Source organism: Dipodomys merriami, unplaced genomic scaffold (assembly GCF_024711535.1).
Source record: "Dipodomys merriami isolate MVZ:Mamm:240054 unplaced genomic scaffold, mDipMer1.0.p SCAF_59, whole genome shotgun sequence".
NCBI classification, from domain to species: Eukaryota; Metazoa; Chordata; class Mammalia; order Rodentia; family Heteromyidae; genus Dipodomys; species Dipodomys merriami.
In genome coordinates, this window is record NW_027206168.1 from 1,497,131 (window position 1) to 1,568,923 (window position 71,793).

General features: G+C 46.5%; 1 protein-coding gene across 2 annotated transcripts; it reads right to left on the reverse strand.

Annotated features, from left to right (window-relative positions):
• Nucleotides 1-25,989: 25,989 nt before the first annotated feature.
• On the reverse strand, nucleotides 25,990-59,273 carry Pmp22 (peripheral myelin protein 22). Of its 2 annotated transcripts, none has more exons than XM_070001409.1 (5): nucleotides 59,104-59,273; nucleotides 53,968-54,082; nucleotides 52,003-52,102; nucleotides 33,821-33,961; nucleotides 25,990-27,354 (listed from the first exon to the last, which is right to left on the reverse strand). In XM_070001409.1, the coding sequence occupies exons 2-5, from the start codon at nucleotides 54,043-54,045 to the stop codon at nucleotides 27,191-27,193; spliced, it is 483 nt and encodes a 160-aa protein (XP_069857510.1). In that variant the 5' UTR covers nucleotides 54,046-54,082; nucleotides 59,104-59,273; the 3' UTR covers nucleotides 25,990-27,190. The 2 variants fall into 2 exon arrangements, with proteins under 2 accessions (XP_069857510.1, XP_069857509.1); XM_070001408.1 differs by lacking the exon at nucleotides 59,104-59,273 and adding an exon at nucleotides 55,786-55,958.
• Nucleotides 59,274-71,793: the final 12,520 nt, after the last annotated feature.

The following is a 71,793-nucleotide window of genomic DNA, read 5'->3' on the forward strand; positions in this document are numbered from 1 at the left end:
TGCCCTCACACACACATATACACACACACACACATACAAAATATATGTGTGTGAAAATAGAATATATGTAAACACATGTATATATATAATATCAATGATATTATTGATATTGCATGGTATATATTAATAATAGAATATTAAATATTAGACATTTTATAGAGAGATAAAATTAATTTTAAAATGAATTTTATTTAATCTTTGAAGGATTGAGTCCTGCCTTATTCCCCCGGGTCAAGCAAAGTACCAGGTGTGTGCTCACATGCTTGTCCACAGACAGGTCATTCCAACCTTGGCCCCCAGGAGATACTAGCCCCCATACCCAGCTTCCACTGTGGGCCAAGGACATCGCCCTTGATCCCAAGGAGACCATATCCCATTTTTTTTAATTCTCTGCTTCTTTGTTAAGCTCTATATAAGCCCACCCCAAAATCCAGTCCTTCCCACAACCTCCAAACCCATGGGAAGGTCTGGGCCCCTCGCTGTTACTCAAAAAACAGTCCTCACCTGTTGACTATTGAGTCAGACCTATTCCTTTTCTGTTCTCCTCCATTTTCCCAACAATCTGATATGTCTAAAATAACGTCAACATACAACACATAAATAGAAATTATCTAAATTAAATGTCAGTTAATTGAATGTCAATTGAATTATAACTTGATTATTATATATATAACTTAATTGAATTATAACTTAATTATAACTAAACTAAGCCACTCACAGGAGGCATTATTCTGTCCCACTCAGCTAGCGGCTACTGAGTGTTCACTCAAAAGTTCTTTGGTTATCTTCAGATGCTCCACCATCTGTATTTACACACACACACACACACACACACACACACACACACACAAAGGTCAACTAATTCCTTCAAGTGCACGTACCCCACCTACAACAGATGACCACAGTTTCCATATATAGAAGCAAAAAGGGAGGCAGCCATCTCTGTTCTCCTGTCCAGGTCTTAACACTTCATTTTTAGAAAGAGATTGCAAGTGGCATTTGGGGAACAGCTGGGTATATTCGACTGGGCCTCCTTCTCTGGGCTTCTCCTCCCTGCCCATTAGAAGTCACTCAAGTTCCAGGAGAAGTCATTTAGTTTTAGCATTTCGATTCTCTCAGCTCCATCTTCAGGGACTTCACAGCACTCCCTGCAATCCTACCTCTCATTCCAGTGGAGTTCCTGACCCCAGCACCTCCACCTCATTCTCTTACCAACTCTGCGTTTTTTTGTATTGTTGTTGTCTTTGGTTGTGGGGCTTGAATTCAGAACCTAGGTGATGTCCCTGATCTCTTTTGTTCAAGACTAGTGCTTTGAGCCATAGCTCCATTTCCAGCTCTTCTGATGGTTCATTGGAGATAAGAGTCTCCTAGCCTTTCCTTCGTGAGTTGGCTTCAAACCATGATCCTCAGATCTCAATCTCCTGAGTAGCTAGGATTATAGGTGTGAGCCACCAGTGCCTGGCTGACTCTACATTCTTCTAACCAGTGTGGATCTCTGAAAATGTCCTCCCACCCAAAGCTGAGAGAAAATAACAGAAGAGTTTGTGAGACAAAGAACGAGGCCCATGGAAACGAAATGTGTTTGTAAGCAATGAAGATTTCTTTTGTGGGGTAAAAAGTGAGAATGATATTTTTAAGAGAAATTCACTAACTAGAGACTCAGTTAATGTTTGATTTAGCCCAGAACCCAAGAATTTAAGTCTTTTCTTATTCAGAGTTGTGCTTATCTGTTTAGTTTGTATTCCATAGGTTGGTTACAAGGTTAATATTGTCATACACACATCTGGAGATCTTTTATCCTCACTTTTCCTTCTCCATTAAAAAAAAATTCTAATCCTTGCATTGGTGGCTCACACCTATAACCCTAGCTACTCAGGAGGCTCTTAATTTGAAGCCAGCCCAGGCAGGAAAGTCCATGAGACTATCATCTCCAGTTGATCACCAAAAAAGCCAAAAGTGGAACTGTGGCTCAAGTGGTAGAGTGCTAGTTTTGAGCTGGAAAGAAAAAAAAAAAGCTCAAAAACAGCACATCAAGGCCCTGAGTTCAAGCCCCAAGACCAGCACACAAAAATTTTTCTGGTGTTCCTCAAAGTGAATCAAAGAGCTGGACGCTCATGCCTGTAATCTTAGTGGATTATAGTTCTCTAATGCACTAGCAGAAAGGCAGAAGTAGAGCTGAGGCTCAAGTTGTAGAGTGCCAGCCCTGAACAAAAAGGCAAAGAGACTAAGGGACCACACCTAGGATCTGAGTTCAAACCCCATTACTGGCACAAAAAAAAATATATAAATCAAAGTAGATCAAAATTCATTGTTTGCTGCCTTGGTCATGGGGCCTGTCTTGGTGGGCTTGGATTTCTAAGGCATGTTCTTCTGTAACTGACATGAGAGCCCTTGCCTACGCTTTGTTACCATTTTCCCTCCATGCCTCTTCCCATTCCACCCCCTCAACGTTGGGAGATGGTTTCCCACTTCCCACTGACACTAGATGATACAGGACACAGCATGGAGAAGCCCATGGAGGAGGAAGACAACAATAATTGAAAGCTAAGATCCATGTTGCTTATCTAATTCAAGCACATTCCTGAACAACCAAACCCACTCCTTGCCTGCCTTAATGGAACCTAAGATTCTTTAGTTCTCACAGAACCCTAGAAATGCCTATCTTCTGAGCAACCTCTTCTTCCTTTAGAGTTGTCAATCTCACCCTTTCTACTGACTCAACTCTTTCCATTCAGATTCCTACCACAGGGGACTGGGGTGAGCAGAATGAGCATGCTGCTTCAGAAGAACTACTGGACGCAGGTGGCTCACGCCTGTAATCCTAGCTACTCAGGAGGCTGGAATCTGAGGGTCATGGTCAGATACCTCTGAGCTCTCAAGGCAATGCCAATGATGAACCTTCAAGGTGAGACAGGTGATGAAGTTTCCCTACCAGTGGTAATAGAATGATGAGCATTCTGCACTTGAATAGGAAGATGATATGGATGCAACCATGACCTTCCTGCTAACACATGAGTTGTTTCACAGTGCCATAAATCCCTGAATTATAATTATTTAGATGCATAGATCATATCCTATTTCCTGGCCAATTTAGTGGATCAGAAAAATCAACAAAATGTATCCAGAGGTTGGCACTGCATTGAGGGACAATAAGAGAAAACACAATTTTGGAAAGGAAATACTTAAACCCTGAGAACATCATTAAATAAGAATAGGCCACCGGGCACCTGTGTTTCATGCCTATAATTCTAGCTACTCAGGAGGCTGAGATCTGAGGAACTTGGTTCAAAGCCAGCCTTGGCAGGAAAGTCCATGGACTCTCATCCCCAATAAACCACTCAGAAAACCAGAAGTGATGCTGTGGCTCAAGTGGTAGAGCCCTAGCCTTGAGCTGAAGAGCTGAGGGACAGCACCCAAGCCCAGAGTTCAAGCCCCACAAATGATCCAAAAAGGACAGAATAGGCCTCCTTGCCAGCCAAGATATTCTGTTTATTTGATAGCAGCATTATGGTTGGAACTGAGAACCTCTCCACTTGCCAAGCTGGTGTTCTACCATGAGCCATGCCGCCAGCCTTGCTTTACGCTGGAGATTTTTGAGATAGAAGCTAGCAAACTTTTCTGCCTACCTGACCTCAAAAAAGAGATCCTCCAGGTAGATCTTAGCTTCCTGAGTAGCTAGGATTACAAGACAGCTACCCACACCTGGCTTTGCAGGTCATCTTGTGGCCCAAGACAGTCTGTGGGTACAATTGAAGCATTGCTGGTTCCCCTTAATTACACCAATTCACTCCAATGATTTATAGGTTATCTTCAACCACCTTATAAGCACCTTTAACGAGGAATTGTTAAATGAGTATATAAATTATCACTAACTTCCAATCTCTTGTGCTGTTGACTGCACTCAACCCTCAGCTGACTAGGTTGTCATGATAGTACATTGGACAACATGAATGATTTGTGAGCAAGTCATTTAATGCAGGGGGGGAGGGAAGGGCTGAGGTGAGTTAATATGATTTATATGCAGTATAATGCTTTTCTATTTATGTGATTGCATCTGCAGTTGTCATCAACCCACAAATGCAAGGCAGAGCCAGTAGAAACAAAGAAAAAGATTATGTCTTGAATGGAAGAGTTATTTAGTCCCCAACAACAAAGCAGAACGAGTGAAACACAGCAACACTGCTTCACCCAGATCAGGGACTGGCTCTCTGTAGCCATCATGTCATTTAACACTCATCTCTGGGATACTGATACTGGGATGATCCTGAACATGAAGCAGTTGCACCGTTCGTAAATGAGAGAGCTGTGATTTGAACCCCTGGCTCTCACCTCGACTTCACCTAGGGTAGCTGCCTGAGTCCATGCAGCTGTTTGTAGAAAGTTAGAACCATGTCAAAAATCAGCTAATTCAAGATTTTATTTTTTAAAAAGCCAAGTAGTCACTGTAGCTTGGACTGTGGAGACAGTAACAGGATTAAAGCTATGACCCCAAGCATGGCACTTTCCTACGATCCCAAGAACAGCTAAGAAGCTTGTTCACTTTCCTCCTTAGACAAGTCTCTGACTGCTGTTCTTCAAGGGGTGAGAGGTGACCTCCTGTTCCTCACTCCACCGAGAGAAAAGCTGTCTTTTCTGTCCAACTGTGCTGATTATGTGCTCCTGCTTTGGCCTGGTGGCTTGACTCTAATTAAGGAAAAGAGGAATTGCTTTGGGATAAGGAAGGATTTTTGAAATGTTAAGTTTTGCCTTAAACTGGTTTAGTTTTAAGATGGAATGAAGACAAGTCTCACACTGTTCAAGAAATAGCAGAGGGGGCAGGTATATTCTGAGATTACTTGTGTACTGTTAATCTTATTTCAAAGTTACCTTATGTAAATATGTTTTACCTATTCAAACCAGCCAATCATGAGCAGATTGTGAACCTGAGCTCAACCAACCTGAGCAAGTGGTGCCGAAACCCGGGACCCGCGTGAGAGGCCGAACCGGAGCCAGAACTCAACACGCGGAGAGGGGACGTCGGTAAATATCCCCCGGTATGCTGTTCACTGTAGATTTAGATATTTATTGGTTGCTTGCATTGCTTCTTCCTTTGTGGCTTGTCTTTTTGATGGTGCGCACTTGCCTCGAGGAGGGAGGGTTTGATTTAATCCAGGAAGGATGCAAAGTACTAACACGGCATCAGGATAGTCTATCAGAGTCAGCATCCAGTAATGGGGAAGAAAATAGGCCTAAAAGAAAAAGGGAAAAAGGACAAAAGGATCCTAAAGAATTAAAGCAGGAGGGATTGCAGCCCTCACAAAAGGAGGGGGTCTCAAGGAGACCCCCATGCCCTTCTTTAAAAGCAAACCGGTTCTCAGCCCTACATGTGGAAGGGCGGGACCAAGAATGCAGTGATCTTGTGAGTGACTCAGAGGAAGAAATGTTAGAGGAGGAGGGAGAGCAGCTCGATCCAGCTGATAGTGAAGACTTAGAAGAGGCTGCGGCTGAGTATGAGGCAGACAGATATGGGGGGGTGGCGCCCCCTAGGGGTAGGAGTACCGCAGCAGCCAGGAAGAGGAAACGGAGCTGGCCCTCACACGTCGGCCCCCTGGGCGTGCCCGCCGGCGGGGCGGAGTCACTTTATAAAAGGGAGCACCTGGTCACGATTAGCAGCCGCTTTCCCAGTCTTTGAGAATCCCATTACCAATGAGAGAATTCTTGAGCGGTTTCCTACTCCCAGTTAAAAGATTTAGTTGAGGCAGTCAGGACTTATGGGGTGACGGCCAATTATACCACTGCCTTGCTTCGAAGGCTAACTATTAATGCTATGATTCTGTGGGAGCAAAAACTGTTCAATATTTTCCTGAATTAGTGGCTAAACAGGCAATTTTGATCTGAAAAAAAAAAAGGCAATTTTGGGTATAAAGTATTGTTTAATGCACTTTGCAAAAATTCCAGATAAATTAATTATTCCATACACCCGTGAGCAAGTTGAAATTTTAGCAGCCACAGTGGATATGTGGGCAATTCTTGTTTGCTCATTTCCAAATGTAATTGATAACCATTATCCTAAGCATCCTCTGCTTGCCATAGTTAACAAAAATTTAGTGTATTTTCCTGTTGTCACTTCAAAGGAGCCCTTGGTTGATGCCCTGACCATCTTTACGGATGGATCAAAATCTGGACAAGGTGCCTTTTTTGTTCAAGGACACAAACAGCCGGTAGTCTTTAATTTTCGGCCGAATGCCCCACAGGCTGTTGAATGTTTAATTGTGCTTGAAGTTTTTAAAAGATTTGATCAACTTTTTAATTTATTTTCTAATTCATTATATGTTGTAAATGCCGTTGCTTCTCTTGAAGTTGCTGCTTCAATTAAGCAGGCCAGTACAATTTCTAATGTTTTGTTACAGATTCAATCCCTTATCTTAAACAGAAAACACTCTTTTTATATTGGACATATTCACGCCCACTCTATGTTGCTGGGCCCGATGGCAAAGTGTAATGCCCTGGCGGACCAGGCAGCTTGGGCTGTGGCCCTGGTTGCTGCTGATCCTGTAGAATTGGCAAAAGACTTTCATAAATTGTATCATGTACCCGCAAATACCCTTAGGAAAAGATATAATTTGCCCAGGCATGTGGCAAGAGATATTGTTAAAGCCTATAAATTTTGTGTTACCTTTCTTCATCCTCCCCATGTGGGGGTAAACCCCAGGGGGTTGAGACCAAATGCCCTATGGCAAATGGATGTTACTCATCTGACAGAATTTGGTAAGTTGAAATATTTACATGTGTCTATCGATACCTTTTCCGGTGTCATTCATGCCACACCTCTGGCAGGAGAAAATGTGTCTCATGTCAAAATACACTGCTTAGAAGCTTGGGCAGCTTGGGGAAAGCCCCTTAGACTCAAGACGGATAATGGCCCTGCTTATACTTCCCATGGTTTTCGCGCCTTTTGCGCACAAATGCAGGTTGCCCACACCACCGGACTGCCCTACAATCCTCAAGGACAAGGTATAGTGGAAAGAGCTAATAGAAGCATAAAAGAAATGCTTCAAAAACAAAAAGGGGGAATTGCTGAGTCAGCGTCCCCCAGGGAAAGACTTTCTCTTGCGCTCTTTACCCTTAATTTTTTAATTCTAAATGACAACGATCAGTCTGCCGCAGATCGGCATATGACAAGAGACCCCATGGATACTAAAGACATGGTTATGTGGAAGGATGTTATTAATAATAAATGGTATGGACCGGATCCGGTAATAACGAGATCCAGGGGAGCTGTTTGTGTTTTTCCACAGAGTCAAGAAGTACCTCACTGGGTGCCAACGAGACTGACCAGGCTGGTGGAGACTGCAGAAGAACCCCCTCTTGAAAAAGAAGACCCGCAAAATGAAGATGCCATCCACTCATCTCCTGATGCAGCTGATCTTCCTGCTGTTAGCAAAAGTGCTAATAGCAATCCCTGTGATAGCTAAACCAATGATGCTGTGGGCTGTTACAAGTTACTGACTGGGCCTCTGCGGTGTCCTTTTTCAAAGAGCGGGTGGGAGTCGGAATGTTTTTAGCCTGCTGCCTGGGAGGATGCGTGGTCTGCCTATGGTTGGTCTGTCGCCTTCGAGCCCAAACCAGAAGGGACAAGGTTGTTATCTCGCAAGCATTAGCCGCTTTGGAGAGTGGATCCTCACCCCAGATCTGGCTGTCGGCCCTGAGAGGCAATTAAGCCTTACCATCCTGCATAGCCTTAGCACCCCGAGGGATTAGGGGATCCCATTGCACCGGGACAGGTATGCAATTTGCAATTTGGGACAGGGTGCAAGGCAAATGCACTGCACTTGAGGAGAACCATCTCCTCAAGAAGAGCATGCTGGGTTGCAAGTGGGTTGATGCCCAAGATCCCACCTCTGCAAAAAAGGCATAGGACGGGCCTGGTCATCACTGGGGAAGGCGCGCCCCTCAGGCGAAGGCCAGTGCAAGGTCCTAATGTTTTAGACAGAGGCCCAACCTCTACTCTTACCTGTTGCCAAAAAACAAAAAAGGGGGAACTGTAGGGAGCCAGGGTAAACGCCATTACAAGATGGCGCCCACTCCCTTGCAGCTTTGAGGTAACCACTCCCTTTCAGGCGGTGCTTGGCGGGACGGTGGGTCCTGGGCTTTGTGCATGCACGAGCCACGTAGAGTCCCCAGCCAATCCCGTGGCACCTGGTGACAGTGAAAGGCAGACAACCAATGATAGAAAGACCCGTGTTCCTATTCCCTATATAAGTGGCCATGTTTTGGGTGCACGCTCTCTCGCACTCAAGCTCTCCTACAAGTAAAAGGCTCTCCAATAAAGCGTGATCTGAGAAGACTCCTGGTGTGGTGTTCGTTCTTCCAATATGGCCTACTGTGTTCGGAACAGATAAATAGGGGGGCTCCATGTGCCCGCTTGTCAGATGTCAGATTTTTCACTGCTGGCCCACCCTTCTGCAAAAATAAATTTTGTCTTGCTGAGGTGATTCTTTATTTTCATGTCTATCATTGTGACCTCGGAGAGCATATCTACAACACCACCCATCTGTGTCATCTTCTAAGGAGTCTGAAGATCAGGAAGGCTTTGGATGAAAGCAACACAAAGTTACACAGCAGATAAGCACTGGAAACTTGTCAGCCTGAAAAGAAACATGTCTCTGAACGGAAAGTACAATGCCCCAGCAACCCTCAGTGTAGAGAGAGGATTAATATGTGTTAAACACATTTTTCCATTCATTCATAGAGTAACAAATATTTATTAAATATCTACTATGTGCAAAGACATACTAAGCCATGTATTGATTGCTCATGCCTGTAATTCTAACTACACAGGAGGTTGAGAGCTGAAGATTGAAGTTAGAAGCTTGCCTGGGCAGAAAAGTCCATAAGGCTCCATCTCCAATTAACCATAAAAGCCTAGCAAATATAAGGCCCTGCATTCAAATCCCAGTACCACAAGGAAAAGGAGGAAGAGGAGGAGGAGACGGAGGAGGAGGAGGAGCAGCAGCAGCAGCAGCAGCAGCGGAGGAGGAGGAGGAAAAGGAAGAAGAGGGGGAAGAGGCGGAGGAAGAGGACAAGATGGTATGTTTGGGAGGCTGAGTCAGAAGGATTATTAGTGAGTTCAAGCCCAACTTGGACTTCAAGAAAGACCCTGTCTCAAAATAAAAACAAAATAAATAAATAAAGGTCAGTGCTTTATTTTAGTAGCTATGTAGCTACTCAAGAAACTGAAATCTTGAGAATCTTAGATCAAAGCTAGACTAGGCAGAAGAGGCCAAGAGGTTCCAGCTCCAACACTGCCAGAAAAATAATCAAGCTGGAGTCATTTTTCAAGTGGTAGAGCACCAGCCATGCTGGTGCCAGAAAACACTAAAGGGGAAAGAAGAAAGAGAGAAGGAAAGGAAGGAAGGAAGGAAGGAAGGAAGGAAGGAAGGAAGGAAGGAAGGAAGGAAGGAAGGAAGGAAGGAAAGAAGGAAGGAAGGAAGGAAGGAAGGAAGGGAGGAAGGGAGGGAGGGAGGGAGGAAGGAAGAGAGAGAGAAAATAAAGAAAAGTAAGATGATTCAAAGAAGGAAGGAAACAACAAAAAAGATATATAGTAAATTCCATAAGTAACATGGGAAAAAATAATTTTAGAAAGAACAAAAACAGCCACTTATGCAGGTTACTAAGTGACCAGGCTAAACACCAAAAGGTAATAGGTCATTTAGTATTTTAAGAAGAAAACTTGTGAGCCAAGTATTTTTTTAAATTTATCTTGCTACTTTAAATAGTTGTACAAAGGAGTTGCCATTTAACAAAGCAGTTTATGAATGCAATAGATCTTGATCAACGTCAATCCTTTCAACATTCTCACACATCCTTCCCATCCCAACCCTTCCCTCATGTTTCTTCTTGTTGTTGTTTTCTTTTTGGGTCCGGTCGTGGGGCCTGAACTCTGGGCCTGGGCGCTGTCCCTCAGCTCTTCAGCTCAAGGCTAGTGCTCTACCACTTGAGCCACAGCACTACTTCCGGCTTTTTTCTTTTTGCTTATGTGGTGCTGAGGAATCGAACCCAGGGCTTCAGGCATGCAAGACAAGCGCTCTACCACTGAGCCACCTTCCCGGCCCCGCCCCCATGTTTCTTAATTTGGTAGAATTTATATATTGAATTCTTATCTGCATTTTCTTCGTCTTCTCCTCTTTACTTGTCTACCACTCTTCCCTTAACCCCTTTCAAGGACCCATTTCCTGGTGCTTATTTTGTTGAACTTTGACTTAGCTTTTCTAAGAAACTACACTTTTTCTTCCATGAATCTATTCTTTTCAGTTAATACACTTTTGTCCACTTGCATATCACCCAATGTATTTATTTATATGTTTATAATTAATTCTAGCTTCCATATATGAGGGAAAATGTGGAACTTATTTTTTTGTCAGTCGTGGGGCTTGAACTCTGGGCCTGGGAGCTTTCCCTCAGCTCTTCAGCTCAAGGCTGGCGCTCTACCACTTGAGCCACAGCACAACTTCCGGTTTTCTGGTGGTTTATTGAAGATAAGAGTCTCACGGAGTTTCCTGCCCAGGCTGGCTTTGAACCGCGATCTTCAGATCTCAGCCTCTTGAGTAGCTAGGATTACAGGTGTGAGCCACCAGCACCTGGCTACTTAACATAATTTTTTTCTAGCTCCTTCCATTTCTTTGCAGATGATACAATGTCATTCTTTCTAAAGGATGAATGAAATTCCATTGTGTATATAAATCACATTTTCTTGATCCATTGGTCCATTGAGGGATATCTGGGCTAATTCTATACCTTGGCTATGGTTGGGCTAGTGGCTTTACTGTATCCTGATAATACCTGAAACCATGAAACTATTATATGAAGGAGGAGAAACATTAGGACTCCTTGGCACAGGTAAGAACTTTCTGAGCAAAAATCCAGAAGCACAGCAAGTCAGAGACAGACTTCATAAACAAATTGCATCAAATTTCAAAGTTTCTGCAAGGCAAAGGACATAACTAACACGCTAAAAAGACAATCTACAGAAAGGGAGAAGAATTTTGCTACTCTTCATCAGACAATGGCCTTATTTATATCCAAAATATACAGAGAGCTTAAAAACTAAACTCTCAAAGAAACAACACTCCAATTAATAAATGGGCTAAAGAGCTACAGAGGGACTTCTCAGAAGAAGAAATATAAATGGGCAATAGACACATGGAGAAATGCTCAACATCTCTGGCCATAAAGGAAATGTAAGTCAAAACAACACTGAGATTCCATCTCGCCCTAGTTCGTATGACCATTATCAATAACAGATACTACTGAGCACACAGACAAAAGGAACTTTAAAACAGTATTGGTGAAATGTAAACTTGTTCAGCCACTCTGAAAAGCTGTATGGAAGTTCCTCAAAAAAACTAAACATAGAACTACCCTATGATCTAACAATTCTACTCCTGGGCGTTTATCCAGAAAAGCCAACTATTTTTGATCCAACCAATTTGTATGTTAAAGTAACAGGCCTACATGAGTTGAGGGTGGTACTCAGTGGTAAAGTGGCTCTGGGTTCCGTTCCTAGCACTACCACCACCACCAAAAAACAAACAAACAACAACAGACTATATCTAAAAACTAGAATAGTGAAGAATAGTGATAGTAAAATATCAACTGTCACAGTTATTAAAGTATTTAAAAACCTATGAATATTCAAGCCTATCTCCAAAGTACATTGGGGGAGGAGGTACGGAACTGTTACCTCAAATGTGTTTCTAGGTATGCTATGTGTGATAGAGGATGTGAGAAGGTGTCTCTGGTCTGTCTTGAAGTCCCTCAAGTAATAGGCTTCCTGTCACAGGAAGATTGTTCCTCAGAGAAACCATGAAGATTTGACACAAACAGCTCTTGATGATGACCATTTATTACTCTCTTGCACCAAGGTGATTATCATTAAATCATACCTGCTTACTGCCAAATGACATTCCTACATATCTGTTCATCCCTGACTAGATCGAAGAATAAAAACACAGCTTTCCATGATTCTGTACGTCTCTATTTCTGGAGCCTCCATGAATTTGTCATATTTTTCATTTGTGAACTGAAGAGCAAACTAATGAAAATCAGTACTAATGAAGGAAGCAATTATCAGTCACCAAAGGACAAATCATTAAAAAAAAATAACAAAAATAAGCAATGTATGCATGATGGAAAATTTTTCCACTCTTCTTTTTGCAAGAAAAAGAAGAGTGCTAATGATTTAGAAAACATATGAACATAATCAATGTATTTTTAATAAGAGAAATAAACCCTTATCTAGACTAACGCAGAGAGAAAAACAATAAAATGAAAAAAAAAAACACAAATATGCCAGATTAAAACAAGGAGTTGCTCCAGGATAATTAGAACTATAACCCTTTTGTTTAATAAAGTTTTTTTTTTAATAAAAAGAAAAAAAAAGACTAAGTGTTAGAAATTCCTATATGAGTTTGGAGTCCAAATCTCAGTACTGGCACAATGCCTTACTACAGACAAAACTGTCTGGCTGAGAACTAGCAGGAAAGTATGAGAAAGTAAAGAAATAAACTCATATTAAAGCATGTGGGAGAAGCCAAGACTGCAGGAACTAGCTCATCAGAGAAGGGAACCCATTGGGGTGTTCCCAACACGTCTCCCTGAACTTCCTCTTAAGGAAGTTGCCAATTACTAGCAACACAGAGCTGTCCAGACAGAACATGCAAGGGCAGAAAAACTAAGCACAGTACCCAACATTTTAAATAATTAGGGAGGCACCTCATGCCCGTTATCCTAGCTACTCACGAGGCTCAGATCTGAGGATCACGGTTCAAAGTCAGCCAAGGCAGGAAAGTTCGTAGCTTCTTATTTCCAATTAACCACCAGAAAACCCAAAGTGGAGCAGTGGCTTAAAGTGGTAGAGCGCTAGCCTTGAGCAAAAGAGCTCAGGGACAGTGCTCAGGCCCTGAGTTCAAGCCCCACAACCATCACCAACAACAAGGAGTTAGAGAGAGAAAATTGGGTCTCAGAGCTACTACAAGATCCTAGATAGAAGAAAAAGGCAAAAAAGGAAACCTGATACCTGAGCAGACATGGTCCTCAGTGCCTTCAACATTTTGTAGTAACACACTCCCAGACTCTGAAGACAGCATGGAATTCAATGAAAAAGGGCAGCTTCTAATCAAAGCCCCATTCCTATGAATTCCCAAGATGGAAATATTTTTTCGGAAGTGTTGTCAAGGACGGAAAAGAAATGTCATCAAAACAATTCCTTGGGAAAAACCAAGATTCTGTCAGAAAAGATAAAATGTCAACCATTCATCTTTGATATCCTGTTTTGCTTTATATTGCTCAGAAGGAATAAGAAACTTACCTTTAAAAAAAAAAAAACATACACCCCACACTCCAAAAACAGAAAGTGTGTCATTTTAAAACACTGACTTGATGAGAAAATTAGCTGGAACAGACAGTTGTTGCTTTCTTTTTAAAAACATTTCTTGAAATACAATTCTTGTACCATGCAATGGAACTATTTAAAGTATAAAATCCACTGAGTTTTTTAGTATTATATTTGTGTGTGTGTGATGGTGTGTGATGGTGTGTGTGTGTGTGTGTGTTGTATGTGTTGTGTGTGTGTTGGTCCTGGGTTTAAATCAGGGCCTAGGTACTGTCCCTGCCCTTTTGTGCTCAATACCAGTGCTTTACCACTTGAGCCACAGCTCCACTTCGGTCTGGCCTTTACCTGGACTACCTTTGAATAGTGATCCTCAGATCTTAGCCTTCTGATTAGCTAGGATTACAGGCATCAGCCATTAGTACCTGGCTCAATTTTAGAACTTTTCATCACCTCAAAAGAAAACACTGAACAGGGAGCCTGTGGCTCACGCCTGTAATCCTAGCTACTCAGGAGGTTGAGATCTGAGGATCTCGGTTCAAAGCCAGCCCGGGCAGGAAAGTCCGTGAAACTTTTATCTCCAATAAACCCCCAGAAAACCAGAAGTGGCACAGTGGCTCAAGTGGTAGAGCACTAGCCTTGAGCTGAAGAGCTGAGGGACAGCGCTCAGGCCCAGAGTTCAAGTCCCATGACCGACAAAAAAAAAAAAAAAAAAGAAACATTGATATGTGGAAGCTAGACCATGATAAATTATACAGGACTCTAGGCATTCACATGCAGTAAGACTTCAAAGGAGGATACTCTTGGGAGAGGAGCACAAAGGTGCAATGCCTATGTGCACCTGATGCTAACCAGTGTCTTTTTTTGGGGTGGGGGAGATCCGGTTGTGGGGCCTGAACTCTGGGAATGGGCACTGTCCCTCAGCTCTTCAGCTCAAGGCTAGCGCTCTATCACTTGAGCCACAGCACCACTTTCGGCTTTTTTTCTTTTTGCTTATGTGGTACTGGGGAATCGAACCCAGGGCCTCATGCATGCAAAGCAAGCGCTCTACCCCTGAGCCAACTTCCCAGCCCTGACCAGTGTCTTAAAAGTTGGAGTTTATTCAATTGACCATTCGGGGCTAACTCAGCTCAGGAGTGAGCAGCCTCAAACTCAAATAGCTCAGGGTTTATAAAGGCAAAAAGATGCATTCTTTTAGAATAGATGCAAGCAAGCTGGTACACACACACAGAACTTAGCAGTTATTTTGCAAGTGTGTAAATCACAAACATTCTTGAAACAATTGAAACCATAAATACCCCTTTCAGCAAAGGACAGTTCCTGGTTTTGAGGCCAGGTATATCCGTTTTCTCAAAACTTCTGGGTCGCCCCTGGTCCAGAGAGTCCCTATGGTGGATACTGATTGCTTTACTACTACTTACTGAATTCCATTAACTGGGTGTTTAACTCTCTAATTTACATCAAGCCTTTATCTTTGGAATTTCCCCTTTTAATGACTAGCCTTGAGTTTTGTTTTCTAAAGGGAGATCCTGCCTTTCGAGTTTGGCCCCTATTCTTAAAAATCAATAATTTTGTTCTGCTTCTAATTTCATATTTTATATTCTTTTTTTGGGGAAAGGGTCATCACAAAATAATATTTATTGAAATGAACTCCAGGAAATAGAAACAAGAAGTTTTTTTTCTTTGTTGCTGTTTTTGTTTTGTTTTTTTCTTTTTGCTTTTCCCTTGTGCCAATCCTGGGGTTTGAACTCGGGGCCAGGGCTTTGTCCCTGAGCCTCTTTGTGCTCAAGGTTAGCACTCAACCACTTCAGCCATAGCTCCACTTCTGACTTTTTTCTGAGTAGTTTATTAGACTTTCCTCATAGGCTTTGAATCCTGATCCTCAGATCTCAGCCTCCTGAGTTGCTAGTATTCATTATAGGAGTAAGCCACCAGTGCTCAATTCATTTTTTTCTTTTCTTTTCTTTCTCATTTGTTCATGTATCTGTCTTTGGGAGGGTAAGGGGGGACACAGAAATGAACCGACAAAGGACAAACAAATGTTGCACTGTTAGCCCAGAAGCCTCCTCCCTCATAGCTTAACATGCTCTTTCCCAAGGCAACAGTAGGCTCATGTAGTAAAGCCAGCAAATGATCAGCCCCTACCTCCCTGACCCTGAGAGAGCACCCTGTTGGGATAGCTATGACCATAATAAAGCAGCGAGATCCCCCAAATCCCAGAGGTTATAAAAGGTCACCTGAGACAATAGCTCCCACTTCTCACTTGCCCTCACCTGGTGAGATGGGGTTTTGCAGGTCCCCTTATGGCAATAAACCTTTCCTTTGTTCTTCCTACCTGGATGTCCAAGTGGTTTTCTGGCTGAGTCTAATTTACTCTAACAGTGGTGCATGGGCTGGGAACTAGGTCTATCTTGGTGAATTTGCTCATCTGAGCTTCCTGGGAGCTTGGTTCTCAATCGCCTCTGTGCTAGTCACCCTCTCACCCTGAGAGTTGCAACCCCAGGGGCCCGGATTCCTGCCAGACTGACATAGCCACCACAAGGCCCTGCCACCCAGCGCTCTCCTATGTCCAATTCACAGGGCTTCATTTATCTGCATGGGGTAAACAGACTTGGGATTCCTATGGTGACATTCTTTTCTTTTATTCAGACTTGTAGTGCCAACTTTTCTTTAGCCCACACCCCAAAGCCCCGGTACCAGGCTGGTAGTCTCCAGCTGAAGGCTTAGGGTCTGAGGCACAGGTCTAGGACCCAGAGCTGAGGCTCCCACCACACTCTCCCTAAAACCAAAACACTCTGGGGATGCCTTGATTGTTTTGGCTTTAGATCATGTCACCAGTGGGTAATAATTCTCAATCTAAGATCCCATATTACTCCCCGCCTGGGGTGTATATGGCCAATATGCTTTCTCTCCACCTAGCTCCTGGCCTTAAGCGCCGGCACCTCATTGATTTGTACAACTGAGCATGGACTGATTATGACCTAGGGAACCCATCCAAATGGCTGCTTAAGGGTACCTTTAACCCCATGATTATTCGGGATTTATACAACTATTGTGAGCACTTGGAAAATGGAGCACATCCAGGACTTCCCTTTTCTTCACTCTTTTTCTCTAACTCCCTCAATACTAAAAATCATCTCTCTGCAAGCTAAAAATCATTTAAATCCTTCTCAAGCCCAAACTGTCTTCAAACTCTCTCCCTCCCGCCTTCCCTGCTATTCCCATTGCCACTGCCGCCATTACTTCTGACTTCTCAACCCCTCCCCTTCCAACTTCTCAAGGTCCCAGCCGAGACCACGGGCAGCTCCCTCCTCCCTCCGACACCAGGCAGCTCCCAATGCCCCTCAGCCCCTGTTCCCACTCCAGCTCTTGCCCCTGCCCCTCTTCAGCAGCTCCTCCTATGGCTCCTCCCTGGGTGGTCCCTTCCCAGCCCCTTCTCCCACTTCACTCCCTCCCATCTTCTCAATGGTTTCTCCTTCTCATCGAGTTCTCAAGTCTGGGATCAGCTCCATCTCTGTCTCTCTCTGTCTCTCTCTCTCTCTCTCCAAACTGGAGATTATTTCCTACTAAAGTGCCTTCACTCCCACTGACAACCATTGGACTTGTGCCCAGAGACTCAGGTGCAGGCAGGGTCCCAGGGATACCCTTCCCGACCCACCCCTAGCCCCAGATTCCCTCTCAAGGTCCAGCTATCCTGGATCAGTGGTTCCTCATGCACATTCTTCCTCTCGGCAGCCAGTTTGGAGTCTCTAATCTAAGACTGTTGGTCTACTACAAACTCCTTCTACTAACCTCTGTCCCTGTCTCCCTGCCTGCCTCTCTGTGTGGGCATAAACCTTACATTTCTCTGGCTAACACCTTCTTCCCTTCTAGATCCTAAATAAATGGGCCTCTGCCCCGTCTCTGTCATTAATCCATCCTTGACAGTGGCTGGCTGGCTAACACACTGGACCAGCTTCTCTGTTTTACTGCGTTTCCTTTTACTGCTCTCTCTTTTTCCCACCCCAAAATGTCTTTGGGTCTCAGACCATAATTCAATTATTTTCTCTTTCCTGAGTTCACCCACTTTGGTATCTGAATTCTTAATTTCTCCCTTAAGCCAAACTCCTCTAGGAGGCTACAAAATAAAAAAAAATCCCTCCCTCTTGCCTCTTCCCTATCTGGAGAGCTCTATCCAATCACTTCCTCTCATTAAAAACCTGCTCAGCAACCCCCTCCCCCAATTCTCTTTACTGGCCTTGGAAACAGACACCTAGAAAAAGATAGAAGACACCTGATGGGTTTTCCACACCCTCCCGTATTCTTCCACCAAGCTAACTCTTCTTCCCTCTTCTACGTATTAAAATATCAATTCCTATTCATAAACCTTGCTAACAGAATCACCACCTATCTTTACAGGCCATGTAAACTGAGACCTGACCATCTAATATATTTTCTTAGCAACGATGTCTAAGCTTATTCTATTGTCAAATTTCTAATTCTAAGTAACTACTTACCATGCTGGTACCTCTTGCTGGGAGGAAATTCTCTATCTAGTACTCTGTGTTAGGCTTTTAAAAAGAGGTAGCCGAGTAAGAACAGCACCACGCCCGTGGTATTCAGGTAAGGGGTAGGTTTATTCATCCGTTCTGGCTGGCACCAGGCCATCTTGGCCCTCCATGCAGCTGGAAAAGGCCTGGGAAAGATCTGGGAAGGAGGGCCTCTGGGCCTGGGCTAGACCTTATCTAGGGTATGGGCGGAGAAAGGTGTGGCCACATCAAATTCAGATGTGACCTCAGCGGATGCAGATGTGACCTCTTCCAGGTATGCCAGTTGCCTAGGTAATGCAGGTACTGGACAGAGACTCTGTGAGGAGGGTGGAGTCTGCTCGCCATCCAGGAGAAGACCTTACACTCTGATTCTGCAATAATTCACTTTCTAAATGGCTTAAATCGGAAGCCTTTCAATAGACCCTATTTAGGCCTGGAACAGGTCAGGCATCAAGAAGACGCCCTGCCATATGCCTCCATGTTCATGTCCTATGGCTTATCCCCTGGATCATTCTTCCCTGCTCACCATGGTGTCCCACTTCAGCTCTCCATTTGAGCTGAATTAGTGTGTTGTTATTGGTTTTTTTTTCTATCCTCTCTGGCCTATTTCCTAACTGTACTAAGTGTATCAACAGGCTCCAAGATTTGGTCCTTCAAAATGGGGCTTCTCCTCTTTCCCACCTTATTATAAACGTCCCACTAAAATCCCAATGCCAAGGAGGGCATCTGGGTTCCTTAAAGCCACTGGCAGATGGCCTCGGTGGACTGGCTGCCAGGTGATGGAAACCCCCACAGGGGAGGGGTACTCCCTGACAAATTCCAAGGCCCTGTGGTCTTTCCACCACTCTGACAGCCAGCTCATCGATGCCGGATATACCATTCATGCATCTTTTTGGAGTCACTCAAAAATCTTCCAAAAATCTCTGATTTCTCTGTACTATTTTATGTTTATAGGTTTTCCCAAAGACCTGGGATTAATCCTTCTGTTTGGACTTGTGTCTCTAGGGGGAAAATCAGAGTCTACTAAGTGCTATGTCTCCTTCTGCAAGAAGGCAGTTGGGAGTTTGAAGGCAGCTGAGAGCCTGGTTCAAACACCTAACCAAATGCCTGGCTAACACAATCAAGCCCTGAAAACATGAGCTCCAGCTGAAGTGCTTTGTTAAAAAAAGGTTTTGTCTTGAATCTTGATCATTGGCAAAAGATCTCTTGCCACTAAAAATTACTCACACTTATCTATTCATGGGCAACATAAAAACTGTCAGCAGGTGATAAAGAGGGAGTCCTACCATCTTTGATGAAGAAAAACACTAAGAAAAATGTAAACCAAGAGGAAAGTTAGTAAAAAGGCCTTGACAAGGGAAACTGAGGAAACACCTTTGGATAAGAAAGTATTTGGAAAGTAAGAACTGTCTTAAATGTTTGTTCCAAAATAGAAAAGGTAGAAATGAAGACAAACTCCAGAAGGTTCTAGTAGGTGGCAGATGGTATGAGTATGTCATAAATTCGTGTAAGATAAAACTTATTAAAACTGGTATGTAATTGAGTTAGTTGTGATTTAAATACTGATGTAAAACCAGCATATCATTCTTTAGGTCCATCTAAAGTCAAGTGTATAAATTTGTAAGCAACTGAGCAGGAGATTTGACAATCCATCTGAGGGACGTGGCCTGGACCACATCCTGATTACCTCCACCATGGTAGACTGGATTCCTGACTGACTCCATCACACATAGCTGATTCTTCATGGAAGACTGCTTTAGATTTACAAAAACTAAGACTTTTGTGGGACACTCTCTGTCAACCTTACCCAGCCTGGCCTGAAAATGCTGGCTATGTTGCTATGCTATTGAAACAGGTGTAGGCCAGGAGAGCCTCATATGAACTTTGGTTATCAGGTTTTTCAGGCAGCCAAAGTATATTATATCTATGCTAACACTCTTATCCCATCTATTGAGTTTTGTCATTGCAGAGTTCTGGCAAGTATTTGTTGGTCAATTCTGGACAGAGTGCAGGTAAGCTCTGCTTGTTCCCATTGATCTCCTTGTTGCTTTAATTGGAAATAATAAAGGGTTTTCATGGCAAAGATTGCAGTTCAAAGCCTGCCTGGGCAGAAAAATCCCTCTGAGACTCCCATCTCCCAACTAACCAGCAAAGACCCAAGCTGGAAGCATGGCTCAAGAATTAACCAGCCAACTGCTAAAAGTGGCACTGTGACTCAAAGTGGTAGGGTTCTAGCCTCAAGCAGAAGTGCTTAGGGACGGTGCCCAGGCCTTGAGTTCAAAGCCCATGAATGCCAACTGGGATGAGTTATCCCAGCAATGAGCAAATCTCAGGATGAGGCCAGTCCTGACAACAAAAACTGTGGACAGGAGTAAAAGGAAATGATGTCATATCAGCCACTTGGTGCTTGCCCTTTCAAAATTAACCAGAGCTGGGAGATCAAAAGAAATAAATTAAGAAGCTTGTCTAATGTCCATACCTGTCTACCTTCTAACTGGATAGGAATTTACATTTTTGCCTTTGTGACCTGCTATTTGTATCGATAGTGAGTCTTAAGACTCAGGGCTGTTCGCTTTGGCAGCTTCCTGGGTCTCTTATACATACCCTGTAATTCAGATATCTACCAAAGCCTCCACTCAAGCCCCTTAACCACCCCAACCCAGCCCCAGTTTCTGACTGAAGACCGGCAAAGGGATCCTTCACATCCATCCCAGGGGACCATGCAGAAGCAGGCAGGAACAGGAGAAAGATTATTATAAGGTTTATTAGAGGATCCATATTTCCTCCAAGAGGGAGCACATGGCACCTGTCCCTACTAGGTAGCAGCAGGGTCTGGGGGTAGGTGTGTCCTCCTCCACATCAAAGGGCTGGAGGTGTAAAATCCACCTGGGAAGCCCTGTGCGCATCCCTGTCTGTACAGGTCCAAGGCTGCCCCCCTACTGGATTCATCTTGGCACATCAAGAGCCACTGGCTTAACCAGCCTTTTCACTCCTGTGGTAAACCAGACCATACAAGCCAACTTGGATCTATCCAGTCATCCTCTCATCACAGAAACACCAGGCGCTAAGGATAGCAAGGGAAGAAACATCGTCAGCCATCCTAGCCACCCCAAACAAGTAACATTTAACCCATTTCCTCTTGGGATGGGTTTAGAAACAGTACCCCTGCCAGACTGGCCCCTGTCTCATCAGATATTGGCAACCTAAAATACCAATATGGAGAATCCTTCTCGGAGTCCTTGCAGGACCACATGCATTATAACATCTGGTTTCACCTGTCCCCAACTTTTGTCTGAGGCAGGAACTGAAGATGGGGCATGGGCTCACGCCCTGCTTGCTTCTGGTGTGCAAACCTGCAGCAGATATAAATACCATCTATGCTGGCTCCTATAATTGGGGTGAAGTAAGGAGGTCAGGTCTGGCCAGCGCCATATTGGCCACATGGTGGATGGTAGGGTCTGGCATCTTGTCTTCATGCTGGGGAAGGGAACTCCCCTCCACCCCCATCACCTGTCTCCCAAGTAATGGGCATGCCTAGACCCCTGGAAGCAAGGGCAGGCACTTGGCTGATAGGTTGCTGAATCTGTCAGTTCAGTGCCTGGGACTGGAAATTTCCTGATGATCTGCCCCTGCTAGGTTACTGAATCTGTCAGTCCAGTGCCTGGGACTGGAAATTTCCTGATGATCTGCCCCCTTGCGCGGACCTATTTAGGCCCGGACCAGCCTAGCCTCAGGACTCCGTGCCATGTGTGTGTCTGTGATCGACCTGTGTCCTGTGTCCTGGCTTGTCTCCAGTCATCAGGGAGTCCCAATTCAGCTCGCCATTGGAGGCTTGTTGGTATTGCTTTTGTTATTTCTTTCCTCTTTAGCATGTTTCCTAGCTGTGTGATGCGTATTTGTGTGCTGCAGGCCTTTGTAACAACTGGCGGCCTGCAGCCTGTTCACTGTATAGTAAAGACTTCAATATTCTATATTTTCAAACGTGGCTTCTGGGATGATTTACCTTACAACAGGAAAAGCAGATGCTCGGATGTTACGCACACCCCCAGGTAATAATGTCAAAAATTACACTTGTGCCCAGGTTCTCTTCAGTGCCCATGACTGTATAGAACTAAAGAGGGGCAACTTTGCTTGTGCCAACTATTGTAAGGTGAATCATCCCAGAAGCCACATTTTAAAATATAGAATATTAGAGGCTTTATTATGAATGCATCTTATATGCTAAGGGCCACGTTTCCTTACCCAATGGCTGGGTATTTTTTTTTAACCTGTGAGAGTTTTGCTCTTAATTATATCCTTGCCAATCTGCTTCACAGCTCCTAACGCTGCCTAAGCCATCTAGCTGTTGTACCGCCCCACAAGGAGCTCTTCCAGCCTCAGTATGTGGTCTAGTGCTGAATGAGAATTGTACATTGCCCTCACTTTTTCCTTGCTTGATTACAAGGGCTGGTGGTAGGAGCCTATATATTTGGCATGTGTTGTGGCAAAAAGCATTAACTATACCTCCTCTGCCATTGCACTGCTGTTCTTGACAATCACACTGCCTTGATTACTCTTACTCCACCACTAAAGGTAGGAGGAGATTAAAAAAAAAAAAAAACTTGTGCTGCTATGATCTAACTGATAGCAGCTATGTCATCAAGGAACAAGTCAAACATCTCAGAAAACTTTCCTCCCTGACTCATGCCTATCTTGGGTCCCTTAATTGCATTTTTTGCCTCATACAAATTGTGCCTTGTCTATTCTGGTACATGAAGAAAGAACATCCTTATGGGAAAGATGAGACTTTTCACCCATCAGAGTGCCTGGTCTAGTGTCCTTGTTGATCCCTTTCTTAGCAGGAAGCAGCTCCAGGAGAAATGACCTTTGCCCCTGCTCCCTCCCGGGTACCACCCTCATCCAATTATTAAACCAAAGAGTGGGGGATGTTAGCCCAGAAGCCTCCTCCCTCATGGCTTAACATGCTCTTTCCCAAGGCCACAATAGGTCCATGTAGTAAAGGCAGCAAAAGCAAACATTAAGGGCAAGGGGGTATGGCTCAAGTAGCCCAGTAAGCCATGAGGCTCTCTTCGAATCTCAACACCACCACCAACAACAAAAAAAGTTTAAAAAGGAAAAACCTTATACCCTTTAGCCTCTTAAAATTTGTGCTCCCACGCCAACTCCTTGGCCCTCAGTGACCATTAACGTATTGTTGTCTCCGCAGATGTCTCTGTTGTGGACCTTCCTAGGAAAGGAATCAGCCAACAGCCTGACTTGGCAGCCAGCGCTCTCTTGATAGCATCAAGAGAGTCAGTGTTCTCCCAGATGTAGGCAGGTGGCAGTACCCCTTCCTTTTCAGGGACAATTTTCTAGTATGAATGCGCCTCATTTGCTCATTTATATCATTTGTATGTTTATCTCCTGATAGTCATTTCCGTTATTTTTGCCACTCAGGGGCACTGTCCGTATGTGTGCATAATTCTGTGCTGTTGTAAGTGCTCATTCCGCTCATTCCCTTGGGCTTCATGCCTGGGGAATAAGTTGCTGGGTCACAGGTTAACTCCGTTGCATTCTTTGAAACACAGCTAGCAGACATCCCAAAGTAGATTCACCATTTAGATGACCAGATGAGAGTTCTTCAGTATCATCAGCTGAACACACTTGAGGACAGAGCATTAGTTTCCTTCCCTGTGAGAAAAACACCTGGCACAACCTAAAGAAGGGAAGATGTGTTTGGGTTCATAACCCATGGTGGGGTGGATTCAGATTGCTGGCAATTGAAGCCACACAAATGGAATCTGTGAATAAGGGCTGCTGCTGCATTTTCTGTGAGGTACAGCTTGGGTGTGCCCTCCCACCCGCCTCCCACTGTAAAACAAGATGATGTGTGTAGACTAGAACCTTGTTCTCTTTCCCTAAGCACACCCAGCTATTAAACTACACTAATTTCCTACCCATGGCTCTATTATTCCCAACAAGGTCCAGGTCATAAATGGCTCTGCCAACCATATTCTGACTCCTTTGAAAGAATACCTTTCCTGGTCAGTTCTTGATGTGGGCTTAGAATCCAGGCATACAACCTCTCCCCCACCTCCTTGATGTACCAGTCCCTGATCTCCTGCAAATACACCTAGAGTATAGCTCACATCTGGAGCTTCGTTCCAATTGTGTTTCACCATGACCTCCATTTTCTCCCTTCGACGGTGCCTTTACTCTTGGATTTCTTCACTTTGTTGCAAATGAAGTGAGCTCCTTGGGAAGAGATTAGGAGCTATCAGTCATACAGCCATCAGCTGGTGATCAGTGGAATGGAAGAGTAGGTTTTATAACATCATCTTTCTGGAGTGAGCATCACTGATTTCTCCATGCATTTCTTGGCTGTGTGTGTCACTGTAATCCCACCTGCCTGAGTCTGAAGCACAGCAGCTTATCACTACCGAAGGCCTTGGATGGAAGAAGCTCTTCTATTACAGGTGTTCACACAGAAGGAGAGCCTCTGGCACCAGCAGGTGTCACAGAAGGGTGTTCCTCTTCAAAGCCTGGTCCATGTCCTAGAGGCAACAGCAGCATCTGGGAACTAACTGGACATGTTGAATCTCAGGCCCCACTCCAATCTAGACAGGTGGGAGCCTACACTATCCAAGCTCCCGGTGAGTCAGGATCATAACAAATCTGAGAAGCCCCAGACCAGCACTGAGGATCATCCCTGGCCATGTTGCTACAACCACCATCATGGATGATTAGAATTCAAATATCTGGGGTAGGGTCTTCTGGAGCTGCAGCCAGGCAGTGGAGGGTCCCTGTGTCCTTCTTCAGTCCTCCTGCTCATTCTCTGCTATGGTAATATCTGTGAGGACTACTCTAACTCCAAGTTTCCCACCATCCCAAGCACTTTCCCCATAGCCCTTCCTCTAATCCCCACCACCCTCTAACCTTGGCCCTGGAATCCCCAGATTATAGATATGACTCTAGAACCTCCTCCAGCTGGGAATTTTGTCATTCTTCATTGATGTCTTGAAAGGCTGAAAGGCTAAGCAATCCTGGGGAAGATCGAATGCATCATCAGCTCAAGACACTGTAGAGGCTCAAGACAAAGTTGATGTGTAAACATTATGAAAGAGACTTGGAGCCAGAAACCACAAGGCTGAATAACATGGATGGCCCAGCCCTGTGTCTAGATGGTGTTAGAAACTCAGCTGGTGCTCAGTCGCGGTTTCTCTGAACACCTGGTCCCATATCTCCACCATTCAGGCCCTTTACCATGGTACACATCAGTGAGTGCTACTCTGTGCCAGTGTTCTCTGTGTACCAGGGCAGCTCAGGGCAAGCCTCTGTGTTCCTCTTGTGGGTCATTATGTAAGAGGCAACTGAAAAGCTACTTTTGCTGGGCCCCTGTGACTTCACTACACTAGACACCCAGCTTTCTTATTATGTATTTGTGTTCTCTGACCTGAGTTCTTCTTTCCTACAGTCATTGCCATCACTTGATCCACCCAGAAGCACCCTGTGACCAAAGGCAAAACGGTGCCATTTCTCAGGCATCTTCTTACCATCTTGAAGAGGACAGTCAAAAGCTATAAATCACCCACCAGGCCTTATGAGAGTCAAAGACTGAGCATATCACCCACTAGGCCTGTGACTTGGGACTGTGTTAACTGTGTATACCTTTCTCACCCAAAGGCGGCTGAAGATGAACTCAAGTGCTGTCTTCTTCCCATGACTGCCATATAATAAATCTCCTTTCTCTGCCTTTCACTGTAGCTCTTTATTTGAGATTATGTGACTCCTGGGCTTTAAGTCAGTGGGGGGGGGCGTCTAAAAACCCAGTTTCCATTCCAGAACAGAACATAAGGGAAAAGGTGGTACTCAACCCAGGTTTCCTCTATTCCATTTGCAGCTATGATGGCCAACTCTATCTCATTGGCAACCATGGTACCACGGGGCTGGATGTCTGAGGGCATCGTGGCACTCTACCCTTTAACACAGTTATGAGTCTGGTCTCTTAACATCATCTGTCAACCCAAATTACCACTTCCACCCAACTCATTTTCATCATCTCATCTGTGCCTTCACCCAGGTCCCACCAAAAAATAAACCAAGAGAGATCCGTGAGTTACTCTGATGTTTATTTCCATGCATCTTAGTCCACACAGTTGGTATAAAATCAGAAAAAGCAAAAGCAACAGCATATAAAGGTCTGGAGTCTTAGCATCACAAGGCACCGTATATACATCTACAGTTGGTGGCCAATAGAAATCATCGCCAGACAGTCCTTGAAGCTACAGAACATTCTAGACCCAGCCAAGCCTGGGAGCTCAAGGGTCCCAAGGGTCTAGACACTTGTCCTGATGCTCTGACCGCTAAGCAACATATGGAAGTGATCGAGGCTTTAAGATGTACTCATGATAGTAACAGAAGCAGCCTAGCTGGGTACAAAAGCAGTTATGAGTCATTTACACAATGCAGAATTCTGCACGTCCCCATTCTGCTTTTCTGTGGTAAGATGGTTAATTGAATTTCCAGTGAGTCGTTTAGAGGATTAGTGAGAATAAGGAATGGTAAATCCATAGCACCATTTCACAGATTTCTTGTCACCCACGACTTCTCATTTCAGATGTGTGACCGAGCTATTCTGCCTGGAAGGGCAAATATTCCAAAGCCACAAGCCGTGTTTCTGCCGAGGGCTCCAGTCTGAGCATTTGGTTGGGTGCTGAGGGCCCCACAATGAGATTTAGATCATGAATACCCTGTGCCCCGGGCCCTGATCCCTCCCATCCACCCACACACACATGATAAGGCTTTGGAAGGCCACTGGGGGTGAATCCCTCATACTTTGGTTGACTAATAGGGTGGAGTGGGAGGGAGGTATTTTCTTTTAGATGAAAGCCAGGGGAGGGGGTACGTTTATTTCTGGGCAAAAATAAGAGACTGGAAAAAAAAACGAAAACAATACTGAGCTTGATTACACTGTTAGGATGTAAAAGTTCCTTAGCTACATCTTTAGGGTTCAACACGAAGGCTGATGGTCAACACACAAAGCAAACAATACTATGTACATATATGTAAAAAGTGTTATAAATAGGTTTTATAAACCGTAGATATTATATACATCTTCAATCGACAGCAATGCCCTCCTCCCCCCCCCTTACCTTCTCAACTGTTTTAGGTTTGGTTTGGCTTTAAGTCGGGGTTTGGGGCTAGCTCGGATTTTGGTGGTTGGTTGTCGTTTCCTGATTTCCCTCCTTCCCTCTCTCCCTGCTCATGCTCAGAGCCTCCCAAGGACCCCTCGGGGCCCCTCCATGGAGGCACCTCATTCACGTTTCCGCAAGATCACGTAGATAACCCCACTGAGCAGGGCCAGCGGGAAGGCCACCCAGGCCAGGATGTAGGCAAAGCCGTAGGAGTAGTCAGTGTTGAGGTGCCATTCGGAGTGTCTCACTGTGTAGATGGAGGCCGCGCTCATCACACATAGACCTGGGGGAGAGGACAGCAACAGCGGGTGAGAAAGGTCTGGTGAGTCCTCCCTCCAGAGCATCCCCAGGGACAGCACGGGGCAGGAAGCATGTTTCTCACCGTGGAGAGAACCTGCTTCTGGGTTCAAATGCGAGGGGAGTCTGCTGAAAACGATGGGAAAAACAAAGCTACCTCCCACTTCCAAACTCCAGCCACCTAAACCGTGACCTTTGAGGGTCCTTGACAGGTTTTCTGCTCCATTCCATTCCATTTCTCTCCATTGCAATTTCACTATCGGTGATACCCAAACTATACAAGGTGGCCCATGAGTACTCAGACTGCAAGGTAGGCCTGCTTATCTCCTTCCCAAAAATGACTGGGCATGGAACTTTCTAGAAGCCGCTCTACAGATGGGCAGTGGCATGACCTGAAACCAATGGACACGGAACAACACTGTGCCATAACTGGAGGTTTAATATGGAAGAGACATTGGGCTCTGTGCAGACCACAGGGCCGGGGTGGGGGGCGGAGCTATGGTTCCCTTGGCAGTGTTACCCCAGGAAAGATGCCTGAAGCCCAAGACGGCTAGCAGGACATTAGTTCCACCGTGGGTCAGGGCCTCCCTGCTCCACCAAGGCTGCCCCTTGGTGTGGAAAGCGGAAAGGAAATCCACGTGACAGTCAGCGTCCCTCCACAGGGAGGGGTCTGGTGACATCAACAGCCCATTCTGGAACCACACACAAAGCCCAACTGTTCCCTCCTGAAAACAGGGTCTTTGAACCGCTCTGAGAGACTCTATTATACACCCAGAGGGCCGCGTGGGACGCGTGTGTTTCCAAAGCTGTCCATGCCTGGGCCACCTACATCTAACCTCACTGCTATTCAGGCTCCTGTCACATCAGACACTGCAACTTTGTTTGAACAAAGTACAGAAGTGGGACTGTGCCACAGCAGCGACCCTGATAGGATGGTACGTCTGTAACTCAGAACAGGGAGAGCTCCCACTCACCCGGCCCCCTTTGGAAAAAGCCACACAATAGTCTTAGAACAACGGTCGGATGGGATCCAGGACCTGCTGCTACCTACAGAAAATGGCCGGTGGATGGCTGTTTGGAGGAAAATAGCAATTTGAGCTGTTGGGAGATACTTCAGGCTAGACTTGAGGTCCAGCCATGCTCCCTAGCACTCACCTTTCTAAAGTACTCCTTACTTCTTAAGAAATATTGAAGGCTGGTTGGGGAAGGGATGGGGGGGGGAGTAACTTTGCTTAGAAGGAGCGCGCTTACCTAGCATGCTCAAGGTTCTAGGTTTCATCCCCAGCACCATCATAAAATTAAGAAAACTGGGGAGTCGTGGTACATACCTGTAATCCCAGCACTCAGGAGGCTGGGACAGGAAGAACTCAAGTGTAAGGCCAATCTGAACCAAATGGTGAGACCCCTTCTCTCCCCCAGTCTCACAAAACAGAATAAAGTAAAGTTGTCTCTTGAGCTACGTCTCACCTATTTGATGAAGACAGAACCTTAAGGAAAGTTCATAGTACTGACAAGAAGGCAGAAAGGGTAGGACAGGGCCAGTGGTGTGGGTCACCCTACCAGAACCTCAGAAAGGAATGAGTCTAAACTCCACTGTGATACACTCTGAGCTCAGATGCTCGCAAAGACCAAGAAAAGAAACACACTTTCTACCATTGTAAAGGGACGGATGTTTTGCAGGATGTGTTGTTGTTGCCTGTGAAACACAACACGTGCTCTCAAATGTAGGAGAGAAGGACTCAGTCTGAGGATCTTTTGCTTGCACCCCGACTCACATTTAATTAACTCTTAGACAACACAGCCATCCCCCAAAGCTGACTCCTCCTTGTTTGCGGCGACTCACTTTTTCAGCTAACAGCCAGAAGGGATGCATCATCAGGGTCCCTAAGGGACAGGCGAGGAGCTGGCATGCAGCCAAGTGTCCTACCACGCCCATAAATGAGAATCCCATGCTTTGGCAGTGACTGGGCCCCCTGAGCCTCGGAGTGCAGGTCAGATGTGTGCAGGGCCATAAGCCAGGGTAGGCAACACAAAGGTGGCTGGGTATTCAAGTTTCCAGCATGTAAGCCTGTCCCAGGAAGGCTGGGTCTACAGTAGGCCCCTGAACAGCCTCCTTAAGAGCCCTTTGCAAAAGAAGATGCTTTGTGACAGCAACATGGGCCTATGGGCCACAGGAGCCCAGAATCTTCTGAAAGCAGGTGGCTGACCAGTGGAGCTCTTGGTTGCTGGATTAGCTGTGTCTGTCTCACCCTCAATCACAGCCCTACCTTGCCACCACATCATTGTTCCTCCAGTTCAGACTGAGCCAGCCACATGATCACGTGTTTCATGGGGTTAGGGACTTCCTGACGACAAATCAAAAGGCATCCCCCTCTAGTTCAGTGCTTTTCAACCTTCATTGTCCCTCAGAATCAGTTGGGACACTTAAAAAAGTCCCACCTCTGGAAAACTCCCTTCAATAGCTGCTTCCCAGTCATTCTGGCATGTACCCAGGCTTGGGTGCTGTTTGGTGTAAACATGAAACTGTCCCCTTTGTGATTCTTCCAAATCTCCTTCCTGGAGGAGCTGTATTCTGATCCCATACCTGAGTTTGAGAGCCATGTCCCTGTTTTCCACAGGAGCTGCCCATCCCCAGACAGGAGTTATCTTTGCTCTTGGTAGGTTACACCAGAAGGAAACACATCAAGAAATTCATACAGTGTGTGTTTTCATTGATTTGGGTACTTAATACTGAGCAACTAGCTTCATGCCAGGCACAGAAGAAAATTCAATCGCCCACTGGATGCTAGATGATTGTGTTCTCAGGGAACAGGGCCAAATGTAAAAGTTACTAGGATTCAGGAGCAGAAGAAATAGAAGGAGATTTCTGAGTGAGTCTCATCTTCTGATTGAGACAGATCAATAGAGACAGAGATGCAGGGCTGTAGAACAAATGCATTTTCAGGAGAGGCTAATGACCCTCCCTGCTCTGAGCAAGTTGAAGATGATGGAAATCAGACACCACATTTAGGAGCCCTGCCCAGGAGTGAGTCACCCCAGACATCTTACTTCTGGTCATGTTCAGATAGGGGCCCAGTAATGCTGCAGGTGGTTCTCAGGAAGTCTCTACATCTTTACCTCTAAAGTGTCTAACTCTTACTTCTCAGTTTTAGTGGAAAGACCCAACAGCAAACAATCCAACTTAAATGAACGTTCTAGAAATCTGAAGACTCCAGGAGACCAATGCAGATCCTTTTGACCAGAATCAACAACTAATAGCAGCTGCTATTTGGCTTGGACATTTCCAACTCCAGATAACTTGTTGTTTAAATACGCATCACTCAGCTGACAAAACCATAACTGAAAATGAGGTCTCATGAGAGATAAGCAGCTAGATTTGTAAGGAGTAAGAGAGAAACAAGTCACGTGCCTTTACAGTCAGAGGTATTTGGGGGCATGAACCTAAAATGCTTGCATTGAGTTTAGAGAAGAATGTGGGAGTGAAACAAATATGACTTAGTACACAGAAAATCTCTGCATCTCAGAGTGCCTGGCTGAACTGAAATACCTTAGCACACAGTAGAGTTACATGTGTTGGGCTCAACGGTTCTCATCTCTGACCTTTCCAAGTTTTCCCCCAAAATTATGTCACTAAAAAAAGACATTTATAGGGCTGGGAAGGTGGCTCAGTGGTAGAGCGCTTGCCTTGCATGCATGAGGCCCTGGGTTCGATTCCTCAGCACCACATAAGCAAAAAGAAAAAAGCCGGCAGTGGTGCTGTGGCTCAAGTGGTCGAGCGCTAGCCTTGAGCTGAAGAGCTGAGGGACAGTGCCCAGGCCCAGAGTTCAGGCCCCACGACCAGATCCCCCCCCCCCAAAAAAAAGACATTCATAGATGGGCTGGGTGTGGAGGGACATGTTTATAGTCTTGGCTACTAAGGAGGCAGAGATGAGAGAATCTCAGTCCAAGGCTGGTCTCAGCCAAAAGCCAGAGTCCCTGCCTGAAAAAAACAAACAAAGCTAGAAATTGAAGGGCTTAGAGGTGGGTCTCAAGTGATCAAGTGATAGAGCACTTGCTTAGCAATCACAAGGGCCTCAGTTCAAATCCCAGTACCAACAACAACAACAAAAAAGACCTTTTCATAGAATTTAAAGCAGGAATATTTCAACAGAAATACTGGAGAGGAATATGCTGCCTGATCTGAAAGTCCCTTCCATGGTGACTTAGTTCTTCCCAGGTGATACTCTCAGCTTGAGTTGTTCTGATGGCACTGGCCCTACCATAAAGGAGTTCATCATGCTTGGAAACTTCAGAATGACAAATGCAACTGGAATTTAACATCCGTGGTAAGTCACAGGCATAAAAGATCATAGAAGGGACAGCATTTTTGTATTCCTTAAAACTCTGGTTAGATCCTGTATCTCTCCATATAAGAAGAGATCGCCACCTTATATTCAGCCTACATGATGCAGAAGGAAATGGACCCATTAGGTTCTGACCATCACCGACCCTCTCTTGCTTCTGTTTATTCATCAGAAAAATGATACACTTACACGGTTCAATAAAAATGCCTGGCGAATGCTAGATTTCTAGAGTGTTCATTTGAAATTGCTACTGGGTCTGAGGCATTAGAATGAGGGACTTGTACTTCGTTCCTTTCCTGGGACAACTCTACACAAACACTGACATGCTGTTTCTCCAACTATTAGAGAGATTAGAAGTGAGGAGACAACGGGAGTAGGGTGGCTGGAAGGAAGCCTTCGCACTGCTTCTGGCCCTGTTTCCACCGTATCCAACATCCACATAACCTCAGAGATCATGGCTCCTAAGCCTACTTTATCTTGAGGATACATGCGCTGCTATAACAGGTGCATGATTGCCATTTGATCAGCTATTCTCATTTTGTGTGTGTGTACCAGTACGGAGGCTTGAACTCAGGACCAAGATGCCGACCCTTAACTTTTATTTATTTATTTTTCATGGCTAGCAGTCTACCACTTGAACCATAGCTCTATTTATGGCTGCTGGTGGTTAATTGGAGATAAGTCCCACCAATTTTTCTCCTAGGCTGGCTTTGTGAGATCACCAATATTCCAGAGACACCATTGCTGGGTACAAGAAAAGCACAGCTATTCATCCAGAGACAATGCAGAGAAGTATTCAATTATTTTAATAGGCGGCAGGTATTCAATTATTTTAATAGCCAGGCATCTATGGCTCACACCTGTAATCCTAGCTACTCAGGAAACTGAGATCTGAGGATCGCAGATTTGAAGCCAGCCTAGGAGAAAAATTGGTGGGACTTATCTCCAATTAACCACCAGCAGCCATAAATGGAGCTATGGTTCAAGTGGTAGGCAACAACCTAGGAGAATCACTGGGTATGAACAAACCAGTGCAGCACATAGCCAAGCACGGTTGGGTTTCCAACTCTAAACCATGAGTCGTGAAATACAGTATTTAAGTATTTGGTGCCAAGGGTTCTATGGTGTATTCCCTTGTTCCAGGAATAGGGAGTTCTCCCTGGCTTCTAGAAAAAGTCATCACCACAGTCTATCTTTCCATGTACAGCAGCTCATCTGCCAAGGTCATGTGGACTGCTTGTAGCCCACCAATGGCTGCTTCTGAGCACAGGGCCATGGGCATTCTGACAATGGACTAAAACCTGAGATGCTACAACCTTTACCTGCACAGACAGCCAAGAGCAAGAACATGGCACAGTACCCAGATGTTGGGACATCTGGAGTTTGTAGTTGGTGAATTTAGACCCCCAGATCCACCATGATATCCACCCCTTTCTTTCCTCCAATAGCCTGCTGTCTCTGTCAACTGGGAGGCACCAGATAAAGAGTGAAGAGCCAACGACACAAGATGGCGACCAGTCTACAGTCAGCAGACAGACACTTCTAGAACTGTACACTCTGCCTGTAAAGAACCTGTTAGAGACAGTGTAGGGAAGAGCTAAAGGAGGCCTTTTGTGTGTTTGCAGGTGCTGTCACCCTCCCATTGTTGGCAAGAGTGGAACCAGCCTGGCATGCAGGAAGGGGGATGAAGTACAGAGACCAGAAGACACAAGAGGAACAAGAAGCCCAGGGGAATCTAGGGGAGAGGAGTGTGAGGATTTTTCTGACTTCATGAGCTCCTATAGGTAGAAGACACATGCTTGAGGAAAACCTGGTTAGCCTGGAGCACATTACAGGCAAACTTTCTACCCTGAAGCTAGATGGTTTCACAGGGCAGAACCATCCACAGGAACAATGGCTCCACTCCTCGTAATAATAAGTCTGGCTTGATGGGGACCTTCCATTCAGAAGGGCAAAGTCCCAAGTCCCAATATGCACGTGCATGCTCGCACAGGTGCATCGTACTTTATGCAAAGCATCCAAACAGTCAGACTTACAAACCCTCATGGTCCCTGGCCACATCCCTGGTGAGACCCAGCTTCTGTGAGGACTTTCCCTCACACAACTCACCGGCAAGGATTTGGAAGAATCCAGTGATGTAAAAGCGGCCTCCTTTGGCGAGGGTGAAGAGCTGGCAGAAGAAGACGAACAGGGATATGACGCTGTAGATGATAGACAGGACCATGGTGGCCTGGACAGACTGCAGCCATCCTGGGGGGAGAAGAGTGGCATTTGGTAAGGAAAACTGGCCAGGGCTAGGGGACGGCCTGCCATGAGGGACGTGGGGTCCAGGGAAGCCACAGATACCATTCTCACCGGAAGAGGAAGTCCTTTCTTGACAGAACTCAGGCAATTCGTTCTTGTTTCGTTTTGTGCTGGTAGAAGGCTTGAACTCAGGGCCTTGTGCTGTTGCTCAGCTTGTTTTTGCATCTGACTGATGCTCTATCACTTGAGTCACTCTTTCAGTCTAGGTTTATTTTGGCTGGTTTATTGGAGATACCGTCTCTCAGGTTTTTCTGTCCAGACTAGCTTTGAACCTTAACCCTCAGGTCTCATCCTCCTGAGTAGATAGGATGATCCGCGTGAGCCACCAGCACCTGGCTTTCCTTGGTCAGTCTTAACCCTGGCGTTTGGCCTCAGTATAGAGCTGCTTTTGATCAGTCAAATCATCTCATCTGGTCATGGTTAACACATTCTCACCTTGGGCCAAGCCCAGCCCTCCTTCAAATCTCCATGCTTCTAACTGAAATTCAGGCCAGGGAAGAAAGCCTCCAGTTCACAGTCTGCTGCAAACTAATGTCATCTCAGGAGAAATGGAGGAGGAAATAATATGAGGAGCATACACTAGGGAGAAAACCATGCTGCAATTGACTTACCTACTCTCTCTATGGAATAGCAACTAGTGGAGGAAGGATTCTGTTCTCTCACAATCACATTGAGCATGGTGGTATACGCCTGTAATACTAGCAATGGAGAAGAAGCTCGAGAATAATGGGTTCAAGGCTAATTTGAGCTATGTAGCAAGACTCTGTCTCAAAAAAGAAAGTCAAAAACAAAAAAAAAAAGGTCACATCCATGAAGTGGAGCTGTGGCTCAAGAGGTAGTGCACCAGCCTTTAGGATAAAAGACAAAGAAGCCAGGCACCAAGGTTCATGCCTGTAATCCTTGCTACTCAGGAGGCTGAGATCTGAGAACTGTGGCTCAAAACCAGCCCAGGCAGAAAAGTCCTGAGACCCTTGTCTCCAATTAATCACCAAAAAAAAGCTGGTAGTAGAGCTGTGGTTCAAGTGGGAGAGTGCTAGCCATGTGCAAAAAAAAAAAAACTCAGGAACAGTGCCCAGGCCCTGAGTTCAAGCCCCAGGACTGGTAACTCTGAGCCAACAAGATGTCTCAAGTGAAAAACTCTACAACACAAATCACTTTCATGCCCACAACTATTAAACACGATGTATAAAATTATCTTGAGGCCATGTGTAGAAGGTGCAAATATATTAAAAGCTCAGTTTCTGTAATCCCACTTACTCAAGAGGCTACAATCTGAGGATCAAGCCCAAGCAGAAAAGTCTGTGAAACATCATCTCCAAGTAACCAGCAAAAAACTGAACTGGAAGTGTTGCTCAAGTGACAGAAAAGCTGAGTGAAAGCTCAAGGCTGAAGTTCAAGCCCTAGTACCAACAAAAAAGAAAGACAGCTGGACATCAGTGGCTCACACCTGTAATCCTAGCTACTCAGGAGGCTGAGATCTGAGAATCACAGTACAAAGCCAGCCTGGGCAGGAGAGTCCGTGAGACTCTTATCTCCAATTAACCACTGGAAAACTAGAAGTGGCACTGTGGCTCAAGTGGTAGATCACTGGCCTTGAGCTGAAGAGCTCAGGGATGACAAATAAACAAACAAATAAATAAGATTTGGGTCTCATCCCTACAATAATTCATCTATACTACAAATTTTCTAAAATCTGAAATGAAAATAGTGCGATTCTCTCTGGCTGGTTCATGATGCACTGGGATAGGGGACAGGCAGGACTGGTGGAGAGGATGAAAACCCTAGATTTCTCTCTCTATTTCTAAGATCCCTACCTTTTTTTGTGCCAGTCCTGGGGTTTGAACTCAGGGTTGGGCACTGTCCTTGAGCATTTAGTGTTTGTTTTCTCCTCAAGCCTCGCTACTAACTTTTATTGTTTTTTGTTGTTTCTGGTGGCTAATTGGAGATAAATGTCTCCATGTATTTTCCTGCATTGGCTGGCTTTGAACCTCGATCCTCAGATCTCAGTCTCCTGAGTAGTTAAGATTACAGGCATGAGCTACCAGCACCCCACTTTATGAGCCACATTATTAGCGTGAGCTACTACTGTATTACAGAGAGCAAACCAATTTTACATATATAATATACATGAAGTGCCTTAGAGCTAATAATATCCTTAAATCTTTCAATCTGTGTGTGTGTGTGTGTGTGTGTGTGTGTGTGTGTGTGTGTATGTGTGTGTGTGTGTGTGTGTGTGTGTGTGTTAGTACTGGAGCTTGAATTCAGGGCCTCTCACTTTCACATGGCTTTTTCACTCAAGGCTGGTGCTCTACCACTTCAGCCACACCTCCATGTCTGGCTTTTTTGCTGGCTAATTGGAAATAAGCAGATTTGTCTGCCTGGAATGGCTTCAAACCATAATCCTCAGATCTCAGCTTGAGTAGCTAGGATTATAGGTGTGAGCCACCAGGGCCAGGCTACTAAATTGTTCTTGAAACTTCTTTTGCTAGGACTGTAAGTCTCACCCTCTTTATGGTCATGTGATGCTGCCCTAAGCTGTTTATCAAATGAGACCAGCAGAAAAAAAATTTAATTTCAATTTTTAAAAAAATTTGAAAAAAATGGATAAAACTACAGTGATAGTGGATGTCGACTTTCTTCTTTAAATATCAGAAATCCAAAACAAAGTATCTAGGTTATTCATACAACAAGATTTGGAAATTCAGTCCAAAAGATATACTGAAAAATAAGGCCTGAATTACAATACCCTAAGTTACTTTCATGTCCATACAGAGCTATTTCAGAAAATGTCCCTATGTTAGACAAAAAAAAAAAAATCTCCAATCTCAACAGTAGAAATGATATAGGTACAACATACAATTAAAGGCAGTCAGAACTTAGATACTGAAAGCAAGGTAGCACAATAAATTTGAATGTTTAAAGTATTTAGAGGAAACCGTGGATAAAGAAATCAAGATGAAACATAAACAGTTTTGGGGCAAGGACAGATACCAAGAGTCCTACATGTCAAACCCCTGGGCTATAGCCAAAGCCGTTCTCAGAGAGAACTTTTATGCATTGATGAGAAAATGTCATTATTTCTGAACAACAGGTAGAATTATTTGATAGTATGTATGTTGTATTGGGTATTACAAGTCATCTAGAGATGGTTTAAAGTACCCAGGAAAGTCTGCACAGGTTATATGTGAATGCTGTACTGTCTAATATAGGGCACTTGAGCTCACCTGAGATTTTGGTATAGAGAGAACAGGAAGCAATTCCCCTCCCCCTCCACACACACACACACACACACACACACACACACAATAAAGGACCACTGTCTGTGAACTATTTGAACATTTAAAAGCAATTTATGAGAGTACAAGGAAAAAAAAAAAGACTGGCAGTCAATAATACATGAAGCTTGTAAAACTCCCTAAAGCAGGACTGGCTTTGACAGGCCCAGAAGAAAGGGATCTCTTTCCATCCAATGTCCTCAGCCGGAAGCCACCTGCCAGCCACTAGGGCAGAACACAGACATGCCCAGGAGGAGCTGGCCACCATGCTGGCTGGAGATTCACAGCTCAAAGGGGAGCTGTGCTGATTCCTATGCTCATCATCTACCTGACATGGCTCCCCAGCCAGAATATCCCTGACAAGTGAGCGGGGCAGCTGAAAGTCAGAGTAGACAGACACCACGCATTCGGAGAAGAACAAGCACGGGGTCCCATCGGGGAACAGGCTCTGAAGCCAGGGTGTGCAAAAGGTAGGCCCAACAACTCTGCGCATGCACTCCTCTTAGGACAGCCTGAACATGCGCACATGCTTTTGTTGTGACCAACTTGAGTGTGCGCTCTGCTTAGAGTTCTGTTGCCTATTTCACCTGCTTAATTTGCTCTTTGCTTCGTTTTTTCACCCTGAATTCCTCTTCTCCAACGTGAGGTACTAATGCATCTTACAGAGTTGTGACAACCAAACTGAAGACTTGCTAGAAAAGCTCTGTTAAAACAACGATGGAAAAGCCGGGGATGTAGCTCAGTAGCAGAGAGTGTACCTAGTACCCTGCATGCATGAAGCCATAGGTTCGATCCTCACCATTGCAGGGGGAAAAACAAAACAAAAAAATGAGTGCAAAGAAAACCCCTTATAAGGGTGAGGAATGTGGAGGGGGTAAAGGAAAGAAGCATTTATAGGCTGTTTGGAGATGCCATTTCTGGGGTAACCCCATCCAGGCCACACAAAATAATCACATCATGGAGATCCCAGGTGACACAGACCAGGTAATTCCCTCACTCACCAGAGCACTGAAATGAATTTTGATACAACCTTGGTGTCAATTCATATCTACTACCCAGCACTCAGAAGAGTCAGAGGGTAGGAGAGGATCTATACAGAAACAAACCATCTCCAAAGAGTTAGCTGGTAAATATTGTAGGCTCTGGAGGTTGTAGCTACTACTTTTCTCTACCTGTGTAAAACAAAGTCAGCCAAAGCTGATATTTAAATCAATGGGCTTAGCCTTATCCTTCCAATAGAACCTTCTTTACCAACTCAAATTGTGGGATATATCGGGCCTGCAGGCTACAATTTTTGCCAACCTTTGCTACAGCAAAACAAGTTGGATGCACAGGAAATTAGGAAGGAAGGATGGCTTCGTCACCCTGTAGGGCTGGGGATTGGACCCAGGATCTCTATCATTTGAATCATACCCTTTTGACTGGGTTGGCGTTGGACTACACTTCCTCTGTAGTTTGGATTAAGAGACATGTGCTACCACAGACACTTTTGAGATAAGGTCTCCATATGACTTATGCTCAGGCTGGCCTCAAAACTCCAATTTCCTGTCTCTGCCTCCTAAGTGGCCAGAAATGATGCTGAAAGTGGAAAGAAACCAAATTGGCTATTGGTTGCCAACCCGTTTGGTATAGATCATATACAGAACCAGTCTTATATAGATGAATATAGATCAACATAGATGAAATGCACTGCAAGGCCAACATTCCAAGTGGCAAATCTGCAAGCCCCAGGGCAGCTTGCTCGGTCCTCCACAAGTCACCAAGCCTGCATGCGTGTAACTGAGCCCCTGCTGAGGACCTTCTAATCCTCCTCAGACCTGGCTCCAGCACAAACTGGACATCTGGTAAATATCTGTGCCCTAAGCCAATCCCTGACCTTATGTCTGAGCCCTGGAATGAACAACCCTGAGGCTCATGGCAGACTTGCTGTTCCCATGAGACTGTCAACTCCAGGTGCTGCTGATGGCTTTCAGATGCAGGCTATGGCTGTGCAGGTCCAGGCTTCCCATCCAAAGATAAGGGGAAATTGGAGTTGCATTATGTTTAAAGCTCCCTTTAAGGTCAGGTCCCTAGCCAGGGGCAGCTGGGCAGTGAAGGAAATAACACCTGCTCTCTCTGTGCATTCTTAGGCCAGGGTCTAAGTCTGGGAAGCTCAGAAAACACAAACCATTCATCTAGTTTCTTTCTTTCTTTCTTTCTTTCTTTCTTTCTTTCTTTCTTTCTTTCTTTCTTTCTTTCTCTATTTCTCTCTCTCTCGCTCTCTTCCTTTCTTTCTTTCTCCTTCCTTCTTTTCTGTTGTTGTCAGATATGGGGCTTGAACTCAGGGCCTGAGCACTGTTCCTGAGCTTTTTCGATCAAAGCTACAGCTCTACCACTTGAGCCACAGAACCACTTGTGTTTGTTTATTTGTTTTTTCTTGGTGGTTAACTGGAGATAAGAGTCTCATGGACTGGACTTGCCAGCCTGGGCTGGCTTTGAACTGTGATCCTCACATCTCAGCCTCCTAAGTAGTTAGGATTACAGGTGTGAGGCACCAGCGTCTGACTTCTTTCTTTCATTGCTAGCATTCCTCCCTCTCTTTCTGACCTCTAGTCTTGCTGGGAAAATTGGACTCAAATCTGACTCAGGAAAACAGGTTGTGTTTCAAAGGAAAGAAAGGTTGATTAGAAGGCAGAATGTGATGAAGAAGGCTATAAGAGGGGTGATCCCAAAGGGAAGAGTCAGTGTCTTTCCATTTGCATAGTGCTAGGCTATTTTCAAAATCACATGATACTCCTACACACTGGGAGACTGGGAGGCCCAGCCAACACACTGCCATCACACAAAAACTGCTCTCTTCCTCATGAATGTCATTCCAGAAATAGCTAAATTTCCAAGAGGTCTCCATCTTAAGCAATGTCCTTCAACTTCACCCTCCAGCCCAAAAGGCCCAGGGCCCGTGTAGGCTATTATTATTTTGGTAGTACTGGGATTTGAACTCAGGGTCTTTCACTTGCAAAGCAGGTGCTGAACCACCTGAACCATGCCTCCAGTCCCAGATGGGAGTTGTAAAGGTCTCAGGCTGACTCTGCCTGTGACCTATGTAGAAAGTAAATCAACTAGAAAAGCAACCCACAGTCCTGGATGCACAGAGATGCTGAAGGTCAGGCAGGAAGCTCATCAAACAAGCTATTATGAGAGTTTTTTAGCTGGAATGAAAGTATGGCTGGGGACTACAGAACCTTCCTGTCACAGTATTCTAGCTAAGTGTGACGTACGTTGAACATCTCTCATTCCCAAATCCAAAACCTGAAATAATCCCAAACCAATAGGATGCCTCATATAGAAGAGTCTACCTCTGATCTGAAGTGGCAGGTGACAGTCAACGTTCAGACATACTAACAACGCTACCTAAAATGACTTTCAGGCTTGGGTGGGGGGAGGGGGGAGGCTGGGAAGGGAGGTGAAGGGTAAACAAAGGAGGAGGCTGCAATGCTTGGTAAGAAATGTATGCATTATCCTGCCCATGTAATTGTAGCCCCTCTGTACAGTATGTTCTCAAATAAAATAAAATAAAATTTTAAAAAAAATGACTTTCAGGCTATGCACACAAAATGGCCATGAAACATAAGTGAATTCCATGTTTAGACTTGGGTACCATCGCCCAAAATATTTCATTACGTATAATGCAAAAGATTCCAATATCTAAAAAGAATCCCCAATCTGATGCATTTCTGATCCCAAGTATTTTGGATAGGAGATACCCAGCCTTCACAATCAGTCACTGAGCTCTCATCTAAGAGGTCCTATAGTCATTACACGAACTAGTTCCTTTTCTTTGCTTTTCCTTCCTTCCTTGAACCCAGGATTTCATGTGTGCTAGGCAAGCACTCTACCACTAAGCCACATTCCCAGCCCTCTTTTTTGTGTATGTGCCAGTACTCTGGACTTGAACTCAGGAACTCATGCTCTGGCTTGGCTTTTTCACTCAAGGCTGGTGCTCTACCACTTGAGCCACAGCTCTGGTAGCTCACAGCTATAATCCTAGCTACTCAGGAGGCTGAGAAATAAGGATCACAAAGTCAGCTCAGGCAGAAAAGTCCATAGGCTTCTGTTAACCGCCAGAAAGCCAGAAGTGGAAGTGTGGCTCAAGTGGTAGAGCTCGTCTTGAGCCCCCCAAAAAATCTGATGAACAGAGCTCAGGCCTAGAGCTCAAGCCTCAGGTACAGATGGAGGTACACACATGGGCATACAACACACACACACACATATGCACACAAGCAGGCACGTACACACACAGCCAAACATCATGGACATTGAGAACAGCACCACACTGCCCTTCCTCAAGCACAAAGCCCCTCCCTGCTCCCTCCGCCCACTGGAATTTGACCAATCCCAGAGCCAGTTTACAGGCCATCTCCTTATTGGTTCCTCCATAGCCCCACCCAGAATACTCACAGAAAGCCCTGATATCCAAGCACTAGGCCAGTCCTGGTTTCATGCCCTATCTCAGCACCTACTTTGCTGTGGGGAAACCAAGGGGCCTGCCTCGGTGGACCCTATTTTGTTAGAGTCAGAGCCCGTTCAGGAAAATAAGAACCCCAGATGCTCAATCTCTTAGCAAGAGAAGCCGCCATTAGAAGGGAGAAGACACCAGCAGAAGAGAAGAGGAAACCATGATCTTCACCTCTGTGGAGAACTGTGAGGGGGCCACAGATTTTTGTCCCCCTGGGCTGACCGCAGAGGTCACTACAAAAGCACCAACAGGACTCGATCCACCCAAATCTCACACAGCAGGCAGGCAACAAAAGCAACAGGAAAAGAGAAAGCGATCTGGGAAATCTTAAGAGATTATCTCAAGACCTTCCTCCCATATCCTGGCTGCTCCTTCACCTCCCTCCTTCCAAAACCCCCATCACCACTGCCCAAGCCTCCACTCCAGTCTGTGCTTTCTTCCTCCGATCTCTCCTTTCATTCAGCACACTGGCATGGAAAACCCTTCCAGACAGACTCACAACTTCCTGAGCTACTCATATCTAACTCCGAGAGAGGCTTTGCCAACACCTCCCATGACCAGAACCCGACTCCTGTTCCTCAGTCCCTCGGACACCTTGCTCCTTTCTCCAGTCTCTTCTAGCTCAGTCAAAGACCCCATTTCATGCCCAGTTTCTGAGGCCACAAACCTAGAAGTCATGTCCTCATTCTCTCCCTAAACCTCTACATCTAAACTAGCAGGAACACCGGACATCAGCCCTGTCTCTTTCCCCACTACTTCTGCCCAGTCAAGCACTACCTCCAATGAGGACTAAACACAGGCCTCTTGAGACAATGTGGGGTACCAGTAAGAGATATGGCATCAGCGTCATGGTCATCATCGCCATCACCATCATCATCATCTTCATCACTGCGATCAAACTGTTAGATCACTCCAGCTAGACAGCATGGCACCCACTTCCCATTCTGGCCTCTCTCCTCCAACTTCTGCTGGTGCTGGGGCTTGAACTAGGGGGCTCTCACCTGGCTTTTTCACCGAAGGTTGTAGCTCTACCCCCTTGAGCCATACCTTTACTTCCAGCTATTTGGTGGTTAATTAGAGTTAAGAGCCAGGCTTCTCTGCCTGGGATGGCTTTGAAACTCAGTCCTCCAATCTTGGCCTCCTACGGTAGCCAAGATTACAGGCATGAGCCACCAGTGCCCATCTCAAATTTCATTCTCAACAAAAACAACCAGCATGAGCTTTCAGAAATCAAATCATTCCACTTTCTTGCTTCCAACCCTTCGCAGGCCTCTCCACTGGCCTTCCCAGTTGGGCCTCTTAGGTCCTAACAATTCAGTCCTCTCCTCTCTCCCACCTCACCTCACCTCATTGCCTTTCTTCCAGCTAGAGCCACACTAAACTCCTCCACCCTCTGGAATCTTCTTCTCCTGGTTCTTCGTGTTGGCTGATCCCTCCCTGTCTTTAAAGCTGGTTCACATGGCTACAGAAGGAGGAGGAGGTCTGTTGAAACCAGCTCCTTCCTCTCCAGAGATGACTTTCTGTTCCATCTTGCATAGGACTGTCCACTCTCAGGATTCTTTACTGATTACCTATTGGCTTTGTCCACCAACTAATTAGCTGTGTGAACCCACAGGACCAGACTTTGGTGGTGGTTGTTTGTTTTTTTTTAAACCTATTTCTGGAAAGGAGCCTCGTATCTAGGATGGACTTGATGATATATTTGCAGAATCCATGAATGGTTCTCATTGGTACCTCTCAGAAATGAAGGAGCTGTCTTGAAGGTGAAAGCTTCCATCCCATCAGTACAATGAACATGAGGTGAGTGCACTGCACGGTTGTCCACACATGCTAGCTCCCCAAGTCAGCTCTTCTCAGAAGGCTTTCTCCCACACATCCTCCTGTTGGCCCCTGAGAGGGGTTAACCGCTTTACCCTGTTCCTGAGACTTAGGGATGCTTCCTTGCCTCTCTCTTGTGAATTCTAAAGGATTCATGAAAGACTTGTTTTTGAGATGGCATCTCTACCTTGTCCAGCATGCCTCAAATTGTGAGTCTCAAGCCATCCTCCCACCTCAGATTTGCAATTGAAGTTTTACAAAGCTAAAGTTCAAAGCCGGGGTGCTAGTGGCCACACCTATAATCCTAGCTACTCAGGAGGCTGAGATCTGAGGATCATAATTCAAAGTCAGCCCGGACAGGAAAGCCTGTGAGAGTCTTATTGCCAATAAACTTACTCAGAAAAAGTCAGAAGGAGAGCTGTGGCTCAACTGGTAGAGCTCTAGCCTTGAGCACAAAGAGGATCAGGGACAGCACCTAGACTCTGAGTCCAAGCCCCTGAACCAGCAAACAATTAAATAAATAAATAAATAAATAAAGCACAAAGTTCAAAGGGCAAATGGTTCTGAGATCGGTCTGAACAAGTGTGGCATATTAACTCCTGGATGCTGGCATCTGTGGCTCTCTGGGTACCACATGCTATCCCTGCCAGCACTTCCCTCATCCGCCAAGAGGCCAGGCCCTTGGTCTCCCATGAAGTCTGGTAAAATCAAGAGCCATTACTCAAGTAGAAATTATGGGTTGGTCCAGGGAGCCACAGAAATTTTAAATTGCACAACAGGAACCCATAAATGCTGAGGGCCTCCCTGCATCTGCCCAAGTCTGACCCCAAAGCCCCGCCACAGACAAGGAAATGGTCAGGAGCCCCTGCCAAGGGGACAGGGCCACCCTGCAGTGGAACCTGGGATCATTCTGTGGACAGAGACAGAGGCAAGCTACCGCCAAAGCTTCTGAAAGCAACACCGTCCATTTTCTCTTTTCTCCAGCTAAGCATTTGCACTTGTGCTACCCACAACCTATCCGATGTGGTGAGTTTGTTGTTGTCATTTAGAATGGAAAGGAAAGGCCTGGAATGGACCCCTGGCCTGGGTCCCAGTCCACCCTCCTGTAGCCAGCAGGGAAATGAAGGCCAAAGCAGGCTCTGGAGACAAAAGCAGAGGAGATCTCTCCAAATTCCCATCCTGCTTTGGGGCAGGACATAGCTCTTCTTTCTAGAAGTGAAAATGTTTGGGATAACCCATGCTCTCAAGATGAAGTTCACTGCCCTGCTCCTTTGCCTTAAGAGAGAACCTGGTAAGCAGCAACAGGCATAGGATCTAGGTCCAGTAAAGACAAGCTAATGCTTGAGCCCTGTTTTACTTAGGTTTTCTAAGGCTGATGAAGACCAGCCAAAAGATCAGGGCAAGGCTAAGGCAAAGTAGGTTACTCTACCCACCAGATACACTGCCCGAATCTCAATCAACTTACTGAAGATCCACACCACAAAGGTGAGTTGAGGGCACAAGAACACTCATGGGTACTTAAAAGCAGGGTTTAGATCCATGGCGAAAGTCACGTCACATCGAAAAGCAGTTAGTACAAAACAAACGTTCTTTTTGGGTTATTGTTGTTTTCAGTGTCACTTTGTTGTTGCTTCTGCACAGACCCTCTGAGTCAGTAGACTGTGAACTTTCCCTCAGCATACCCCAAACCAGAGCCTCAGATTTGACCTATTCGGAAAGCAGGACTCCAGGAACTGGCCTGCATTATCTCTGCCCCTATTTGCCAGTGTGGAGATGACTCCATGGGCTCTGTGTATCCCAAACCTGAGGCTCCATTTTGAATCAAGGCAGAGACTTCTTGCTGTTGAATACCCTAGCATGACGCTTGTGTACAGCTTTTTTCTCAATGGTGATCATGAGAAGTCTCTGGAAGATCTAGAAGGTGATAAGTGAAAGGGAGGAGAACCCTAGTGCCCAAAATCGCAAGCAGAAAGTGATCGCCATCGATCCTGCCTTATGAAGGCTTCTGGATGCTTCCTCCAGCTCCTCATTTGCTAGATGTCAGTGGCTCACATTTGTAACCCCGGCTACTCAGGAGGCTGAGATTTGAAGATTTGCAGTTTAAAGCCAGTCCAGGCAGGAAAGTCCATGAGACTCTTATTGCCAATTAAGTAGCAAAAAGCCAGAAATGGAGCTATGGCTCAAGCAGTAGAGCACCAGCCTGGAGTGAAAATGCTCAGACACAGCACCCAGACCCTGAGTTCAAGCCCCACTACACACACACACATACACACACACACACACACACACACACACACAGATCACTGAGAATTTAGGGTGGGTCTGAATGCAATCAGAAAAGTTAGAACTGCATCCTTAGGCATCAACATCATTATAAGAGTCTAGAAAGACCCTGGGGATAACCTGTAAGGGACAGCTCTGGTTGTCCCCCACTACTGCTCTCTGTTCTTCACCTGTGCCAAGTTCTACCCCTCCTGGACACCTGTCCCTGATAGCCCCCTGCCCGTAGTCTATCTAGATGTGCACAGGTGGCTCTGGGTAGTTCCTCACAGGGCCTTCCCTCTGCACCCCAGCCCCCCAAACCCTTTTCCACCTCACTCTCTTCATAGCTCATGACACCAGCCCCAAAGTTGCCCATGTATATCAAGAGCTGTGTCCCATGCCCTGTAAGTCCTCGTTCATTCTGGTATCCTCAGAGCCTGCAAAAGCCTACAGCACATAGTAGATGTACAAAGACTAGTTCTGAAAGAGCAGAAAGGTTGAGTGAAGTAGCTCATACCTGTAATCCTAACTATGCAAGGGGCAATAATCACAGGCACTATGGATTGAAGCCAGCCCAGAAATGACTTCTTAAGACCTCCGTCTCAACCAATAGCTGGATGGCTCGTGCCTGTCATTCCAGTTCGGTAAGGGGCTGAAACTGGGAAAACCACGGTTCCAGGCCAGCCCTAGAAAAGGTTTGAGAGATCCCCATCTCAACAGGGAAAAAGCCAGCTCAGTGGGCATGACTATCCTCCCAGCTATGACGGAAGTGTAAAATAGGAGGATCGTAGTTCCAGTTGGCCTGGTCAGAAAGTAAGACCCTGTCTCAAAAAAAAGAAGCAGGGCTCAATCAAGAGAATGTCTACTACCTAGGAAGTGTGAAGCCCAGAGTTCAATCTCTCACATTGTAAAAATAAGGATAGAATAGAAAGAAGAGAGGAGGGGAAAGAGGGAGAGAGGAGAGAGAGAGAGAGAGAGAGAGAGAGAGAGAGAGAGAGAGAGAGAGAGAGAGAGAGAGAGAGAGAGAGAGGGAGAGAGAGGAACACAGAGACAACAAAGACAGTACAGGACAGAATCCCAGATAAAGGAGAAGAGAGAGGAAGAGACTCTTCAGTAGATTCCTATGGGCCTATTAAGGATTCTCACCCAGAGATGAAGACCTACTAGATTCAAAAATCAGGATGGATTTTGAATGCTTCAAAACCTCACCCTGGATTCAACATGAAAACAAGAGCCACAGGAAACAGGAAAGGACTCGAGCCAGCCAATCAGAAGCTGCCACCGTGGGAGTTCTGACAAATGAGGAAACAATCAGGGACCTAGCAATACTGGGGTGGCTGGTGGGCCTGCCATGACTCCAAGAAGGAAGGGGGAGAGGGGATCAGGAAAGGCAGGCCTAGCTGGAGACATCCCATTAAATGGGAAATGGAGTGACATGATCAGGTTCAGATGTTTAAAAATGTCATCCTTGAGCCGGAGGCCCCTGCCTGTAATCCTAGCTACTCAGGAGGCTGAGATCTGAGGATCACAGTTTTAAAGCCAACCCAGATAGAAATCTCCAATGAACTACCCAAAACCCAGAAGTAGGCTCAAGTGGTAGACCGCTAGACTTAAGGAAAAAGCAAAAAGCATCTCAGGGACAGTACCCAGGCCTTGAATTTAAGCCCCGAGACAGGTATAACAACAACAACAATAACAGAAACCACTCTGGATTCAATATGTGAATCCAATGTGATTCAAACCAAATCACAGAGGTCCAACAACAGGGAATAAGATGCATTCTGTCCTTCTACCAACTGCTTAGTAGCCTGATGAGATGGCTGGAGCTCTAGCAGCCTTTTGATCTATGAGGATAGGAGCCAAACCCAAAAGTTGGTGACTATTTCAGGATACCAGCATTCCTTTCTTGGGCTGCCGACTGACATCTTTTAAAGAGAGGAACGTAAACTTATCTAAGCCACTGCCACTTGAAGATGTGTTCCATGCCATGCGTGAGGTCAACACCCAGTCAGGGAGTATCCACCCCTTTGCCTGTCCTCACTTAAATCCTGCCAGTCCTTTGGGAGGATGGGTCAGATTCCTCCACCCACCAGTGACTTCTCTTCCACTTCCTCCCTGAACTCCAGCACAGTCTGCCTGCCCCCACACCCTGCTCATCTGGCCCTCACGGTCACCCTGAGTAATTTAGCCTGCCATACTTAGCCCAACTCCTCCGGGAGGCTGGGTAGAGGATGGGCTCTGAATGTCTAGTGTACACATGTAGTCCTGAGGCACCATGGAGATTTCCCCACCAAGGCCTTCACCTCTGCCTTCAGGCAGGGCCATACAGTAGGAAAATATTTAGGGCAAGGGTGGAGGGGGGGTAGGAAGGGGGAGAGAGGGAGAAGACAGGTAGTAAGCAATCTAACCCCTTAGGGGCTTAGGAGCCCCTGGCCTGTATTGTTGAACTCTACTGCATAGAGGTCAGACTTCCTGCAAGTTCACACCAGCAAGGCCCAATTCACAAAGAAAACACCCTCAGGGAGAACACAGCCCACAGAAAGAAAGTAGAAGGTCACAACCCCGTGCTGAGGTGCACACCTGTAGTCCCAGCTCCTATGGTGGTTCAGGCAGAAAGCCTGCTCATGAGCTCATGAGTCCGAGATCAGCCTTGCCAATAACAAAACAATACAGGGGCTGGAGGGCATGGTTCAAATGGTAGAGTGCCAGCCATGAGCTACGCGAGAATATAAGACCCAGAGTTCAAGCTCCAGTACTGCACAAACATATAAATAAAATCTCCATTCAATAAAAAAAATCTACTTATCCTACAAAAAACCAACACCAAGAAGGAGTTACTTTTGCCAAGCACTGTAGTCCTAGAACTCAGGAAGCTGAGATCCAAAGGATAATAATTTGAGGCCAACCTGAGTTTGAAAAAAAAAAAGTCTGTGGGAGACTGCATTTCCAATTAGCCAGCAAAAAGCTGGGCTAGATGTATGGCTCAATGGGGAGAGTACCAAGTAAGAGACTCCAAGTATAAACCCTCCTACCAGCAAAACCACAACGAAATTACTTTGGATTGCTTCCAAAAAGTTTGTCTCTAACCTCCTATGAGCAATCATTGACCAGACAAATAATTTCCATTTGCATGCACTGAAGCAGCCGGATCCTTTCATAAACACTTCCTACGATTCATCTCTGTCATTTACTGAGTGATGATCAAAAAACACAAGAGGATTTCCCCAGGAATCCTCGCAGCCTGAGCTAAGTTGAAGCACGTGTTTTCAGACGAGAGATCGGCATCAGCAGAGAATGACAGCGCAGAGGTTGAAATGGAAGCATCTATCTTAGCATAAAGTCCACGTGGAAATACCCAGGTCATTCCATGGCCCATCCAGAGTTTCTTAAAAATGCCCTTCCACTGAGAGTCAAGAAGATAGATGTGGAGGAGAGGGAACACTCTGGAAATGTGGAGATCAACCAGGCAGATCTGCAGAGAGCTCTCTATACACAAAGCCACTGCAAGTGTCCCCCAGAAAATAAGCGTGCTTATAAGGAATATGGGGAGAGACCCGAAGTTTCCTCTGCATAACATGGAAACATGCAGAGTTCTGCTTGTAACGCCAAGGGTCAGCCTAGACACCAGAAGGCCCAGCCCCAGGTCAGCAACCGGCCACAGGCAGAGAGTCATCCTTCACACAGGCAGTTTGCCCACCATTTAGCAAATCCCCTGCCTCCTCTGGTCGGCTGAAACTCACCCTGGTTTTAACACGCCTGCCAAAACTGTTCCCTTCCGGACCTAAGCGTCTAGGCCTCCCTGCCAACCCCCCCTTGGCCAGATGCCACTTGGAGACAGGGCCTGTGGACTCCAGACCAGCGAGAGCCGCAGAATTTCAAAAGGGCTCTGAAGGGGAGGGGCGAGATGCCACTTGTGGCCACCGGGGGTCAGGAGCGAGCACACAGACTCCTCCCATCCTTAGTGTGGAGAGAATTTCTGCCAGACCCAGAAAGGAAGAAGAAGCCACCGGATGCTGTGGCTTTGGGGACAGCACTACCATCGCATTCTTGGGCACTTCATTGACTTGGTTTCCAATTCACCATGCAACCACTAGGGTGGTTTTAGATGAATGCATCTCCCATAATCAGAGAAAACATTAATAAGACCAGGAGGGCTTTTCCTTTCCCCTGCTCCAAGAAGATGGAAATATAAAGCAAGGGTGTTTTGTTGTTGTTGTTGTTGTTTTTTCAGCCTGGTGCCTGTGGCTCAAGTCTGTAATCCTAGCTACTCACGAGACTGAGATCTGAGGATCGTAGATCAAAGCCAGAAGTGGAGCAGGGGTTTAAATAGTAGAACGTTTCTGTCTTGGGCAGAAAAGTTCAGTTACCAAGTGAATACGTTAGTGGTTTCTTTTTTTTCTTTTTTGGTCCTAGTCCTGGGGGGTTACACTTAGGGCTTTGCACTCTCTCTTAGGTTTGTCACGCAAAGCTGGGGCTTTATCACTTGAGCCACAGCTCTATTTCTGGATTTTTAGCGACAAATTGAAGATAAGTCTCCTGGGTTTTTCTGCCCAGGACTAGTTCTAACTTCGATCCTCAGATCTCAGCCTCCTGAGCCAGGATGACAGGTGTGAGCCACCAGCACCCGGTTAGTGGTTCCTATTTCTACTGAACTGACATCCAAGGAATTTCATTTGCAATGCTTCAAGCAATACACTTGAGTGCAGAGACCATGGGAAATAAAGTCCAACCAAGAAACTAGGTGGTATAAAGCCACAGCCCAGGGCCATTTTACCTCCTACACAGGATCTAAACTGGATCCCCCTCTCATTGAGGATAGCATCCATATCAGAAACCCCAGATCTACGAGAAAGTGCGCTGTATTCACTGGCCTTTGAAACCCAGGATATCAGGAGATCTCTGCCACTATTTCCCCTTCCAAGCTAAGGCTGCATGCTTTGAAACACAGACCAAGCTAAGCCAGACCCTTGGAGGTCTTGGGCCTTTGGGGGTGGGAGTGGGGTTTCAGCACTAACCTGTGTGACTAAGTTCCAATCGATATCTAATTATCAAAGCAGAACATCCCATAGAGCTCTGTGTGTGCAAAGACACAAGCTTCCTTGTTAAGCATTTTCCCCCCTCTGGGTAATCAGAGTGGGATGGGGGCTGGGACGGGAAGAAGGCAAGGATGTTTCTAGTGGATCCTTCCACAGCCAACTGCCCCTTCATATGACCCTTGGTAAGCCTGGGTTCCAATATCCCCTAGGCAAAGTTGCTGAGGACAGAGATGAAATACCATCTTCTGAGTGAAGAACTCCACCCGCAGCTTAGGGCTTTGCAAATAGCTTCATATCCCCATCCTTTAACAAGGAAGCATTCAGGCTTGGATGCTAAGTGACAGCATAAAGACCAAGATGTGGGAGGGGAAGTTGAGGTCCCTGGAGAACCCCAGAGTGGCTGGGAGCATCTCAGGACAGCCCTAACATCAAGGCAGCAGGAGAAAGTTGGACATGTCTGGATGGATACAGCCAACAAACCAATGATGCCCATGAGACCACAGGTCCCGATGGAATCTAATTCCGCTTCTGGCTCAGCTGTGAATCACTCGCACTGCCTACTTAGGCAAAGGGTTTTACTCCCAAAAAAACATTACAATAAGCGATTAGGAAGGCATTTCTGTTTTTGTTTTCTCCTTCCTTCCTTTCACTGATATCCATTCAGGACCTGAGCACTGTCTCTTAGATTGTTTTGCTCAAGGATAACCCTCTATCACTTGAGCCACACCTCTCCTTATCTTGTGTGTGTGTGTGTGTGTGTGTGATTGGAGATAAGTCTCACAGACTAATCTGCCTTACCTGGGCAGGAGCCCACGCTGGCTTCCAACCCAACCCTGATCCTCAGATCTCAGCCTCTTGGGCAGCTGGGCTGACAGGCCTAACTTGGGCCAAGAGGATGGCCATGATACCTGGATCTCAGCTTCCCTTAAGAGGCAGTGGCTGCCTCCCTTTCTTTCACCTTAGATCTGTGGGTGTGTATGACATGCCACTGCACCCCAGCAATAACCAGGGAAAGCTCATGACTTCCAAGAACAGGTGCTCTGGTCCGGACTGATAGCACAACTCCTAAAGAGCAACTGTGAAGGAGAGAGGCAATCTCACCGCTCGCTGATGACGAAAAGCAGTGCTGGATGGTCCCGGAGGAAGATGTGCTACAGTTCTGCCAGAGATCCGTGGCATGTCCATTGCCCACAAGCCATTGCTAGAAATAAAAGACATCTCAAGTCATTGGAGGTGGTGAGGGGTAACAGGAGGGAGAGCAAGATGGACATGGAGATGGAGAGGGAGGAGGATGGAGGATGGAGGATGCCCCGCCCACCTGCATGCCCCGCCCCACACCTTGCTTCCTGGCAAGGCTCACAGTCAGTGTCCAGGAACAGTCTGGGTACTGGTGATTAAGGGCCTGGGATCAGAGGATAGAGGTTCAAAGTCAGCTGGGGCAGGAAAACCCATGAGACTTTTATCTCCAATTAACCACCAAAACAGAAAGCCAGAAGTGGAGCTGTGGTTCAAATGGTAGAGTGACAGCCTGGAGTGAAAAATCTAAGGGACAGCACTACCTAGGCCCTGAGTTCAAGCCCCAGTGTTCTCAATCACACACACACACACACACACACACACACACACACACACACAAAGCCATGTGCTTGTCCCAGGATACCCCTCATTCACACAGGATTTCACCTAGCTGTCATTCACAAGTCGTTGCCTCTCGAAAGCTACTTCCTTACTCATAATTCCTATGAGTCTAACAAGATAGGCATCCAACATCATTAAGATCTTGCAAAAATACTTATACATTATAAGACAATTCACAAATCTGCAATCTAAGTATTTCTCAAATGAACCAGAAAATTATACCAGCATGCTGCCTTACGTTGAAGTCAAAGGCACATAAGTGACTGACTTTTTCTGCAAGAAAGTGTAAAAGCTAGGTATTGGTGTCTCACACCTGTAATCTTAGCTACTCAGGCTAGCTTTGATCAGCCTGGGAAAGGAAAGTCTGTGAGACCTTTATCTCCAATTAACCACCAAAACAGAAAGCCAGAAGTGGAGCTGTGGCTCAAGTGGTAGAGTGCCAAACTTGGGTGAAAAAGGTAAGGGACAGTGCCCAGGCTTTTAGTTCAAGCCTGAGTATGTACACACACACACACACACACACACACACACACACACACACACACACACACACACACACACACACACACACACACACACATACACACATACACACACACACACAGAGTAAGTTTAAAACTGGTCATTTTGTAAGTAGTTATTCCACTCAGTGGAGACTTGTCTATCATAGCGCTGTGGTATGTCAGAAAGCCAACCTCTTCCAGAAAAGACAATTCTCGGTTTCCAGTTTCAAGTTCTAAAGCGGTGTTTCAAAACTCAGCTATCTGACCTACACCTTGAAGAGAAACCCATTATCTTCATAAAATAACTACATTTCATGTCCTCAGCAAGGCTACGTGGAAGAAAAAAGAAACAGTGAAAGAATTTATCAAATGAAGATTGGAGAAACTGTGGATAGGTCTTGAAATTACCTAGGTTAAACTAACGTATTGAAGTTCTAACTTGAGTACTACCCCTGGGCCTGTTCTATTTCAAGAAGAAAGAAAAAGAAAAATAGAGGAAGGAAGGGAAGAAGGGAGGGAGAGAGGGAAGGAGGGAGGGAGGAAGGAAGGAAGGAAGGAAGGAAGGAAGGAAGGAAGGAAGGAAGGAAGGAAGGAAGGAAGGAAAACTTTTCCTTTTTTTCCCCTGGTCCTGGGACTTGAACTCAGAGCCTGAGCCTTTTCTTTCCTTTCAAGGCTGGCACTCTACCACTTGAACCACAGCCACTTGCTGCTTTTTGGTATTTAATTGGAAATCAGGGTCTCACAGACTTCCCTGGAAAACTTTCTCTCTTTGTTTTTGGTAAATTTAAGAGCTAAAGCCTGGGGGACTTTGTGACTGCCACTAACAGCCCAGCCCTGGCCCTGGGCAGCTGAGGCTGGGAGCTGGAGGCGTGATCGCTCCCGCCGCTCGCCCGGGGAGCCTCGCTTCGCCTTTCCCCGCACTCACGCTGACGATGGTGGAGACAAACAGCAGCACCAGCACGGCGACGTGCAGCACGATGATTCCCAGCAGCAGGAGGAGCATGGTGGCGGCGGCAAGCAGAGCTCAGCGAGTCCCGGGCCTGTGTGCAGTGGAGAGACCGAGAGAGAAAACCGAGACTGAGCGAGCGCCCGCGCTCCGGAGCCGGCGGGGCGCGGCGGGCGGAGCGCGGGGCGGAGCAGCAGGGGGGGCGGAGGGGCGTGGATCCGAGCCCGGCTAGCGGGACGCCCGCCGCCAGGACCGGGCCCTGCGCCCGGTGCCCGCCCTCTCGCGCCCCGGCACCCGCCCTCCGCGCCCCAGCGCCCCATCACCGGGAGGGGGCGGCAGCCGACCGCAGGATCCCCACCCCGAGGCCGGCGGGGCCCGCCTGCCACCCAACCGCTTTTGCTTCGGGAACAAAACAAGGGGGCGCGCACGTCTAAAGTCACCCCGGGGCGGACGAAATGACTATCTACGAGCCTCGCAGGGCGCCACCCCCTTCCCGAGGCGCCTCCCTTCCTCCCCCCCTCCAAGACAGGCCTGGCATGGGACGGGCAAGAGAGAGGCCACGCTCCCCTAGACCCCGGGGTTCCGATGGCGATTTCCCTCCCCTCCTCCTGCGCCTGGATCCCGGGCTGGGCGCCGGGCGCCACCCGCGGCCTACGAGACCTCGGGGCGCCTTGGGGAGCTTGGCTTTCCCAGACCCCAGTGCGCGCCGCGTTCCGTTAGTGCGCCTCCAAGTGTCCACCCGGTTTGGCCAGCCCGGGGAGCCATCCGGTCCTGTCCCCAGCCTGGCCGGGCGTGGACCCCGGCGGCTGTTGAGCCGGGAGCGTGGGCTGGGCGGGAGAGCACGGCCCGGGCCCCCCGCGCTTCCCGCCCTTCGTGCTGCCTTCCCGGGAGGAAGCAGCTCCTGGGGGGCGGGCCGGGGAGACCTCCGCTCCCGGGTCAACACCCCCAAGCCTCCGCCGGAGCGGGGCCCGGAGCGCCCCCGTGAGGACCCCCATCCAGCCTCAGATCCAGCCTGGGCGCACCGGGACACGAGTCCAGGAGCTGGGCAGAGGAAAGCCCCAGAGGAAAGCTTTGATTGATTCCGGCTAATTAGAGCTGATCGTAAAAACAACAAGTAAAGGTCTTGGAGTCCTAGAGACACTCACTTTATAGACTTTGGGGAACCTTCAGGTTGGGGGTGACCTGGAATGAGAAAACCCGAGCTGCTGTCAAAGACTAACCACTCCATGAACACCTTAACGCACCAGGACCCCGGAGGTCGGACAGGCGCAAGGGTCTTAACGCACCAGGACCCCGAGGGCCCGACAGGCGCGTAGGTTAGTTTTTAAAGTACCTGATCCCGCCCGCCTTCGCTTTTCTCCACCAGCAACACGTCCACAGACACCCTGGACGGCGCTCAAGAAACACGCGAGGTTCGCCCATGCCCTCGGGGGAGGACTGGCGTGAAATCCCACGGTGCCCGGCGGCTGGGAGCGCGAGGAGGGGCGATCCCGCGTGTGGCTACGATCTAGGGGACCTCGAGGGTCTGGACCTGGTGTGTGGGGGGGGGGTCCCCGGCTGCCCCGCCCTCGCCTGCCCGGGTACCACCATCACCACCCCAGTCAGATCTACCGAGCACAAAGCACACTTTTTTTAGGGACTCGTCCCCCCCCCTCCCCTCCTGCCGCGGTGGCACAGAACGAGGCCGGGGTCTGCGCTCTGGTGGCCCGAAACTGGGGGACCCGGCCTCGCCATCCACGACGGAAGGTACCCGCGTTTCTCCTCCATCTCCTCCGCTCTGCCCATAGAATTACTTACAGCCCCAAAGGAACAGATGTCCCCCCCACACCAATCGGAGTGTGGCCTCGGGCACACACTCAGAGGTGCGTCCGCTAAGGGTCCGGAGTCCCCGAAGACGGCGGTGCGGCGGGGCTGCGCGCGCGCTCCAGGCGAGGGGGCAGTGGGAGGCTCCCCGCGTTCCCCTTTAACCCGAGCGACGCCCTGTTTGCGTCGCGGCCTTTGGGTGTGTCCCAGGGTTAGCACGGGAGGGCGGGGCTCCGAGAGTCGAGGGGGCCGGAGGGAGGGAGAGAGGGAGGAAAGAGGGAGGGAGGGAGGGCTGGCGGGGACACCTATCAGGTCCTAAGCGCTCCAAGGGAAAAAAAAACCGTTCTGGGCAAAACTGCCACGACTGACTTTTGCTCACTAACTGGAGATTCCCACCCCCACTTCTCCCCACCTCTAGCTTTCTCCCTTCCCTCTCCCTCCCCCCACCTCCTTCCTCCCTCCTTGGCCCTGGCACACCCACTCAAGCAGGGCCGGAGGATTCCCCCTCTACCTATAGGGGTAAAACCTGCCAGATGTGGTCCCGCGGGAGGTGGGCTCGGTGCTGAGCTTCGGGGCGCGCTGGTGCCCACTGCGCCCATGCGGAGAGGTTGAGCCTGAGTGAGTTCCCTCTCGGGAGTCCTGGCTCACTTGCCCTGCCCTGGCATCTTAGTTGGCCATGCTTGCACCACCCCAATATCAATGTCTGTACCAAGCAAGTGTGCAGGCTTCCTAGAGTTACAGTGGACCCAGCTAACAGGTTCTGCCAGCAGGAGAATGAGAAGCAGAGCAAGGGAGAGTCAAGCCGACTAAGGAACAGCGATCTCCTGGATCTGGCTCCTCCTAGCCAAAGCAAAAGCAGACTACATCAGAATGGGTTCCAGGCAGAGTTTGCCTAAGGCAGCCTGGCTTGGCTCCCAGCCTTGGCTAGTATCCTGGCCCATGGAGGAGAGGGTAAGAAGGGAAGTGGTCATTTGAGGTGGGGGGTGAAGAGCAGCCAGGGAAATCAGCTGATTCATAGTTCTGAGTGTGATGTGCCCTGCATCTCAGAAATTGGCTAGACCACAGCCCTTCCTGGCTGGGCACAGCTGAGCTCGAGCTGATTGCAGGAAAGCCAGCCTGATGTGCACAGCTGGGAACAGGAATGTGAGTGTGTGGATCTTAAAATGGCCCTGTCCATTAACGGTAGCAGTACACACACACACACACACACACACACACACACACACACACACATTCCCCACCTACCAGTGTACTGTCTCATCAAACCCTGCCATCCTAACTGACCACAAACATTTCACATTACTTCACTGATGAAAGGTAGCTGCTATTTTAACAGATTGCATATTCTTAAGCTTTAAGTAAAAAAAAAATCAGAGTAAGAAAAATCTTCAAATAGTAGCCTTTTAAAAACTCTCACTGGATTAAAAAGAAACTCGTGAGATCGGCAATCACTGTCTGGAATATGTCAGGTGCTTTACCAGGACCTGATCCCCCTGCATGGAGTAAGATGTGGTGGAATGCTTAGCTGCTCTGGCTCCTGATTAGGGGTTCGGCTTTGTGCTCAGGCACACTAGATCACCCTGCGTATTACTGTGGTGATTTGGGGGGCACTTTCTGAAATTCATTGGGCTTCGGTTTTGTCATCGCCAAAGAGGACCCTGCAAAGGGTTAGAGCCCTACTTTAAGGAGACAACACCTGCATAGCAGTTAACATGGCATCTGGAAGAAAACAAGAGCTCTGAGGTGTGGTAGTGCATGTTTGTAATCCCAGCTGCTCAGGAGTCAAGAGATAGGAAGGTGGTGGTTAGAAGTGCACCTGAGCAAAAATGAAAAACAAACTGAAAGCAAAAGGACTGTGTGTGTGTGTGTGAGAGAGAGAGAGAAAGAGAGACAGAGAGAGAGAGACAGAGACAGAGAGACAGAGACAGAGAGAGACAGAGACAGAGAGAGACAGAGAGAGACAGAGACAGAGCGACAGAGAGACAGAGACAGAGAGAGAGAGAGAGAGAGAGAGAGAGACAGAGACAGAGACAGAGACAGAGAGCTGCGTAGCAAGTGTAAGGCTCTGAGTTCCAGCCCCAGTAATGCCAAAAACAAATTAACAAATAGCTAGTCCCCAAACTGTCACCATTGGGATTAAACTTTTCCATCTAAGCCCTCACAACAAGCCTTCAAGATAGACCTGGCCACCTCAGTGCTAAAACAGCTTATAATTAGTGATTTAGCTGCATAGCAGCACATACCAGGAGACTGACTAAAGAAAAGGAAATGCTTTCTCTGATTGTGTGGGTCACTGTACAGGTCAAATATGTCCTAGAAATTATTGCCTAGTTTTATGCCATTCTAATTTATTTAGGCAGTCAATAGTTATGTATTTGCTACCCAAAACAGTTTACTGTTTGAAGCACTTCCCAAATAGTAGCATATTTAATCCAGATTTTTTTCCCTTTCTGTTTTTGTTGCTGTTTGTTTTGTTGGTTTGACTGGTTTTGGGGGGGGGAGAGAGGGTCCATTACTGGGGTTTGAACTCAGGGCCTCAAGATCTTGCTTGGCTTTTTCACCCAAGTCCGACACTCGACTGCTTGAGCCACACCTCCACTTGCTAAGTTTTGCTGGTTAATTGAAGAGAAGAGACTCTGGGATTTGTCTTCCAGGACTGGCTTCCAACCAGGATCCTCAGATCTCAACTTCCTGAGTGATTTAAGCTAGGATTCTAGGCATGAGCCACCAGGGCCTGGCACTCCCTTTCTATTTTCCAACTTAACTTTTTTTTTTATGAAATGTAATCTAAATCTACGTACTTACAGAACGTGGGGCTTCTTTTGGTTGGAGGTAGGGAGAGAAACACAATATTTTAAGCAATCATCGCCCAACTTGGAACCACACTGGACATTGCCAGAGAGGTGACCCCCCTCCATCCCTCCACACTGCCTTTTATTGCCCAGTGTCAGAGAAGGAAGAATGCCAAGCAGCTTTGGCCACACCCAGCGGCCACAGGTGGAAGTAGTACCCTTACCCACTAACCAGAATCCCTCCAGCTGGGCTCACATCACTGTTTCTCATGGCAGAAGCCCCTAGACCTCTTCCTCCCTTCCACTCAGACATCACCCTGCCTCTCCAGCCAGAGTGTAATATCGTCTTAAACAGATGTGCAAAGTCTTCTGATTCTCTCATCCATCCCAACACACGCACAGCACCTCCCCTGTGGTCTTTTCCATTTGTGGTTTGCACGGTGTGGAGAACAGGCAGCTCTCTATAACACACACACACACACACACACACACACAGACATAATTTGCCAATAAAACTCACCAGGCCAAACAGCGTAACCCCTTCCTCCACACGGATATCTTTGCAGCCAAATATGAAGGATGGTGAAGGCCAAGCCCTCCCCAAGGGCAGCAGGAGACCCACCGCCAGCAGACTCGAAACCCTTCTGTTTCCAACCAGGCTCCCCCAGACAGCTGTTCCCTTATTGTGACTTCTTGTAACTGAAGCCAGACCAGGCGTCTTTCCAGTTTATTCAGGGGCTGGTCCAATGCTGGGATATGTCATGGTGGCCTGAGACGTTCTCATCCTCTACTATTTAAAGAGACAGTGTGCAGCTTTATATACTTTCCATGATCTCATGATTTCCCAGTTGGTGCCTGCAGGGAAGGGAGAGCCTGGAATTCATTGGGCAAAGAGGTTTGGTTGTATGGGAAACCCAGGAGGCTCAGGGTGGTTCTCTCTGGAAAGGCCAGGCTACGTCCTTAGCAAAGGGACTCACCTATTCACAACTCTCCCCTCAATCCCCAGTAAGTCCTACAGGAAGTGTGTCTGCCCCTGTGAAGAGGCTGGGTGCTACTGTGTGCAGGTATTTTAAATCAGCCACATGATTTGATGTTTGGCGCTTTTACAGAGCTCCAGATGGCCTTTCTGTGAGTATTACCCTAGGGAATCAACTGTCCCAAAGGCATCAACTGAAGTCCACATGGCTCTGATGCTGATTGGCAAGGGTCGCTGTGAGCTGGCTTGTCCACCTCACCCTATGTCTTCAACATACCACAGGGATACAATGAAACCTGAGATGTGACTTCCGGTTCTGTCTTTCACAGACCCTCCATCAAGTCCCTATTAAATGTTGATTTCCAAGAGACGATTTGAGTAAACAAATCTCTACCCAAACCATTCCAACCTGTCAAGCAGGATAGGCTGGGAGAGCAATCGGAAACGTGGTCAAGTTGGTTCACCGCATTCTTCAGTTCTTTGTAGATTCTATCCACCCTTCCAAGGCCTAAAAAGAGCCCCCATGCCCAGAGATTGCTCCCAAGTGAATGCCCTAAGACAAAGAAGATGTGGCATCATCCATTAGGTTTCTTGGACTCTTGCAATTTGTTCCCACCTCTGACGTCAAGGATACTTAGGCCAAAGGAAATGCACAGAATTTAGGGAAGTCTCTCTGTCTTGTTGAACTTCATAATCAGGAGCTGTTCTCTCCTCTCTGAGGAGGCTGAGATCTGAGGATCACAGTTTGAAAACAGTCTGGGCAGGGAAATTTGCGATTCTTTTATCTCCAATGAACCACCAAAAAGCCAGAAGTGGGAATATGGTTCAAGTGTTAGAACACCAGCCTTACGCAAAAAAAAAAAAAAAAAAAAAAAATAGAAGAAGGGACAGTGCCCAGGTCCTGAGTTCAAGCTCCAGTACTGGCACACGCACATGTGTGTGCATGCGTGCGTGTGCACGTGCTCACACACACACACACACACACACACATACACACAAGTTTTGGTGGCTCTCTCTGATTATTGTTCTCACAATTAGTCCAAATGGACTAATTTTGCCTTTCTTCTTTTCCTTTGCTATTTTCTACCTTTCCCAGCAGCGAGTGTTCATTAGATCCATCCAGGAGCCACTGCCCTAGGCAGGGCCTTGGCCCAGCGATGCTGACGGGGTGGTCAGGGATGGGACTCAGGTGAGGGCAAACTGTGATTGCAGCGCCTTCCCTGGAATGTCCCGTTGTCCAGTCAGGTTGTCTGGAGTTTGTATGTCTTCCTGTTTGCTATCCAGCCTCCTTTTGTGATGGAACTCAAATGGAGCCATGGCTCAGAGTGGCCTGCAATGTTATTTCAGCCTTGCCAGGTAAAATAAGGGAGAGGGGGTCAGACAGAAAGAAGCCCCCAGGATGGCTCCCCTGACTGTCTATTCAGAGTGATGGAGCCAAGTAAGCACCATGTCCACAGATGGCTTTCAGGGGTATACTTGTGCAACTCTGCATGATACGGCTGCTCTCCTCAGGCCTGGATGAAGTGGACACACTTGAAACTGCTCCTGATGCAAGAGTTGAGAATTAGGAGGTGGAAGGATGAAGCAGGATGAGGGTGGAGGGCATGGGGCTCATTTCTGGCTAGATCGGTCCATTCTAATCCACCAACCCAGCTTCTCTCTCTCTGAGACTTGCTTTCCTGTCCTGTGTGTCTCATGGTCCCCTCAATCCCCAGCAGGCAAGTCACAGAGGACCTACAAAGTGGGTCTAGCTTGGGTCACATCAGCTCCAGCCTCCAAGTACCAATACAACAATCGCCACCCATCTGGGCTAGGCTCTCTGCCTCTTCCTGGGGCCATCTGAGGAAAACACCTTTCTGAACCGCCCTCACCTCCTGTCACCTTGTCCTCAGCCACCTGGGATGCTCATCCCCTGCATCTGTGTTAAGCCATGGGGAATATCTCACTGAGCCACGTATCATAGTACTCATGGAGAATGGTCACCCAATTGCATTTGTCCCTATAATTATTTCTTTCATGATGTGACAGGGAAAATGAGAATTGCTTGCTGAGTCAGGCCTGCAATCCTAGCTACTCAGAAGGCTGAGATCTGAGGATTGTAATTGGAAGCCAGCCCAGGCAGAAAAGTCTGTGCGATTCTTTTCTCCACCTAACCACCAAAAGCTACAAGTAGAGCTGTGGCTCAAGTGGTGGAACATAAGCCTTGAGCACAAAAGTTCAGGGATAGTGTCCTGGCCCAGAGTTCAAGCCACAGGACCTGCAAAAAAAGAAAAAAGAAAAAAAAAAAGAAAAAGTCTATCACTCAAGCGGGAAGCTGGTGGCACACTCAGCCCAGGCAGGAAAGTTTGTGAGACTCTTATCTCCAATTAACCACCAAAAACCAGAAGTGGCTCAAAGTGGTAGAGTGCTAGCCTTGAGCAGAATAGCTCAAGGACAATGTCCAGACCCCTATTTCAAGCCCTACAACTGATCAAAACAAACAAACAAACAAAACCAATCCGCAGGGTGCCCGTAGCTCTTGCCTGTAATCCTAGCTACTCAGGAGGCTGAGATCTAAGGATCACAGTTCAAAGCCAGCCTGGGCAGGAAAGTCCATGAGACCCTCATATCCAATAAACCACCAGAAAACTGGAAGTGGTGCTGTGGCTCAACTGGTAGGGTGCTAGCCTTGAGCTGAAGAGCCCAGGGACAGCGCCCAGGCCCAGAGTTCAAGCCCCATGACCAACAAAATAAATAAATAAATAAATACATAATCCCATCATACTGGTTAATAGCAGCACTTATTGTACTGCCTGATCAGCTTGGTATCAACAAATCATCCATATGAAGCCATTGATTAGAATAATGATGATGAGAGTTTATATTTACTTGGTGCTTGCCAAGAGCCAAGCACCACCTGAATTATTTTGTATGGATAGACCATTTAATTCTTGCAACAACTCTATGGCATATGTACACCAAAGCCTTTTATAAGAAGGGGAAACTGAGGCACTGCAAGACACTGAGGGGCTTTCTTAAGACACTCCACTACGGACCCTCCATTTGTGCCCTGTCCACCTCACATCTCGCCTTGCTTCCGGTCATGCTTAGCTTCTCCCTACCATATCTATGCCTTTGCCAGTATACTTCATAGATGCTGCATTTTAATTTCCTTGTTTCATGAAAGATTCTGGAATATTACGGATGTTTGGGCCTTTCTCCACCAAAGCACAACACCAGCAACTGGTGATTCACGCCGATAGTCCTAGCTACTCAGGAGGCTGAGATCCGGAGGATTGAGGTTTGAAAACAGCATGAAAGAAAAGTCTGAGAGACTCTACCTCCAAAATAATCAGCAAAAAGCCAGTCTGGAGATGTGGCTCAAGCACCAAAGCACCAGCCAAGCAAGCAAATCAAGCAAGTGTGAAGTTCTGAGTTCAAACCCCAATACTACCACTGGAAAAAAGTCCTAAAACATCTACCAAGCGCCCCAGTCACATTGGTGCCTCTAAGCTAGCATCCTACTTCATTGTGTCAACAGAGCCATGGGCTGGACTTGAAGCTAGCTCCTCTGATGCCCTCACTCAGGATTTTTGCATCTGGCAGACTCCCTAAAGAGCCAAGGAAAAGGAATCTGAATATGATGCTGGTTTAGGCGCTGAAGTGCTCACTGAAACCCTTCCCACCAGGTGTGGGGATGCTTGCTGGCCCACATTCACAGACAGATGAACTTTTCCTGCCTTCCTGCAGCCTGTGTGGGAGTTCCTGGCATGGCCTGCACACAGCTGGTCCTCAAAAGTAAGTTGAATGCCTCATCTGGATGGGTCTAGATTGTTCTGACCTTGGTGAGCTCAACTTAGAAGAGCAGGCCAAGGGGTGGGAACAGGGAGCAGGGGGAAGGAAGCAAGAAAGGAAGAGAGGGAGCAAGAGAAGGCAGGAGAGAGGCGCAGAGAGAAGGAGGAGAGGGAGAAAGGGGGGGAATAGAAGGAGGCAGCTTGAACTCCGTGACAGTTCCCTCCATAAATAGATGAGTTTGAAATTATATTATATTCTGATCCTAGAAGACATTGTCTATGGACAAGCACATAGGCAGACAAGCACATGTTCAGGTTATAACCTGAACATGCAATCTTTGTCTCTGTCTCTGTCTCTGAATGTCTGTCTCTCTGTCTGTCTGTCTGTCTGTCTGTCTGTCTGTCTGTCTGTCTGTCTCTCTCTCTCTCTCTCTCTCTCACACACGCACACACACACACACACACAATTCATGCTGGCACAGGGCTATTCTCTGGATGACACCTTTGAAATGCACGCAGCTTTATCTTGGGATTTGTGACATCTTCAGTATGTCCACCTGTGGGAGAGAGAAAGCACAGAATGATTGCGCTGCACTGGTGAAAAATGACAAAGTACAAAGGATGCTTTGTCCCCTCTCCCACACTGCTGCTTAGGAAAGCCAGATTCCAGAGACATAGACAAGAGGGGGCAGAGCCGCCTTTGCTCTGACTGTGCACGGCTGAGCCCAGAAAGAGTTTGAGAGCAATTTGAGCAAGAGAGGGTCCAAATGTATTTGTACTTGGGAATGCAAACTCTGAAAGTTTTCTGACTCCCGAGTGCCAAGCTGTCTGCTCAGCTGAGATGGAGAAGCAGAGCCATTTTGGTCACACAGGAATAGATGGAATTGTAAGAAATGAATGAGTTCTTCTGCTCCTGAAAACCAGGTCAAATCCACTGAGAAAAGCAGCTTGAAACTGATGCAAGAGGTGGTACTTACCAGGCACTGGTGGCTCACGCCTGTAATCCCAGCTACTCAGGAAGCTGAGCTCTGAGAATCACAGTTCGAAGTCAGCCCAGGCAGGAAAGTCCATGAGGCTCTTATTTCCAATTAACCACCAAAAAACTGGAAGTGATGTTGTGGCTCAAAGTGGTAGAGCACTAGCTTTGAGCAAAAAGAGCTCAGGGATAGTGCCCAGGCCCTGAGTTCAAATTCTACAATCTACAAAATAAAAAAAGAGGTGGTACTTACAGAAGGTGGAAAGGCCACTGTGACCCAAGAGAATGCTTGCTTTTGGCACACCAGGAATTAGGGTCTTTACCTCCAGCAAGAGGAGCAAAGAGAGTATCCTGGATGCAGACCCATGGGACAGCCCCATCTTCATCCCCACAATATGTCATTCTGTATACACTTCCAAGCTTGAAAAGCAGCAGCTACACTTAACAATGAGCTCAGGAGCAGATGTTTTTTTCATCTCCGGGCCTAAGAATCACTTCTCAAGTGTGAAACCTCAGCTAAACCCGGGAAGGTCACAGGCAAGGGTCAAATCTGTCTGAGAAGTTCAAAGGAAAACTGGGCAAAGCTTCAAGTCTGTTTCCTCTTCATTGTTAAAGACTAGGAAATATCTAATCCAGAGGACTTCAGTAGTGTGCCTGAGACTTGTGTGAAAATGGTTTTTCAAACTCTGGCTCAGAGTTTTCAGTTTTCAAAATTCATCATAAAACTGCTGAGAAAAGACCAAACTTTAACCTTGAAGGTATGTATTTTGATACTGTTTTTTTTTTTTTACAATGAACTTTCTCAGTCTCAAACAATAGGGGAGTAGCTGAGTAAAGTTTGGTACAGATGTAAGATGAAAAAGTAATGGAAATCTTAAAAATAGTGTGGAACTGGGTGCTGGTGCTCATGCCTATAACCCAAGTTACTCAGGAGGCTGAAATCTGAGGATTGAGGTTCAAAACCAGCCTCGGCAGAAAAATCTTCAAGACTCCATCTCCAAAATAATCAGCAAAAAAGCAGGCCTGGAGAGGCTAGGAAGGTGGCTCAGTGGTAGAGTGTTTGCCTTGCATGCATGAAGCCCTGGGTTCAATTCCTCAGCACCACATAAGCAGGTAGCACACTAGCCTTGAGCTGAAGAGCTGAGGGACAGCATCCAGGCCCAGAGTTCAGGCACCACAACCAACAAAAAAAAGTAGGAGTGGAGGTGTAGAGCACCAGCCAAGCAATCAAGTAGAGCAAGTATGAGGCTATAGATTCAAACTCTGGTACCAGCAATAAGATAAATATAATAGTGTTGAAGAATGTTTAAAGAAATAAGATATTCATGACATATACACAATATTGTATCTGTAGTTTATTGAGCATTTCCTACGTGCCAGGCACTGTGCTAAAACTCTCATTTAATATTTACAACAATCCCACAAAGGGAGGCCAACTAAAGACCTCTCAAATACCCACCCAAATGTAAACTCAAATGTAAAGGCTCAAATGTAAACTCTGATCGCTTAAAGCCAAGACCACATGTTCATAACCACTCAATTCAATCAAACAACAAACAACACTAAAAGCAGACCACAAAAGACTATGAAGCTCTGAGAAGAGAATGTAATAATTTTCTTAAATGCTGTATCTTATGGTTTATTTAGATCCTCAATGTTCCCCCCAAAGGCAAGTCTGTGATGCTATTGGTTAACTCTGGAACCTTTAAGACGTTGTTAAAGGTATAACTGCCAGCTGGTAGCACCATTGGAAAGAAGTAGAATCTCTAGGAGGTGGGGCCTAATGAAATGAAGTTATGTCACTGGGGGCATAGCCTTTAAAGGGATATTGGAACATAGTCCCTTCCTGTTTTTCTTTTCGCTTCCTGGCTGCCAGGAGGTGAGCAGCTCTGCTCTGTTCTATGTTCTCCACTGTGATGTTCTGCCTCATTACAGGCCCCAAAGCAGCACATCTGAACCACCTTAGACTGAGACTTCTACAACCATTCCTCAAAATAAACCTTTGCTCCTTCCTTATAGGTTATTTATTTCAACTCACCTGTTCCAGAAGGCTGACCACTGTGTGTCCAAGTTCTAACATCAATGGGCAAAATAACTTCACATGGAATGGAACCACATACCAGGGCTAATTGTGACAAGTAATGATGCATCTCAGCCTCAGGCCTCCATGATAAGGAATCTCTGATTTTCTGACTTAAGTAGAGGAACCCTTTTACTGGATCGATGCCAGGGAAGCGCTGAGCAGGCCACAAGCCAGGCCTTGCTTCATCTTTTGCACTATCTCCAAGTGGAGTGCCACACCCAGGCACAAAGTTAGGACAACAGTACTGAACGAACTTGTGCACATCACAATGTTGATGGCAAAATGCTATCATTCACATGGACTTTGACGACCCTATTTTGTATATTTTAAAATATATCAAGGAACCAGCACAAAAGGAAGTGACCTGAAATTCTTTGTCTCTGATGACCTTGATTGTGCCCAAAGTTTAGATATGTGATTTCGAATACAAGAAGCTCTGTGACCACAGCAGCAGTATGGTTGGATGTGTGGTTCAGTTAATTAAATGCACAATGAAGATTGTGGCCAGTCTGACCAAGGGAGAAAGCCCTGTGTGGTTTACCACCATACCCATCTACTCTTCTCAGAATCTCTCTTGCTTTCCTCCCTTACTCCTTTAATCCATCCCTTTCTCCTATGTACCCATAATGCACCCATAATAAAATTTAAATAGCATTACTATCAGAACCCTACTACTTTGTGAACTCCTCAAACTAGACCTGAGGACTTTCTGGAATTTTCCATACCAGCAAGGTGTTTTCGTGAATTTTCCGCAGGGAGGTCTATATGATAGTGGCCCATGCCTCCCACCTCTGTATGGATGAACCAGTCTTGTGAATCTCTAGGAGACTGGATTGCACTGCATTTCCTAAATGTATTGAGTTATGGAACTTTTGTTTCCAGATTATCTCCATGACTTAGGTTTCCTGGGCCTTCTAACATTCCAGTTTTCCTCCAAGGAAGAAATGGGCTGTAGTAGAACCTTCATGTCCTTTAGGTTTATGGTTCCAAGGAGATGGTGTTGTGGGAAATCCGGGCATGTTCAGGATAGATAGAGTTCAGTATGTGCTGTGGACACCATTTTCCCATAATGCTGTCCACCTTCTACTAAAGACATGAGATCCATGAACACACCTACAATTTTATTTTACCATTCCAATTAAGCATGTGCATTTTGCCTTGCCTTGGGGCATCATTTTTGGAAGCAGATTTGCAGGAAGTTCAGGGCAGGGAAAACAGCAAATCACACAATGACTTCAACCCAGCTCACAATAACCCAGAGCTGACAGAGCTCTTCCATGTTAGTGGAGTTGTAGACTACCAGTGCAGGAATTTTAAGTCCTGTTTTTTTTCTAATTTCTCTTGATTTGAAAAATATATTGCTTTTTCAAAGTTGTATGTAATAAATTCCACACATAAGGCAGCTGTATGTTCATCTCAAGAAATGGAAAGGGCAGATCTGAAGGAAGGCGGCATCAGCTGCAAGTTCCAAGTCAGCGAACATTCCCAGCGAGGGGACAGAGCACAACAGCAGTGGTCAAGATGAGGACACATCTCCAGGAGATTTGTTGCTGGACTTCTGAGTGAGATGCGGGGTGAATGTGGGCTGAGGTTGCACAGTATTCTGAGATGGGCCTCCCTGTTCCCATGGGTTGCCAGGCTCTCCTTTGTCACATGTTTGCTCTTCTTTGTCACATGTTTGTTCTCCTTTTAGGGAGGAACACGGTGTTTCAATCTTGCCTTGTTCTCTGGAAGAACTCTCCAGAACTCAGTTAAGGGGAGTTATATAAATGACCCAAAGATAGCCTCTGTATGTCAGATTGGGTATTTCCTCACCACAGGCTGAGACTTGTTAGCTCAAACCCTCATGGTATCAAATTCACAATGTTTGCACCTCTAGGTATTTTTCTGTTCTTGCTTGGTAAGTGCATGAATCCTTTTGGTTGGTGGCGGTGGTGATGGTATTTGTTTTTTCCTTTGTTTATTTTCTTTTTGGGGAGAGAGGAGAAGGGGAAACAGAGCAAGACAGGAAGGAAGGGCAAACAAATGTAATCATGCTGTACAGTATACACTATGCAGAAAATGAACTATATAAATTGTGAACAGGGGTGGGAGAGGAAAACTGGGGGAAAGTGAAGGAAGGGATGACATTGTCCATAAAAAGCACTGTACTCATTACCTGACTTATGAAATGGTCATCCCTATGTACAACACCTTAATAATAACAATAGCATTATTTCTTTTTTAAAAAAGTGCATGAATCCTCAACCCACATCTTCTACTGGTGGATGAGTCAAAGCCTCATGGTTATAAAATGCCAGGCTGCTAGGACCTTTACGGTTCTCTTATCTAAAGAACTACGGTGTATCTTTGACATACGCCAGACACGTATGCTTCCTCTCTGGTGTCCCCTTCTCCCAGGACTTGCTTTTCCACTCTAGGATTGTATGCCCTAGAAGAAAGATCTCATGCTGCGACCATCTTCCTTCTTCACACCACTGCCGGCACTTCCAGCCAAGCTAGAAGTGTTCTTCTGCTCTCTTCTTGTCATAGACCTTTCTTCCACCAGTCCCCAAGGCCAACCAGTGAACCTCCACACTGTCCAGGGACAGGGAGAGAGGGAGACAGGAGGCGCAGAGGAACACTGGAACTTGGGCACAGGAGGCGGATGAGGCCACACACACACACACACACACACACACACACACACACACACACACACACACACACACACACACACACACACATACAGGAAATACTCCAGAGGACTGGAAGCATTAGGTGGGTTCAACCCATGGGCCAACCCAACTTTCTCTTCCAGCCAAAGGGTTTCAGCAGAAGAACCCAATGATGGATAGTAATAGGCTCCCATCTGGACCACCTTTGGGAGAAGGACCTTCATCCCCATCAAGCTGAGGAAGAGCACCTGGCATGCATCGAAGGCATGGGCTGCTCAGTTATGGGCCAAGGCAGAGAATAGGCAGGCGCCCATACCACTGTGTAAGCAGAGGCAGATGGCACCCAGGTGCCACTTTTACATCTAATGTCCAACCCCTCCTGCTTCCACACGCATTAGGCATGAATGCCTGGGTAAGTCCACAATAGTGGGTCAGGAATTCTCACCAAATTCATGCTGAAGTATCCATCGAGGCAGGGAAGCCATGCAACTCCTCTTTCTGGGATAACTGGTCTTTGTTGATTTCTTCCCCAGTGAAAGTAAACAGAAGATGTCTAAGTCAATTGTCTGCAAAACCCAACTCTGGGAGAAGTGCATTTGGAACATGTTGACTCTAGCTATGTAGTAAGGAGGAGAACCAAGGGCCTTCTTGAGTTGTAATGGCAGGTAAGACTAAACACTATTGCTTGGCTCTTTTGATCTTCATTAGAAGGTAAAAACAGCCACCAAGAGCAATGTGCCAGTGGCTCACACCTGTAACCCTACCTACTCAGGAGGCTGAGCTCTGAGGATCTCAATTGGAAACAAGCCTGGAAGGGAAAGTTGTGAGATTCTTGTCTCTAGTTAACCACCAGAATTGTGGCTCAAAATGATTTAGTGCTAGCCTTGAGCAAAAATGTTGAGGGACAGTGCCCAAGCCCTGAGTTCAAGTCCCACGACTGCCAAAAAAAGAAAAGAAAAAAACCATAAAGGCTTCCCTGTCAAGAGGTGGAGTCTATTCCTGCATTTGGCCCTACTCTAATTAGGGAGACATTCATGGTGTGACAGGAGCAGAGGCTGTTAAAGGACTTGCTCCTTTGGGATTGCTGTCTTGTTGATGACACCTTTTTACCTCCTTAAAGAAGCCCAGGCAAGCTCTGCTGGAGACTGACAGTATTAAAAGAGATTTCAATTTCCTTAATCACCTTAGCTAAAGTCTTAGGCAGGTGAGCCTTCCAAGAAGAGAATGTTAGGACCTGGATCAGTAAGAACACCAGAGAAAAACCTAGACATCCAACCCAACAATTTAGGGTTTGTTGTTGTTGTTATTGTCTTTTTTTTTTGGGGGGGGTGCTAGTTGTGGGACTTGAACTCATGGCCTTGGGCACTTTCCCTGAACTTTTTTTTCCCTTAAGTCATAGTGTTCTACCACTTGAACAACAGCTCCAATTCTGGCTTTTTTGGGTAGTTTAGTGGCAGTAAGAGTCTCATGGACTTTCCTGCCCAGGCTGGCTTTGAACCATGATCCTGAATCTCAGCCTTCTGAGTAGCTAGGATGATAGGCATGAGCCACCAGCACCTGGCAACAATTTGTTCTTTTTAAGCCAGTAAATTTTGGAATGGTTTGTTATCCAGCACAAGCTATCTGATATACTAGCAATCCTAAAGTTTGACTTAGATGCCAACCATGTTATATTGAGAAGCAGGACTTCAGGCCAACCAAATAGAAACCATATCCCTTCTATTCGTGAACTGACTCCTACTGACTTCCCCTGGTACCTGGTGGCCAAAAAAATTCCCTTTAATAGTTGACTTAACTGAGTTTCCAAAGAAAGACAGAGGTGAGGCCTGAGAAAGTTCCCAAGGATCTGTGGGAGCTGCCTGACTCTGGAAGTTCTCAGGTATTTTCTGAAAACCTTGCTCTGTGGAGAATCCCAAGAAGCTAGAAAAATCCTGTGGACTTGTAGGCATGTGGTGAGCTAGAATGTAGAGCAGACCAACTGTGACACACCAGCATGTATGTTCTTTATTTCTTTTTTTCCCATTTTAATACATATTACTTTATCTTATCAGAGGCACAGAGACCTTGAACCTTTGTGTTCTTGCCCTCAGAGTATCTTCCCCTGGTGTGTCCTTTATTTCTAACTCATCACATTTAATTCTATGACCTACAGGACATAGGACAAAGATAGCCCCATGGTTTGTGTCCTTGGGTGCTGCGGAAATGCTATAACACCATGTAAATTCTTCCCTCTCTGTCTGGACTTCCCTCCAGGCAAGCATGGAAGAATCTATGAGCCAGCATGGGTCTCACATAGAGCACATGCCTCGGGTAGCTTTGCGGAAGGGAGAGCCATAGACTGGCCCTACCAACGTGAAGTTCCCAGCCTACCATCATGGGCCCCATCCATGACATGCAGCCTCCTTGAATGTTTGGCTTGGAACCTAGAAGTCAGGTTCTTGCACTCTTGCTCAGCTTTCTGGCTCAAAGCTGGCACCCAAGCCATGTTTTCAGTCCAGTATGTTACCAGTTAATTGAAAATGGAACCATGAGCCAATAACAGGAAAACTTGTCATGGAGAACAGACCTCTGTGCTAAACAATAAGAACTCTCAACACTTAGCACTTCCTTGGTTAGAAGAAGTCTTTGGAGTAGGAAACACTGTTCTACAACCATCTGTGAGCCATAATCAGGAGGGCAGCTGACCAGAGCTCCAGACTTTTTTCCTGGCATCTGCCCCTGGAGCTGCAGGAATGAGGGCTTTCT

What these genes read in the sequence shown, in the direction of transcription:
- Pmp22 (XM_070001409.1), bottom strand. Translation starts at nt 54,045, where the DNA reads ATGCTCCTCCTGCTGCTGGGAATCATCGTGCTGCACGTCGCCGTGCTG. An exon ending in TTGTCTCCACCATCGTCAGC is followed by an intron (nt 52,103 to 53,967) that starts GTGAGTGCGGGG and finishes TTTTATTTCTAG; the next exon opens with CAATGGCTTGTGGGCAATGG. An exon ending in CTTTTCGTCATCAGCGAGCG is followed by an intron (nt 33,962 to 52,002) that starts GTGAGATTGCCT and finishes TTCTCCCCCCAG; the next exon opens with GATGGCTGCAGTCTGTCCAG.